The 68,977-nt window shown below is 40.5% G+C and overlaps 6 protein-coding genes across 11 annotated transcripts; 3 read left to right on the top strand and 3 right to left on the bottom strand.

Annotated features, from left to right (window-relative positions):
- Nucleotides 1-9,053: 9,053 nt before the first annotated feature.
- Nucleotides 9,054-14,270, top strand: LOC115681369 (pyruvate dehydrogenase E1 component subunit beta-1, mitochondrial). 2 transcript variants are annotated; one of them, XM_056306943.1, is made up of 15 exons: nt 9,054-9,242; nt 9,800-9,871; nt 9,970-10,044; nt 10,303-10,383; nt 10,484-10,510; nt 10,617-10,679; nt 10,799-10,885; nt 12,227-12,352; nt 12,516-12,649; nt 12,732-12,804; nt 12,890-12,955; nt 13,194-13,232; nt 13,311-13,435; nt 13,519-13,633; nt 13,858-14,270. In XM_056306943.1, the coding sequence occupies exons 2-15, from the start codon at nt 9,821-9,823 to the stop codon at nt 13,924-13,926; spliced, it is 1,131 nt and encodes a 376-aa protein (XP_056162918.1). In that variant the 5' UTR covers nt 9,054-9,242; nt 9,800-9,820; the 3' UTR covers nt 13,927-14,270. The 2 variants fall into 2 exon arrangements, with proteins under 2 accessions (XP_056162918.1, XP_056162917.1); XM_056306942.1 differs by having other exon boundaries at nt 9,055-9,242; nt 9,800-9,877.
- An 814-nt stretch (nt 14,271-15,084) lies between these two features.
- LOC115681367 (plastidic glucose transporter 4) lies at nt 15,085-21,426 on the top strand. Its single transcript, XM_030605281.2, has 14 exons — nt 15,085-15,352; nt 15,602-15,892; nt 16,521-16,635; nt 16,813-16,880; nt 17,204-17,336; nt 17,422-17,521; nt 17,598-17,710; nt 18,014-18,107; nt 18,256-18,409; nt 19,302-19,448; nt 19,537-19,610; nt 20,462-20,550; nt 20,643-20,757; nt 20,949-21,426. The coding sequence occupies exons 2-14, from the start codon at nt 15,634-15,636 to the stop codon at nt 21,129-21,131; spliced, it is 1,644 nt and encodes a 547-aa protein (XP_030461141.2). The 5' UTR covers nt 15,085-15,352; nt 15,602-15,633; the 3' UTR covers nt 21,132-21,426.
- Nucleotides 21,427-21,858: 432 nt separating this feature from the next.
- On the top strand, nt 21,859-27,828 carry LOC115681359 (chloroplastic group IIA intron splicing facilitator CRS1, chloroplastic). Of its 4 annotated transcripts, none has more exons than XR_008815497.1 (9): nt 21,866-22,950; nt 23,726-24,245; nt 24,643-24,773; nt 24,851-25,201; nt 25,274-25,430; nt 25,777-26,069; nt 26,187-26,246; nt 26,414-26,699; nt 27,432-27,828. XR_008815497.1 is itself a non-coding variant. In XM_056306936.1 (8 exons), the coding sequence occupies exons 1-8, from the start codon at nt 22,177-22,179 to the stop codon at nt 26,441-26,443; spliced, it is 2,316 nt and encodes a 771-aa protein (XP_056162911.1). In that variant the 5' UTR covers nt 21,866-22,176; the 3' UTR covers nt 26,444-27,828. The 4 variants fall into 4 exon arrangements, 2 of the variants coding, with proteins under 2 accessions (XP_056162913.1, XP_056162911.1); XR_008815496.1 differs by having other exon boundaries at nt 27,407-27,828; XM_056306936.1 differs by having other exon boundaries at nt 26,414-27,828.
- A 595-nt stretch (nt 27,829-28,423) lies between these two features.
- LOC115681358 (LEAF RUST 10 DISEASE-RESISTANCE LOCUS RECEPTOR-LIKE PROTEIN KINASE-like 2.4) lies at nt 28,424-37,129 on the bottom strand. Its single transcript, XM_030605275.2, has 3 exons — nt 36,160-37,129; nt 30,304-30,333; nt 28,424-30,220 (listed from the first exon to the last, which is right to left on the bottom strand). The coding sequence occupies exons 1-3, from the start codon at nt 36,938-36,940 to the stop codon at nt 29,037-29,039; spliced, it is 1,995 nt and encodes a 664-aa protein (XP_030461135.2). The 5' UTR covers nt 36,941-37,129; the 3' UTR covers nt 28,424-29,036.
- A 2,129-nt stretch (nt 37,130-39,258) lies between these two features.
- On the bottom strand, nt 39,259-48,694 carry LOC115681393 (LEAF RUST 10 DISEASE-RESISTANCE LOCUS RECEPTOR-LIKE PROTEIN KINASE-like 2.4). Of its 2 annotated transcripts, XM_030605328.2 has the most exons (3): nt 47,724-48,694; nt 41,057-41,086; nt 39,259-40,973 (listed from the first exon to the last, which is right to left on the bottom strand). In XM_030605328.2, the coding sequence occupies exons 1-3, from the start codon at nt 48,496-48,498 to the stop codon at nt 39,799-39,801; spliced, it is 1,980 nt and encodes a 659-aa protein (XP_030461188.1). In that variant the 5' UTR covers nt 48,499-48,694; the 3' UTR covers nt 39,259-39,798. The 2 variants fall into 2 exon arrangements, with proteins under 2 accessions (XP_030461188.1, XP_056162914.1); XM_056306939.1 differs by lacking the exon at nt 41,057-41,086.
- A 1,699-nt stretch (nt 48,695-50,393) lies between these two features.
- Nucleotides 50,394-60,173, bottom strand: LOC115681331 (LEAF RUST 10 DISEASE-RESISTANCE LOCUS RECEPTOR-LIKE PROTEIN KINASE-like 2.5). The gene is made up of 4 exons (XM_030605244.2): nt 59,145-60,173; nt 53,285-53,314; nt 51,995-53,201; nt 50,394-50,712 (listed from the first exon to the last, which is right to left on the bottom strand). The coding sequence occupies exons 1-3, from the start codon at nt 59,980-59,982 to the stop codon at nt 52,024-52,026; spliced, it is 2,046 nt and encodes a 681-aa protein (XP_030461104.2). The 5' UTR covers nt 59,983-60,173; the 3' UTR covers nt 50,394-50,712; nt 51,995-52,023.
- Between the last annotated feature and the right edge of the window lie 8,804 nt (nt 60,174-68,977).

Here is a 68,977-nt window from a genome sequence, read left to right as displayed (position 1 = left end):
CTATGATTCTGGTTCCACTCGGGTAGTTCATCAATCATCGGCAACAACTGTTTCCTTGCAGTAGTTTGTCCTACCAAGCTGAGGAAAAGACATTGATGGGTCATTTAATCGATGATCGTGCTTTTGCTTGTCGTTGTTTGAGGAGTTGGTGATTTGGTCATTGAAAGGATGGGCCGAGTCAGTAATTTGGGTCCACAATCGTTGCTACACAAGAAACCTTTTTTGTTACTAGTAGTTGCAACTATAGAAAAAGAAAAAAATCGAATATATACATGTATTTGTAGGTACATAACATATAGATAAAACAAAGATGAAAGGCTTAAAATGTGTTCAATGTGAATTTCGCCCACTAGAAAAATTTTGAATTGGGCCTCGCCCACCCAAACGATGGCCTGGCTCGTGGGGTCGGTGAGCATCTCTAATGGGAGCAAGTAGCTTAAGCGGACTAGCAGATTACCGCACCACCAAAGGGCATGTCTAGAAAGTTAGAAGCCACCGAGATGGTTGGCCGAATTAGACATGTGATTTGAAACTCTCTCATAGGTTCGGTCTGTGCCGGGTGTGTGATAACACTGACTTTATCCCAACTTGCAACCGATGGTGCGATAGATGACAAAGTTTTCTTATAAGGGAAAACACCACAAAAAATCCTAAACTATACCACTTGTGACAAATTTACCCTGAACTTTTTTTTGTGACACGAAAAACCCCAAACTATGCCACTTGTGACACATTTACCCCACAATACTTTTTCCAAGGGCATTTTTGTCTTTTTTTCTTTTTCTATTTTTTTTTCCTTTTGTTTTTCTTTCTTCTCTTTTCCCTCCGTCGGCCATGGCGGAGGGAAGCCGGCGCGGGCGGCCCTCGCCCAAACCCAACGCCGGCGAGGGCCGCCCTCGCCGGCTGCCCTCCGCCATGGCCAACGGAGGGAAGAGAGAAGAAAGAAAAAAAAAGAGGAAAAAAAAACAAAAAGGAAAAAGACGAAAATGCCCTTGGGAAAAGTATTGTGGGGTAAATATGTCACAAGTGGCATAGTTTGAGTTTTTCGTGTTGCAAAAAAAAGTTCAGAGTAAATTTATCATAAGCGGCATAGTTTAGGATTTTTTTATGGTATTTTCCCTTCTTTCTTATAATGAGCAGTAGATAAGGCTCAAATTGAATATCCCGACTGCAGACGTTGAGCTCCTATGATGAAGTCCGGGGGGTTGCGACTCTGCTCACCCACTGACCAAAAAATGTCCCTTTGAGAAGCCTAAAGCCCTTGTGCAAAAATAGTTTGCAGTTGAACTTTTTGAAGCCCTTCTTCTTTTTGTAGATTGAGCTACATGTCACGCAATCACAAACTCTATCATTGGCCTACATCGAGATTCTTCAGAATAGAATGAGTCTTCTGTTTTTTTCTAACGAGGAAGTCCACTTTAAATAGACAAATTTCAAGCTCGTGAAATAACCCACTAACCTCTAGATCAAGTGAGACGTGACTTAATGTTAGGATGGGCGGCCCTAATACAAAGTGCATCCACACAGATAAGTGTGTTCGTTATATCTAACTTTATCCTATCTTTGACAGACGCCAAATACTGGATAGACTATATATTTTTCTATTCTGAATTTTCTCCTAACCACCAAATGTAGTCTAAGTCGACTCCTTGGAGTTAAAAGAAGGATGGTCCTATATCAGTAACACGGGACTCTTGAATCTTGACTTGATATAACAAACAAATTTTCAAATACAAGTTCCTGAACCTCGACCAAAACGATTGCTTTGAATGGAGACGAGCGTGCACATTCCTCTATTATTTCATACCACCTACAAACCATTCGTACAATTGAGGATATTGAAGTCTTTATAACAATATATTATCTTTTCGGCTACATATAAAATTTAGAAGAAGCATGAAAATAACTTATAAGACTATTTTTTTGATTTGATACCCACAATAACATTAAACCTAAAAGGCATGAAAGAAAGACCACAATAGACGAAACATGAGAGGTTACGCAATCAATAAAGATGAAGGGGCAGCATTGGCTCAGCAGTATCGACCAGTGGGATCTTCCTGGGTGTGAATATCCCCGGAATCTCTTCCATGTTCAAGTCCTTCTTCGTCAGATGCCCTGGCAATTCCATGAGAACTCATGTATAAGATTGGCCATACTTGTACGAATCACTTTCAGTCCGAGATCATAACCCAAGCACATTCTCCTATTGGACCCGACCCCAATGGCACGAGCTCAAAATCTTGTCCCTCCATGTCAATCGCCTTCCCAATGAGCTGCTCGGGCCAAAACTTTTTAGGGTTGTCTTGCAATTCAGGGTCTCTTGTAATGCTCCATGCGCTCATTAGGAATCTCGTGACCTTGAGTATGTCGTCCCAGGGGATAATTACCAAAAAAATCCTAAATCGATTGCACTATGCCAATTCAGTCCTAAACCTTCAATTTGACCAATTTAATTATAAACCTTTCAAGACACGCACTTATGCAACAAGATCTCTCGACAATAGTGGCAATGAACATGATTTCAGACGCGCCAGAACAAGCCAGCAGCGGGACTAATCACCTAACATCTCATATATCAACTGAAGCAGATCGCACTATAATTCAGATAAATACATAACTAACCCCACACAAATTAGCGCTGTCTCTCCAGCAAAACCATCATTTTTGAAGGACATAACATAAGGTAATGACTTAAGGATGTTTTAGCCACTCTGGAAGCTGCTGAACTTTTTCAAGGACAAGGATCTTATCAAGTGCACTTGGACATAGGCTTAATCTCTGCTCATTCAAAATTGCAAACAATGCCACAATAGATGAAACAAAAACAAAGCACATTATAAGGGCAACTGTTATATGCCAAGAGTTTCGTACGTCCACATATGAATAACTAAATCCTTCAAAATAACATGATTCTGCCCAAAAACAATCATAACACAGAAGTTGGTGCTGCATGCTTCCTTGGCGCAGCTTCACTACCTACATCACCATCAGCTCCATAAATCAGCAAATAAGCCAAAAAGAATTCCATCACCAAGCGCAAAAAAATAACATTATCTCTAGAGACATTGAAGAATTTGTACAAGACAAATTTCTAAATTCATTTTTTCCTTTTCAGATAACCATCTGTAGAGCACAATCTCTCTTTTATTTGTGCAAAACCCAGCCAAAAGTCAATCCTCTTTTGTTCTTCCCCACCCCAGAAAAGAAAGAATACATTAAGTTGAAGCGAGATTTTCTTTCAGAGTGAATCACCATTAGGCGAGATAGATCAAAGTCATATGCACAAGCTCTTGGGAGAGAAAGGGCCGCGGAGGACTCTTTCGCTTCCGCTTCAAAGTCCACATAGAAAGGGCCTCGGAAGCCTTTTCGCCTAGACCTCAAAACTCAGTGCTCCCACAAGTATATCCAGTCTCGCAGGCTTCTTCTGCTTCAAAATTGTTGGTAACGTACCTAAGCCCGAAATCGGGAACCCGAGCCAATCGGCAGTTTTTGGAGCCGGAGCCGGAGCCGAAAAGGTGACAAAGGCGATGAGGACGAAGGAGGAGGTGTGGCTTGAGGTGGGTGAGGGATAGAGAAAAGGCTACGGAGAGGAATGAGAGGATGGGAAGCATGTTGCATATGAGGGACGTCCAAACGTGAAAAGGGAGAGAGAAAGGGCCCGTATAGCGTGCCTTGGTCATGGCGTTGGCCTCATGCCTTTCAATCTGTACCTCGATATTAGCATCGTCCACATGTTGTAATAGTACATCCACCGTGTCCTTGGCCTCATAACCCTCGGCTCCAACTCTCCGAGCCTCATGTTCACCCACAACATGCTTCAAGAACCTATTAAACTTTTTGTTTCGGGCCTTTCATTCTCTTTACGTAACGCTATAAGAGTATTACGAGAGAAGGATTATTATTAGTAACACAAATTAATTGGATGAGTGACACGCATGTTTAAATCGAATTCTGGTACATGTCAATCATCTGCCGGTGAGCGTATAAGTTAATTCTTACACTAATGTCACTACCAGTGGACTTAATAAAAATCCTAGAGAGAACTATATCAATTAGCCTCATATGTTAAATTAATTGCACAAAACTTTAAAATTTCATTTCGCACATCAATCAAATGACGTCGCGCAGTCTAAAATTACGACCTGCAAGCCGAGAAAATCCAGCCAAGGCCCAAAATCGCCTATATTTACAGCCCCATCGAGCACGAACCACTTGGCGACCATCTCTTTGAACTCCTTAGCGGGCGCAATATTAAAGCTTTTGGACTTGTCCTTGTACTTCTTCCCCAAGACCATACGACTGATCACATTGAGGAGTAAGATCCCAAAGATGGTCTTTCGAATTTATTGATTGGCCCCTTGCCTTTGAACAAATTTCTCGTAAGCACCCTCATCTCCACCACTCTTATATACTCAAACAATTGAAGTCTCGCGACACAAAACATATTCGTTGAGAAGATTTTACGAGCCTGTCAAAGATTTTAATCGTATGCCGCATACTTGCCTGCGGCTAATTTGGGCCGGTAAGCAAAAACGGTGTCGTGGGTTTTGAGAGGCCGTGTTCGCGGAACAGCCCACGACCACGTCGTAGTACCCGGCCTGGAGCTTCATGAGGGGCCCATATATTCGAGAGTGATCGTGGGTCGAGCGGGTGTGGGCCAATGAGATCCAGGTTTCCGATGACCGGCCAAGGTTTTGGGGCGGGCAGTAGCTTAAGTTTGCGGCGACGGAGGTGACCGGAGAGGAGGAGGAGGAAAGCAGTGGCAAGGCAAGCAACGCCGTATGCAGCCCAATAAGGAAAATATTGCAATAGGAGTGAGAGGCTTCAATCTGTCTAGGACAACCTTCGTCGTATTGAATGTGAGGTCGACAGCCATCTTATTAATAGGTATTCAGTACATATTAACGAGACTCACACTTCAAGCAATCCTAATATTGATATTAAAAAATAAATCAAATTGTTATCAGATGAAGAGGTACATAAGCCAACGTTGGACCGACGACTCTTCATCAAATGTTGTTCTCTAACTAGTGGTGTCTATGCAAATTTCACCTACACCAATCGTAACTGTATAAAGTGTTGCCCCTTTTATTCTTAGGGTTAATAACACGAAAAACCATAAACTGGTATACATGTGATAATTTTACCCTCCATTAGTTTCCGTTAAATTTTGCTATCAAATTTCTGAGTTTGGTGACACGTGACAGTTGACGGGTGACCAGTTTAGGATTTTACCTTCCGTTTGTCACAAATATACCAATTTGTGATTTTTGGTGGTATTAATTCAATTTAGCGGAGGGTAAATTTATCACAAATGCACTAGTTTGAGATTTTTAGTGGTCAAAAAATTAGTTTGGGGTAAATTTATTACAGGTGTACCAGTTTGGGGTTTTTCATGATCAAAAAATTAATTTGGGGTAAATTTGTTACACGTGTACCGGTTTGAGATTTTTTGTGGTATTAACCCTTATTCTTATAATGAAAATCATAATATGTGGTTTGTGCTTTTAATTTCTAGAGCTCTCATTTCATATTTCTTTAATTTAATTTCATTACAGAAATTCGAAAACTGAATTTCGTTACAGAAATTCAAGTTTTTTCAAACAAACGAGTTGATCATATTTTCTTTTCTTTTTTTTTTTGACAAAAAAAAGTGTCTTTGTTGAGACAAATAAATGACCAAGTCATTTTAATCGACACGACGACAGTTTGAATTAATATAGATCTCGGTGTTAAATGTGATTCGATTATCGATAAATTGTCAAAATGTTTGGAACTGATTTATTCCAATTTGCACCATGTGTTGTAGGTGTCGAGCTTGTTCAAAATGAGCAATAGATAACGCTCAAATCGAACTGACTACGGGTTTGGAGCTATTATGGTAAATTTCGGGGGGTCACGGTGCCGGCGCCCCTTCCCACCCTTTAGTTGATTAAGTAGAAACATTTATAGAAGCCTAAAGCCCTTGTTCCAAAATAAGGCATGGAGAACTTTTTGAAGCCTTTCTTCTTCTTCTTCTTCTTTTTTTCCGATTGAGGTATATGTCGCACAAAGACAATCTTGTCGTGAATTTTCAGAATAGAACAATAGTCTCCTTTTTTTTTTATAAAGAGGAAGCCCACCTTAGATAGATGAATTCCGGATTCATGAAATCGTCACATTGACTTATTAACTGTAGTAGAGATCGAAAGATTTTCTCGCTCGTAATTCAAAAGGATTTGATAGCACAATATATAATTTTCGAGTACAAAATCAAACACATAATAATGACCAATTGGATTAATTAACACAATAACGACCAAAATGAAATCCTCCATGCCTCGGTGTTTCAATTTCACGAGCTCAATCGAGTCAAAAGTCTTCTTTTAGCTCCCCAAGAGAAGACGACAATTCTAATAAGGTGGCGGCTCGTGATGACGTTCGATTGGTTGGACTCTTCCTGAAAATTCTATTCCGTTCTAAGATTCTTTTCACTGTAGTTGTAGTAAAGGCACATTCAATTAGTACCACATCTACCTAACTCGACTCGGCTAAAAGGGAAGAGACCTAAGTTTTGCGATAGGCACATCTTCGTGCGAGGATCCGCATAGAGATAGAGAATCTTCGTTAATGGCGTATGAAATGATACTCCGTGGACGAGCTTCAACGTGAATGGGAGGAGTGCCACCGTCGAGGTAATTACCGTGTGTTCTCGAGAGACTGCAACAAGTCCCCCCCTCTCGAATTTTCTTTATGAATTGGTTTTTCTTGTTTTTCATTACAAAAGTTTTGAACCTATCGAGTTTTGGATCTATCAAACTTCGAATCATCGGCTCCAACGCATGGAAATCACGTAAATCACTTGGGCAAGAGCTAATTTTCCATGTTCGCAATTCCGGGGTGAAAATCAATCCACCCAAGAATCAATCACCCTTACTTGCATGATCTAGGATAGCAATCATTGCCAGGGCGATTGCCTTGGTGATTTGCAATCATCAGGCGGCCATTGCACAAAAAAACATGGAGACACTGTTGATGAATGCCTCTGGAATACTATTTAACCATGTCGGATGAAGAATGATTCAATTTTGAAGATATCGATCTCGCATGATATGAGGAATGCTAGTCTTGTCAAAAATATCAAATCGTGTTATTTGGTTCATTTAAGGGTAAGCCCATACTAGCCGCTTGCGGGATGCCGGTGCTTGACAAGAGTTTCGAGGGCGCTCGTCTATAATTTTCTATTTACATTTAAAGGATGTGAGATAGGCCCTTCTTGAGTGACAAGTCCATTGTAGGATTAGATGTATGGTGTGCTATTGTTAATAATAATAAACTTGGTCAAAAGACAGCCGCTGGAATTTCACGAATAATAGAGAGAGATAGAGAGAATTAAAGTGTGAATTTCAGAATCTTTTTCCTGGCCGTTGATCCTTAGTCTCTCAACCTAATAGCTACGCCAATCCATCAGATTTTTCCCCAAAGTGGGACATTGCCAGATATTTGTTGGGCCCTGTTGATTTTGGCCGATGCATTCATTGGAATAAATGAGCACTCGAAAGCTTGTTCACATCGCTCGCTCGGGTCCATCGCTCGACCACATCGCTCGCTCGGGTCCATCGCTCGAGACATGGAACCCCCGTGCAAGGCGAGGTCGGTAAAGGTTTGTCGGCATGGATTTTTACCAGGGGTAAGCAAAACCAACCGCCGGAATCGGACCGGACTAATCTGTTTTGGGCAGTTCCCGGGAGGCACCGATTCAGCTCCTGGGTAGGAACCGATCACCCCTAATTTTAACCCTTTAATTTTATTTAATTAACATTTTGTTCCTTTCACTTTTTCCGAATCCTAAACACTCGAAGCTTTCACAAAATGCAAAATATTGACACGCCAGTCTTCATATCTTTTACGCATTTTTACTTAATTACATTTTGACCGGAAAATATAAAGATACTTCTCGCTTTTTATTTAAAACCGAAATGAGCGGACCTTAAATTCCGAATAAATGAACTCCCAAGGTAGGCGTAGTTAATGGGACCGTCCGAATTCTCTCTCCTCGCTTGCGCGAGTAACCTTTTAATTTGTTTTTAACGAGTCCGCAAGAGTCGATATCGGCTTTTGGCCTTTCCCAATCGCGACCGGAGGGAGACGGGCGCAGTACATACAGTTGGCGTGGCCCGGGCGAAGATGATTTTCGACGCGGTTTGATAATGCGACGGGGGGTAATTAGCAGGTTCAGAGTGTCTGGATCGATTTCGTGTCGACCCGCCAAATTAAGAGTGAGCACGGTTTTAAGGTAGAATTTGGAATCAGAGAACCGGACTGGTGGAAACCTGTTTGGTTTCAAGGTACGCATTGTAAGTTTCAGGTTCCAAAAAATTGAGGAACTTGATTTGATAGGTAGGTTATGGGCTCTAAATAGGTGGAACCTATTATCAGGAAGTTTTTGTGTTTTTTTTTAGTCTATATCTTCGCCTGATCCTGCGCTATTCTATAGCGTCCGATGATGAATGTTTAATCTGAAATTACTAGTCTGAGCTTCCATTTTATGACAGAGACTTTTACTTTGTTAATATTTTATATTTTTCGTGTGTCTAAATATAACTTGTGATAAGTGGACCATAATAACAAATTGTGGTCATTAAAGTTTTTTTTTTTGGTAAAGGTGGTTATTAAAGTTGATGATTTACAAATGAACTAAAATAGATCTTGGAACCGATTTTAGAACCTGTGACAGGATAAGTTCTAGGATATTCATGGTAAGTTTCGGATTCTAAAAAATGATAAATCTATTCTAACATTCCAAGTTCGAACGAAAATTTTTTACGAAATCTGAAACTGCTCACACATATGCCAAGCACGAGTAACTAACGAGAAGTTCGTATTAGTCTCGACCTGTAAAGTTTGAAATTGACCCGCCAATCCTACGTGTCATGTCGACTTTGGACTTATTTATTTAGTGCTGAATTGAATGTATTCCCCAGTTACTGGTACGGCAATTTTGCGTTGGCAGCACATGGCAATTTTTAGTCTATTGTTATTATTATTTATAAGTGGGGGCGTGCTCGTTCTCTCCTAACCCCCTCCGTTGAACTCGCATCTCCTCTCTCTGATTCCATCCCCCTCGGTCTCTCTCTCTCTCTCTCTCTCTCTCTCGCTCGCGCACGCGCACGCCGGTCAGTCGCGCCACCGGCAGGTCGTCCTCCGCCGCCCGCCCCCCTCCTCCATCGCCGTCGCGGCTCGCCTCTCCGTCCCTCCAGGTCTCTCTCTCTCTCTCTCTCTCTCTTCTGCTCAGAGATTAATTCTCCGCCTCAAATCCGTCTGAGGCACGCGGTTTCCCCGTTCCGGTTCCGATCTGGCTCGCGTCTCGGGATACGTGCCTCTGGTTCTCGCCTGTTTGTTCCGTTCTAGCGCGATGCGAGCCTGGTCCCCTCCGGTCTCGAGAGAGACCGGTGTGATTTGGTGTGGTGTCTTCGTTTCATTCTTGCGTGCTCTTCGGCCTGCGATTTCTGATCGGTGTCTCGTCTTCGTGACCGATTGTCGTAATTTTTTGGGATTCGTCGGTGCATCTTGTTAGAGGTTGGTTCTTGCATACCGCTGTTGCTGGAACCGGGTGTCGGAAGTCGAGAAAATGCATTTCGAGCATTGACAATTGTTCGGAGACACCGACTGAGAGCCTCGATAGATGGTTCTGTTCTTGCAGTGATCCGCGACGTAATTTGTAGGCTGATGCCTTTCTAGGATTTGCTTTCGAGTTTGCCGTTAGATGGATGTGTGCTTCTGTTTCTTTGCTCATGTCCTTTTGTGATTTGTCCAGCGGTACCATTCGGGAGAGAAGATGTTGGGGGTTGTGAGGCAAAAAGTTGGCACGGGCGGCTCTCCTCTTACAGTAGCAGTCCGCTATCTATCTCAATTCTTTGTTAATTTCCATTACGGTAGCAGTCCGCTATTTATCTAAATTCTTGAATTCGATCTTCGTATGCTCAGATTCTGGGAAAGACATTGCCGTTCCTCCGTGCGGCGGCGACACCGTTGAGGAGTTACTCATCTGCAGCTAAAGAGGCAAGTTGCAGATTGTTATTTCTTTGACAATCTCTCCAAGCTGAGTGCATAAACTCAGTTTCTCTCGGTTTGCTCAAAATAAGAGCTCTGCATCTTGTTCGTGTACGTGTGATTGTGTAGTTCTTAAAGGTTAACTACACAATGTGCAATGTGTTGGACCACAGAGATTTACTTATCCCATGATTTTGTGCCATTCCGCATAACTAATAGAGTTGGGACTCTTCTATCAGTCTGACTAAAGTATTCCTGCTGATTCAGATGACAGTGCGAGACGCTCTAAATTCGGCACTTGATGAGGAAATGTCAGCTGATCCACGGGTATTCTTGATGGGTGAAGAGGTAAGTAAAGCGCAATCATCCGATGATGCTTAGCTTTTGTGTTTCTCTGGCCCTTCTTTTTTTGTTTCTTATGTTGCATTTCTTCTCCCTTTCAATTTAGGTTGGGGAGTATCAAGGTGCATACAAGGTCAGTTCTAGTCAAAGAGATGAACGTGTACCTTGTAGTTATGGTTAAGTGACACATCCAACATTATTAATGCGTTGCTGCTTGATTTTGATTTGAATATGTACAGATATCAAAGGGTCTACTTGATAAATATGGCCCCGACAGGGTTATTGATACCCCAATCACAGAGGTTATACCTTTTGCACGATATTTTGTGATTTTTTCTCAATTCCATGTTCTCCAAGGAATATACTCCTTTTTTTTTTATTGCAATGCTTTCTCATTCCCATCTTTTGGTGCTGTTTTCAGGCTGGTTTCACTGGAATTGGAGTTGGCGCTGCTTACCACGGTCTCAAACCTGTTATAGAGTTCATGACCTTTAACTTCTCCATGCAGGTTCAGGGCTTTCCTAAATTATGTATAATAATCACCTAAATTATAACATTATGCTACAACAATGTGGGACGGACCCTGGGATTGACCGGTGGTAAGGGCATTCCCATGCTTTGGGCTTAGGAACCGATGGCTGTGGGTGTGATTTTTGTTCAGGGGAACTTAGGTTTAAGTGGGGAGCCATTGCGGTAGGTTGCTGTGCTAGTTAACCTCTAGGTGGCAGGCTAGTTACGGTCGTGCTTATGGATTATCAAAAAATGATGTGACAGTATGGTAAATGGGTACTGTGAGTTGAGATGGCGTTTTATGGACATCTACGTCTATTTTTTGACCCAGGATATCGTAATTGCTATGATGGGAAAATTTTAATGGAGCATTCTTCTCAAATCTCTAAGGCCGTTTGTTTTGTACCATTCCTCTTTGGCGTAATGTTTCTTATCATGCTAGAATGTTTTTGCGAGGGAATCTTGTAATGCTTCTGATGGGTTGGCATATTCTGCTTGTCGTTTTCATTTGGTCCAAAAGAACTAGTTAGATATCATGATCAAAATGACAGAGACTAAAGAAACCCGGGAATTCATGTATTGAACACTTGTCTGTATTTCTAAAGGGTTTTGTTAGTCAATTATACAATATGGTTGCAAGACAGTTTGAATAGATACTCCAGACTAGTTTGTGAGGTTAAGAAGTGAAGTGGGCCTTTAGTTTTTTGTCTTGACTATGAAGTATGAAGATGAGGATTATATCTCTGCTGTACTTGTAGTTGTCCAATCGAGATACACGTTGTGAATCGAAATCTCAAATACATGAATCATGAATCATGAATTGAGAATCGACTCGAATCATAAGATACTATAAGTTAACTAAGACTAATTTTTCTGGGCATAAACTCATATAAAGCAAGCTTAAAGTACAAAATAGCAAGTTTTCAGAAAAATTCATGATCAAAGACAAAGATAACTTAATTTCGACTACGTATAAAGCATGGCATTAGATATAATAGCATATTATTGTTCTTAAGAAGTATGACATCATGCGAAATAGAACATTTATGGGCCATATCATTAAGTTATGCAAATTTTCAGTTATATTATGGTGAAACTATAAAGAAATATTGAATACACCATTAAAGGAAAAATTAATACTGTCCTATTGTTTGCTTAGACAACAACCTAAAGTTTACTTAACAAGACATATTTGTTGATATGGATTTACCAGTTATTTTGCATCAGATTGGATTTAAATATCTTAAATGCTTTACATTGTCAAAAGTTCGATTTGTTTTTCAGTAATTAGAGGTTTGTTCTAATTCATTTACTAATATAAATCCGGCTTTATCTTCAGGCAATTGACCACATCATTAATTCAGCTGCAAAATCGAATTATATGTCTGCTGGCCAGCTGTCAGTACCTATTGTTTTTAGAGGTCCAAATGGAGCTGCTGCAGGAGTTGGTGCTCAACACTCTCAGGCATGACTTTTTCATCGTCTAACCTTTTAGCACTTGGTGTCTTTACAATCGATGGATTGAGTGTCTTGACCACTTGATCTGCACTGCTTGTGATTACATATGACTGATTCGTTTTGTTTTGGTCATGAATAATGACTGATTCCACTTAGTTGATTATCTCCAGTGTTATGCCGCCTGGTATGCGTCTTGCCCGGGCTTGAAAGTATTGACTCCATACTCTTCTGAAGATGCCCGTGGCCTGTTGAAAGCTGCCATAAGGGACCCTGATCCTGTGGTTTTCCTTGAGAATGAGTTATTGTGAGTAGATTTTCGCCATTGGATTTGTATGCACTTCTCTTTCTGATTTAGGGACAACTCTGAAGTAAATTTTGGGATTCAGATATGGTGAGTCATTCCCTGTTTCAGCTGAAGTGCTAGATTCCAGCTTTTCCCTTCCCATTGGAAAAGCCAAGGTATTTCTTAATCATGTGAAATTTACAGAACTGGTAATTTCGTATGGTCAATTTTCTCATCTTTTCCACCTTTTAATTTCAACAGATTGAGAAGGAAGGGAAGGATGTGACGATAACGGCTTTTTCAAAGATGGTGGGCCTTGCCCTCGAGGTTTGTCTTGCATCTACCTTCTGTTGCCTGAGATGCTATATATTGTCCTTGCCAATCGGAATGTGCTTTTTACAGGAAATGTATCTACCTTTAGTTTGCTCTTTTCTTGCGAATCTCCTTTAGTGACTGATCCCCTTTCAAATGAGTTTAACAGGAAATGCCTGCCTCTAGGTTTTGCTTCAGTCACTAGGCTGAAATTTAATTCGTTTAGACTAATCTAAATTTGCCTAGTGTTCAGGCAGCTGATATACTTGCAAAGGAAGGAATTAATGCTGAGGTAAATGAATCTTTTTAGCCTTACAGAAAATTGATTTATGTCAAATGTTTGTAAAATGAAGTAATCCTTTTAATCCAGGTCATTAATTTGAGGTCTATTCGACCTCTTGACAGAGCCACTATCAACGCTTCAGTCCAGAAAACCAATCGGCTTGTAACAGTCGAGGAAGGGTTTCCTCAGCATGGTATTGGCGCCGAGATCTGGTTTGCCCTCTCCCTTTGCTATTTAATTTTCTACTTGCAGTTTACAGAGGCACGAATAATCTCTATGCTACTTGTTTGCGCAGCACATCAGTTATTGAGGAGAGCTTCGGTTATCTTGATGCACCGGTCGAGAGAATTGCTGGCGCTGATGTTCCCATGCCTTATGCAGCCAACTTGGAGAGGTTGGCTGTCCCTCAGGTCGATCAACTTCCTTAAGATTCTTCTGCATTGTTAATTGATGAAGTTACCCAAGGCAGACTGCTTGAAGAATGCCCTTATTTCTATTTCACCACCTCCTTTTTCAGTGAATCTGTATATGCAAAACTAAGAAATCTTTTAACAGCATTACTCGAAGTATTGGAGGGGTTTCTAGCACTGCCTGGCACCTGACGTTCTTTGGTTTCTCATCATGCATTGAGCAGGTTGAAGATATAGTTCGTGCAGCAAAGCGAGCTTGCTACAGATCCGTGCCAATGGCTGTAGCAGCTTGAATTGACGGGAGAAAAACCAATAAAGATGTTTTTTCAAGCCGAGGGTCGGCCTTCGCTGAATTAGTTAGGTTTCCGGTTTTATGGATGGATGTCCACCTACAGAGGCTGACTACTTCTCCTTTTGTTGGTTGGGCCTTCTTTTGGGGGTGGTTGCTTTTTGCTATAGAAGATTTGTACTGCTATAATTTTTCTTGGAAAATTTCTCTTTCTCATCATATGAAGGAATAACTCCCCGCTGTCTGAAACTGGAAAATGGCAAAGGCGTTGGGAAGAAGATACCGCGGATTCTTTAACATTTGTATTTCTCGCAATAAGTATAACAAGACCTTGCGTTTTTTTGGGAAGCCTATCGTGTCTGTACTTTGAAAATCATGGTGCTTTTGATCTTCTTCCACTCTGTGAGCAGTCGTCGTACTAATTTGCTGCACATCTTCTCACTTTTCATGCGGTGTTTCATAACAAATTATCTGCTGATTAAGTCGAACATCCTACTTTAAAGGCAAATTATGGAGTTGGCCATACTGGACCGGGGCAGCAGCCGGCGATTCGCGTTCTCGTGACGAATTTGGATTACGAGTTTCTCGATCAAAAACGGGAATTTCAAACATTGCTACTTTCCTCAAAGTATGAATCTCTATCGATTTTCATCGATGGATGTTCTTGCCAGGTATTTTGTTAGTTAATGTCGATGCGTGGCTATCTAATACTTATGTGTTGGTCAATAGAGAGAGGGTTTTTGCAAGTGAGCATGGTTTCACAGTCGAAGACGATCCCACCGTCCATCTGACGCCCACCTCTTTTGCGGCGTTGATGTGCGCGCGCGTGCTTACGGTGGGTCTCGGAGGCAGGGGATCGCAACCCGAGTATGCCACGTCGCCTGCGACATGTCCAACGCATTAACCAAATCTAATCCAAAACCCCCACGTACTCATCCTCCCCCTCCCCCCCGTCCTCCATTTTCTTCTTCTTTTTTTATTTATAATTTTCCCCATTTTCTTTTTTCATAACTTATTATTATTTTTTTATGAATTGACCACCATCAAATGCATTTCGTTCGCAAATGTTAAAAAATTCTCGTAACGGTCCTGTTTGGGAGAAATGATATTTTCGTCTCGGAATTTCCGAAGAAAGAAATGGCGAAGAAGGACGGTTGAAGCAGCAGGGTGACGCAACTTGGACTCTCCGCCGCCACCTGGACCGACTTCCTTGTTTTTCCTCGGTCGCGTCAGCGGATTCTTCCATGCTCCCTCTCTGTCTCTCTCTCTCTCTCTCCCTCTCCTTGTTCGCTCATCTCTCTACAAATCCTCCTAACACTTCTCCCGAGTTGCTCCGCGGTGAGGCGATCCCCCACCCAAGGCTGATCTCCCGAGCTCCGCCCGCTTCTTCCTCGTCGATCGGCGTCCGCGACTCGGAATCGATTCGTGAGGTCAGTCCGTTTCCGTCCTCGGTCGATCGATCGGTTCCACCCCTCCGATCAGACCGCCGCATTGCTTGATGTTCACTCGAATCACGTGAAGATTCGCTGAATTCTCGATCTCAGCCGTTTTCTGTGCTTCACTTTTGCTTAGTTCGCGCCTAGTTCTCTGTGTATCTTCGAGGTTATGCGGCCTTTGAGTATACGTTTTGGTTTTAATTTGTTTTTTTTTCCTTTGTTGCCTTCTTTGACTTTTCAAAGGCTGTGGGGGCTTTGTCTACATCACCTGAAAAATGCAAGGGGCGACACTTGCGGTCAAAGCAAGGACGGGCTATGGATTGCATAAGCTTACGGGCTTGACTGCTGGATCCGGTGAGTACGGAGGTCGGAGGAGTTCGAAATTGAGCGTTCGCATGAGCGACAGGATCGGTTGCTGTGGATTGCGTCGCGGTTTGGTCTCGATGGAGACCGAGCTCGCGCGCGCCAAGATCGGCTTCGGGAGCTTGCTGCGATCCTCGGCCAAGGCCAAATCGGTCAGGGCTCAAGCTTCTGGTGAGCTAGTTGTTTGCTGGATTCCCCTTCCTTATTGTTCTCTTCTTTGGCTCTCTCCCTGATCTGCGTGTTTTGTTTGGGGTGTGTGTGTGTTAAAGTCTTTGGCCATTTTGAAACAAATGCTACATATCTTCTGTCTTTATATGATGTGGTGTGGTATATGTAGAAAAAGCTGTCGGCTTCATGCTCCTTTTTTGTTTTTTTTTGTTTTTGTTGTGAGAGAAGTGCAATAGATGTAGCTTATGATGTGTATGAGTTCTGATATGACACCTTAGGATGCTTTTCAATCTTCTACGTATTAGGTTGTTGCTATTCGATGAGGAGAGTTTTTTTGCTTCTAAAGCTAGTTTTAGTGCTTGCTATAAGTTGCTCTCCTCGTAATGTCTAAGACTTTTGAGTGCATACTGATACAAACAGAGAAGAAACAAAATAAACATGGGACGCAAGCTTGCTGTTCTATGGGTATATTTCTAAAGCAGACGGAATGCATTGAGTGATTGGAGAATGCCTGCATGTATCTTGCTTATTGAACATCGATGTATGGTTGTCGTCAAAGATCAAGTAATCATGCTTGGCATAAGGATTAATCTTTGCTTTACCACTGATTGGATCTTTTGCTGAGTTTCAGAAGAAGATATCGAGGATGTTGCTCCTCTTAAGCCAGAGACTAAATCTTCAGGCACAGTCTTACCTTATGTTGGCGTGGCCTGTCTTGGAGCTATCTTGTTTGGCTATCATCTAGGGTACATCTTGATTAATTATGAAGTGATATAAATTCTTCTTTTGGTTAGTTTTAAATGTTACATTGACCAAAGAAATTGATGGGTGATTCTTTTGGCTATTCTTTGCATTTTTGTTAGAAACTTTGAACTTTCCATCAGTGCATCCGTGAATTTTTTAATGATTTTCTCATGATGCAGGGTGGTGAATGGTGCTCTCGAGTACCTGGCAAAGGATCTTGGAATTGCTGAAAACACTGTCGCACAAGGCAAGTTCATTTCATTTTCCACTGGGTTACGGATATTTCATCCTTTTCGTATCCTGTTCCCTATGGTGCCCCTATTTTTTTTAATGCACCTTACGGCTGTCATGGACCACTGTGCTCCACCCATTAAAGAAGAATTACTTAGTTGTGATCAACTAAGAATTCTCATCTCACTTAGTTTAGAGGTGACTACAAACATGAAAGCAATGGTAATGAGTATTGAATCCTCAATGAACTATTGTTGTTGTTTGTTGCTGCATCTGTAACCATTGATGATGTTGCTTTGTTCTACTTTCTGTGGGGTTGAACCTTATGTTATTATGCAGGGTGGATTGTCAGCACACTTCTTGCCGGTGCCACTGTTGGTTCATTTACTGGAGGAGCATTGGCTGATAAATTTGGCAGGACAAGGACTTTTCAGTTAGATGCAATTCCTTTGGTCATTGGAGCCTTTCTTTGGTATGCTCTTCATCAATTATGGGTTCATGCTTTTTGTCATGCATAAGCATTCCTGAATTCAAACTGACCTGTGTCAATAATGAAGTGCTACTGCCCAGAGTGTGCAGACTATGATAATTGGTCGTTTACTTGCTGGAATTGGAATTGGCATCTCTTCTGCTATCGTGCCACTTTACATTTCTGAGGTACTTACATATCTTTTGCTAAGTATGGCCGCTAAAATTTAAATTCAACACTGCTCACTTTATTCGCGATGGTCAGATCTCTCCGACCGAGATTCGTGGTGCCCTTGGATCTGTGAACCAACTTTTCATATGCATCGGGATTCTTGCCGCACTGGTTGCTGGATTACCCTTAGCAGGGAACCCTTTATGGTACTTCTATAGTTAGTAACAGTTTCTCCAAAGTCGTCGTTCATCTGTTTTCTGCTCAATGGTGTTGCTTTACGTATTAACATTAAAAGTAAAGAAGAAGTTGGTGGAATAACTTTTGTTTTTGTTTTATGTGCAATTTCTTCTGAGGTAGTTTCTAGTTGTGAATGAGGATTACTTGCTTTAGCTCTGGAAGAGAGAGGTGTTGTAATTTGAGAGCTCAGATGCCATGTATCTCTGATTTTGAAATTTCATTGTGAAGGAATAGCCTGGAATGTTTCCTTATTTCCTATTGTGCTATGACAGGTGGAGGTCAATGTTTGGGATTGCACTAATCCCTTCTGTTCTCTTGGCATTGGGGATGGGATTTTCTCCAGAAAGTCCTCGATGGCTCTTTCAGGTAATGAGTTGGGCTTACCTGCAAGTTATGAAAGTCCTCTATTTCTGCAATTAATATACCTGTGCTAGCTTCTAATGCAAAAGAGAACCCATAATTTTTCGGTAAGTTCATTGATGAGAGCGCTGAGGTATAGGTATTCCATTTGTAGCAAGGGAAAATTGTTGAAGCTGAAAAGGCCATAAGGACGCTGTGTGGAAAGGAAAAGGTAGCTGAGGTTATGCAAGATTTAACTGCTAGTCAAAGTGGCTCTGCTGAACCAGAAGCTGGATGGTTTGACCTCTTCAGCAGCCGCTACTGGAAAGGTAATTCCATCTGGAGTTATGAAGAGTCGAATGTATTTGTTTAGAGAAGTTCCTTTGACATGTGTGATGTGCAAAGTATTGCTTCATTTATCAGAAGAGAGAAATATATTTGCCTTAGTTCAATTAAACCAGCTGCTGTTGGTGTAACAATGTGGAATGATGTAGTCGGAAATCAGTACGCGTTGCATCACATCTGTGTGACAGGCCCTTGTTGTCATATATGAGTAAACCAAAATAATAGTGGTCATTTAGTCATGTTCATACTGATCGAGGTGCATGATCAGAGTTGAATGATAAATTACGATTTGGTTCGTGCACCACTTCAACTAGTTCATTCATTTGTTATTTCGCTAGGGAGCAATTTTACAGCGCCATTTTGTGAAATTGTTGCTGAATCATGGTGGTCTACTTTTGTATGAGTTATACTGTCAATGTGTAAATTCTGTTGTGTCTGAACAATATAAGATGTTTTCTGCCATATGCATCATTTGCATTTTTGTTTGGGTTACTTCCTCAGAGTAGTAGTATGTTTCTTAGCTGCCTAGGAATGTAATGTCCAACGTGTGGCATTCATGATATGAATCATCAGTTATGCCTGCCAAAATTCCATTTCCCATATTGTTCAATCCTTTAATTTATTCTACATTCTAGTAAATTTCATACATATCTTGCTTGGTTTTATCTTTATCAGTTATTTTCTAGAATAATCTTGATATCCAATCCTTTGGGATAATTGATAAAGCTGATTATGAGCAGCAAATGGTGAAGATAGTTGGTAGCAGATAAGCATTCTTTTGAGATTAGCATTTCTTTTGTTGCATTTCTGCTATTTCACAGAAAATGATCACATTATCAGGCTCACCATGCTTTGGCTCTCATTTTCTTTATGCAGTTGTGAGTGTTGGTGCGGCACTCTTTCTATTTCAACAGTTGGCTGGTATTAATGCTGTTGTATATTATTCTACATCTGTTTTCCGAAGTGCTGGCATTGCATCTGATGTTGCAGCCAGTGCTTTAGTTGGGGCAGCAAATGTTTTAGGTTAGTTTCTTCGTCTCATCTTCATGAGTCCAAGCACTCATGCTATATTCTACATAAGCTTCTAAAGGGTGCATATTTATGTATGCAGGGACAACAGTTGCATCCTCTTTGATGGACAAGCAAGGGAGAAAAAGTCTTCTGATGATAAGCTTCACTGGAATGGTACAGTTCCTTTCCTATAGTTTGAGTATTGCCTGTACTTGAGCATGTTGCCTAATAATATATGCGGGGTAATCGCCTTTTCCAGCTATATGGTACTGTTTCTTTCCCTGATGTTAAATTCTTGAAAAACTACATGCCATAGTAGAATCTCTTGTTTTTTCTTTTTTCATCCTGAAATTAACTTATGATATCAGAGTCTACTGTTTATTGATCAACTTAAAAACAATTGGTGGATAAGATTTTGGAACCAGAGAGTTTGTCATTTGATTCTTATAAAGTGCAGTCAATTTCACATACTCCCGCAGTCCAGTCACTCGTAGAAGTTTTGCTATGACCTTATTGACTCTGTTATAGCATCACCAGCTTATAATGACCCATAATGTGAACATGACCCAGAGAGCCAGAGTTTGTTCAGATTTTGGTTAATTTAAGTTTTTTAATCCAATGTGTTATAAGATCTTTCTTCTCGCAATAATTAGTGGTGCTCTTCTGCTTGCCCCCTGATCCTATGTAATGTCGTTGTCGTGGATGGCTACAGCTTTTTCTGCATTGTCAGGTGTGGTTTATCTTGCTTGGTAATGTGATCACACAGATCTCCGGTGCTAAACCGGGGTTGATCTTGGGTGGCATCTATAGGCTCCCTCCATTGATATTGGACAGATACCTATTGGATTCTTGGGACTTGATAGAGTGGATGTTGCCTGTTGGAGATTTTAATCTATTATTATTGTGACTCAGCGTATCCTCTGTACCCCCCCGCCCCCACATTCCGGATATAATTTCCTTTTTTTGGGTCTTTTAGTCATCTTTCTCCATCGGTTGGATGCTTATATTTTCCCCCTTTTTTGAAGGCTGCTTCCATGTTACTTCTTTCCTTGTCCTTCACCTGGAAAGTCCTGGCACCTTATGCTGGCCCTCTTGCAGTAGTTGGAACTGTGCTGTAAGTTTTCTTATTCAATTAGCAAATTTTTGTGGGCTTCATTTTCTTGTTTGGGTTGTTGCATTAATGTTACTTTGATTCTGTTTCATCAGGTATGTCTTGTCATTCTCTCTTGGTGCTGGACCTGTTCCTGCACTGCTTCTACCAGAGATATTTGCCTCTAGAATCAGAGCAAAAGCCGTCTCTTTATCACTTGGCATGCATTGGGTGAGTTTGACAAACTTGATCATGTCTTCACGGTCAATATCACAGTGTTCTGGATTATCTATCATTTAAATAACTTTTATAACGATGTACAACTGTAAACTACAAAATGGATTCCCATTCTACTGAAAACAAGTTTTATGCTCTCACCTGCACAATTTCTCACGAGACTAACGGAATTTCCTATCTGCCAGATCTCCAACTTTGTGATCGGGTTGTTTTTCTTGAGTGTCGTGAACAAGTATGGGATCAGCTCAGTGTACCTGGGATTCTCGGCTGTCTGTCTCCTTGCTGTCTTGTATATAGCTGGTAACGTTGTGGAAACAAAGGGGAGATCCCTGGAGGAAATTGAACGTGCTCTTAACCCGGCAACTTGATCAATGCGGACAATTTCTTCTGTAACTACACGTCCAAGGAGATCGTACCAGTATGGTTACTCTCTTCTTTTCCTGCAGATAGCATTTCCAGTTTCAGTTAGGACTCGACCCAGGGACATACCAGATTCCCTTTTTCCCTTCAGATGTTCTTTGCTGTATCCTAAGTCAGTCGTCGAGAGGCTTTGTTTTGCTCCTTTTTTTGGGATTGAGTGCTGACTTCTAATTCCAGGACACATTGTGGTGGGTTGAGAAGGAATAATCTGGGTCGCAGATGACAACTTTGTTCATCATTGTATCTCTTGAGCGAAACCTCTCATGTATTTAGTTGAACTGTCGGATTGGCTGGTTTTCAAAGAACGACCTCGACATAAGATTGGATCTTTTCTCAGGTGCTGTGATGGAAATAGGAGAGCCGATTAAATGATTCGCAGTGCGAAACGAGATTTGTGCTTTGCCTAGACCGAAAATTTAGGGAAGAAGAAGAAGGGTTAAATGCTCTGAGCCTGGATAATATAATGTAAACGAGTTGGCACGACGAAGAGCTACTGGAGTGGAGATGAACTTGGAAGATTTGACGCGGTTACTAGCTTGCTTCCCCTGCAAATGAGAGGGGAGGAATGAGAGAGAATGAGATGAGAGGGCTCTGATTCCAACAAAGAAGCACGGTCTATTCACTAACTTTTTCTTCGATTGCGTACAAACCAGTGTCATAAAATGCATTTTGATATCAATTCGGTAGGCAAGAAAACGAAAATCGCAAGCCCATGAAAATGATGAAGTAGGGAGAAGGTGTCCCTGTTTCGTGAGGCTAACTGGCACGTGCATTGCCCGTGCCGCGAAACCGATCCCCGCCTTTCGTTCCTCACTCTCAGTCCGATGCCGAGCTCGTCAAAAGTGAGAGATCCTCCCCGTCCAGCTTCCCACTCCAAGTATCTCGCGCTCGCGCTCGCGCTTGCAGAGACTGAACTGGAAGGCGTGCGTTCTACAACCGCGCTCGCAGCTCGCGAAGGTCGCCGAGGACGAACCCTCAGCTCCGCCATCAGCTATGGCGGCCACCCTTTTCCTCTCTCCTCCCGCATTCGCGACCAAGTCGTGCTTTCTCGCTTCCTCCTCCTCCTCCCCAAGCGCGACGGGTTCCTCCGGAGCAACGGCGGAGAATCTCCCCACGAGAAGAAGCCCGGATTTCTCCGTCGCGATCGACCCCATTTCGCGGCCGAACGGTCCGGTCAAGATGCCCACGGCTCCGTGGATGCGGGGCCCGCTTCTCGTCCCGCCCCACGAGGTCCTGGACCTCTCGAGGCCCCGGAGCGGCAATAAAGGCTCGGAATTTAGGAAACCCGAGAGGTCGGATAGAGCTCTCGCCGACAGAGCGAGCGGCGTCAGAGGAAGCAAGGCGGTGCGGAAGATTGTGCAGAGCATTGAGAAGCTTGGAGGGAGGAGCGAGCCGGACAGAGCTGGGGACGAGTCGGGGGAGATCGAATTCGGGCTTTGTCTGGAGCCGTTGAAGGAGGAAGGAGTCAAGTCGGCTTCTGGAGGGAAAATGCCGTGGGTGAGGGAAGGCGAGAAGGTGGTGTTCAGGAGGGCGAAGGCGGAGAAGAAGGCGGCGGATGTGGCTGAACTGAGCCTCGAGAAGGAGTCGCTGGAGAGGCTGAGGAAGGAGGCTGCGAAGCTGAGGAAGTGGGTGAAGGTGAAGAAGATTGGAGTGTCTCAGGCCGTTGTGGATGAGATAAAGTGGACTTGGAGGAGGAATGAGCTCGCCATGGTGAAATTCGACGTCCCTCTGTGCCGCAACATGGACAGAGCTCAAGAAATCCTCGAGGTTTTTCCTCTTTTATTTTCCTCCTTGATGAGATTTCCTTGTCGTGTTATATTGTTTACGCAGGTGAAATTTCTGTGTTGTCCTTCGGTTATTCGGAATCCGAAGCTTGGAGCGTGAATTGTAAAATTTAAAGCTATTGTTACAATGGGGGATTGGAATATCTGAGCTTGTCCTCAATAATCCTGACTGCTTGCTTTTGCATGAGGTGGGACAACATGATGAGTCAAGAGTACATTCGTTGCTTTTTGAATCTTGATGGCCTCCTTGTGATTAGACATTGGCTCATTGAGATCAACTAACAAGGTGGTTATGGAATAAAAGATTCATGTGTTTTTGAATTTATAATTTGGTGTTGCTTTAGAAATTATATGGTCTGAGGCATTGTCTGGATATTTTGTCCTCTTTGAAAAGAAAGAGAGAAAAAAAGGGTCTAGATTACTCGCTCCCACTCTTCTCGTATGTCAGTCATTTCCTTACTGACGTGTCTCACTTCTTTGGCTGGACTTTTGGTGGAGTAATACATGAGCCATAACTGGGATGACACTGTTCAAATGAAATGAGATGCTCTGTTGAATTTGCTTATGCCTCTGTTTGATTTATGCTGGTATATAGTTTAGACTGTTATGATAGAAACCAAAATTTTTTAAAAAGTCTGAACCTCCTTTCTCATAGTTCCCATTATCTTATCTAGGTTATGTTTTCCAGTTATGTACGATGAAGTTTTTTTCTAGGGAAGCTTCTCATGGTTGATTCCTTGATTATTTCGTGTGAATAGATGAAGACTGGCGGCTTGGTTATTTGGAGGAAAAAAGACGCTCTTGTTTTATACAGGGGAATCCACTATCCCTATAAAGTCTTTCAGGAGAAGGAGCGCATCCCAGCTAATGGTCAAGAAAGACTTTCCTTTGTCCGCATGCAGTCTAACCCTAAACATGTCATATCTATAACACCGGTGAAAGATAATCAAGGTATTCTGGATGAGAAGATGAAAGGAGAGGATGGACAAAGGCAGTCTAGTGCCATCTCAATAGACTATAAAGCATGTTCTAAGTCAATCAATGGTTCACTGTATGAGAGGGAAACTGATAGATTACTGGATGGCTTGGGTCCTCGCTTTGTTGACTGGTGGATGCACAAGCCATTGCCCGTAGATGCTGATTTGCTTCCGGAAGTGGTACCTGGCTTCAGTCCCCCGCTAAGACTATGTCCTCCAAATGAACGGCCAAAGCTCACTGACGATGAATTGACGTTTTTAAGGAAGCTTGCTCACCCATTACCAACTCATTTTGTCCTTGGTATGAAAACTTCCTAGTAACTCTTTGTTTGTTTTTCCGGGAATAACTTTCAATATGGAACATCTTATATTGTTGTAAAGAGGATAGTTGATCCTTAGTTGGTCTTGTTTAATTGGTGAAAGCGAGAAGATCTGATTGAATATTCTTTCGTCTCGACTTGCTCACTACAAAATTTATATGATCATCTGAAATGTTAATAAGCGAGACGTATAGCAAAGGTCCTTCAAGAGCTTCTTCAGTTACTTTAAGCTGCTTGAACAGTTTAGGGTAAATGAATGTTCAGTTGATGCATGATCATAGTCATCCAGTAACATGCAATTTGCTAGATGCATTGTGCACCAGCATGAGGTGTCTGTGTTTGAGGTTCTCTGGTTGTTGTTGCATCATCATTTTGAAGGGAGAAACAGGAAATTGCAAGGGTTAGCTGCTGCGATTATGAAACTATGGGAGAAGAGTCTTATAGCCAAGATTGCGGTGAAGTGGGGTGTACCTAACACTAACAATGAGCAAATGGCATATGAGCTCAAGGTGAGTCATAATTAACTGTGCGTTCTGCTAAAATAAATGATAAGACATTTCCGGTCACATCTTAGAGAACATTGCAGGGTCTCACTGGAGGAATTCTGCTGCTACGAAACAAGTTTTACATTATACTATATAGAGGCAAGGACTTTCTTCCTCGAACACTTGCAAGTTCAATAGTGAAGAGGGAATCGGAGCGGAGAAAATGCCAAGTTATTGAGGAAGATGCAAGAATTAAGGCGTTTGAAAGATTAGCTATAGCAAATGAGCCATTGGCAAAGACTTGCTCCATGGGAACACTATCAGAATTCCTAAAAATCCAAACAGATTTTCAGGAGCAGATAAGAGGAGTGGGGGAGGTCAATGTCAGATTGGTGGCTGAAATAGAAAGATTAGAGAAGGAGCTGCGAAATGAGGAGCGCAGGCTTTTCATTGTAAGGTCCACAGCTATCGCCTTAATTCTCTTTGACATGCTTTTTGTGGTAACATGAATAGTGTGTGTGCAGCTTAAAAGTAAGATGCGCAAATCAGCAAAACAGCTGTCAAAGTTGAATTCTGGATGGAGACCTGCCACGGAGGACACAGACAAAGAGATGATGACAGAAGAGGAAAAAGAATGTTTGAGAAAGATAGGACTGAAAATGGACGGAAGTTTAGTGCTCGGTGAGAAAAAACATTTATTCGTGTGATCATCCGAGTTTCGCTCCTTCTTTTGCTCTGGGAATACCCTATTTGACCTCATTTATCGCGGAAAATGAAAAATGACTCAAGTTTGAATGTTATCACATGATACTGATAGTACTTCTGCAAATCTCTCATGGTTGGATTGATCTCTTGATTTGTCAAACAATCATGCCACCACAGCTAGGTCTTCTAATTCATTCATTTATTCATTAGAACTGAAAATGGAGGCAGAATCTCTGTAAGCAATGTTGATTAAAAGATCATCAGTTTCTTGGACTACTAATCTCTTCAGTCCTCTTAATTGTTTCATTCATATTGTCTTCAGGAAGGCGTGGTGTCTTTGATGGTGTTATCGAAGCAATGCATCAGCACTGGAAGCATAGAGAAGTGGTCAAGGTCATTTCTATGCAGAGGGCGTATCCACAGGTCATCTGTACTGCAAAACTGCTCGAAGCAGAAACTGGTGGGATTGTAGTTTCAGTTGACAAGCTGAAGGATGGCCATGGTATAATCATATACCGTGGCAAAAACTACAAACGTCCTGTAAGGTTGTCAACAGAGCATCTACTAACAAAAAGAAAAGCACTTCTGCGATCTCTTGAAATGCAGCGATTTGGTGTAAGTGAAGATCCACCTTTCTGAACCAACCATTTCATTTCTGGATTTATGTCATCATTTTCTTGGTGGCACGAATTTAGGAGCATCTATTAAGGTTGAAGCTTTTTTTTTTCTCAGTCGCTGAAGTTTTTTACAAATCAGAAGCAAAGGAAGGTCTCTGACTTGCAACTGAAACTGGTAAATGTTGAAGCGTTTGTAATGAAATAGTTTGCTCAATTCTTACGCTAGCATCATATTAAGGTCTAATAAAGCAACATTTTGACTTTCTTCAGCGTAGATGGGATTTATCTGGTTTAACTTCTTATAAGTGTAATTAATGGGATGCTTTCTGGACAAATTTATAGGCTGAACTAAAAGATCAGCTGGGACAATAAAGACAGAATATGATGAAGTTTGTAAATCATCATAGAAGGCATTTCTGTGATTTTCAGTGCACGAAATGCGCAATGATTCCTTTGTGGCATGAAATGAATTATGAAGGTTCTCATCCATCACTTTGGATTCCTTGTACAACCTGATTGCTTGACTTCTTTTGAGTGGAAGTGGAACTGAGGACAGCAGATTGCACAACTCCATGGTGCCTGATTTTTGTTACTTGGGACCTCCTACAGTAGAGGTCATTATATCCAGGTGAGCATGCAATGACAATGGTATGGCTCTAACATTTGCACTAACTTCCCATCTTTTTATTGGACATGCCATCTCAAGTGCACTTTTGGACTAATCAAAATCCGGAGGAAATTTCTCTTTAGCCTCCTAAATCATGGCTGGTTTGGCACCTAACACGCTAAACTAGAGGGACATTACCATATTCTGGTAGATTCACCATAAAGTGCCCGCAGCCCCTCCCCAGACAATTCACATTGCAACTTTTTGCTCTGAACTATTAATTTTATAGCCTTTGCCCCTCGAACCCATTAAGAATTAAGGGAAATTTCAGTGTAATGAATCTAATACTTTACTTTAGTAAAGTGTCATCTTTTCAATTTCTTGGTTGAAAGTAAGAGATGTTGTGCGGCGCTAGATATTCCTCAGTACATTGTTTTGAGTCCATGAATGATTCCTTCATGGAACTTAGAAAAAATCTAGTAATGTTCGGTGAAGAAGCTGTCTGAACAGACTTTCTAATGTTGGTTCTCTAAAATTCTTGTTATCTTGATTCCATTTGCTTTGATAGGTCTAATGACATTTTATCCTTGAAATTTTTTTTTCTATCTTGAAGTGTGGATGGGGAAGCAAGTGTAAGTGACTGAATAAAACTTAGAATCCTATTTACAACTACATCTCATTTCCCAATTTCTTGTGCTATGCTTTGCTCTATGTTAAATTGCATTCAGATCTATGCACGGCTCCGGACTTCAGGAATATGAAGGGCGCGCTTTTTGGATTAATCACCCGGGTTGGACCATTGGGTCTACCAGTATAGTGGAGCCTCTGAGCCTAGTGCTTCATTTGCCAGCAAATCTAGTAGAAGTCATTCACTCCCACTAACATAAGGGCGGTGGGAAGGTTGTGATCAAATGGCATTGAACGCTTCAGGTTTATCTTTGATTTACCCTTTTAACCATTCACAATACAGACACATACTGGTGCTTATTATATCTCCCACAACCACTAGAATCTCTCTTTTCTCTGTTCTTTTTCCTTCTTGGTGATTGTGGCATTGCTAAGTGAACTTGCTATCAATGACTAGACATCCTAATGTCAGTCAAGCTGTATAAACCGAGTTATTCAAATGGAATTACTAGCTTTCTCTAAATCCAACTGTTGAAATGTGTGTTGTTAAGATAATTGATACTATGAGTCTATGAGGCTATAGCCGCTGCATACTATGGTGAGGTGTTTTCTCCGTTTGAGGTAATGGCTTTTTGCATATTCATATGTAGAGAAACTCAGGTTAGTGACAAGTAATATTACTTCCTTTGTGTATCAGAATCAGGTGGATCTGTTTCATATCCCATCTCTCCATCAGAGTTCAAACGAATTATCCCAAGGCACCAGCAACGAGTCCTAAAGAAAAATCTGTGGTCATTAGAAAAATGAAACAGTGAACTGCTAAATTCCTCGTTTTTCTTCCACTAATAGTTTTTGCTGTTGGGAAAGACACTTTTGGCCAGTTTATAAGTATACTTTCAGGACATACGTGTAAACTTGGCAGTTTTGCATGCATATTGTTTCCGAATACAGTGCGTATGACTGGGTTTCCCTCTGTGTTGGGGCCTTTTCCTTCTGATTGCTTTGCTACTTTTGAGCGTTAACGATAACGATGATCCTTCAAAATGATTTGGTGCTTATGGTTAAAGATGACAGGACTGGGATAGGTGGTACTTGCAAGAGTTCAGGGTTTCCTTCCAAACATGATATTTCTAGTTTCACCCGAAGAAAATGTAAAAAGTTTCCTTCCAACATCTCGGTAACCTTCAAAATTGATGGATGCTCGTATAGATTGGTTTGGATGCATCACAAAAACTACGTGGTCTTGCAAAACTTGTAACATTAGCAATCTTATCAAAGTGAATTCTGACAGTAGCATTAGTTGGAATTTGTTACGTGATCTCTTTGATATGGCGAGGGCCGAGTGCCTCCGAATTATGTGGTCCAAGGGCCATTACACTTTCTTGGTCCATTTTTCATTCCTATTGTTAGTTCTCGTCTCGTCTTGAGAGGAATTTATCTAGAGAGGGGTCAATGGGCGGACAAGATCTGGAGTTGTTTCTGTTACGGTCGAGGCCACTTTGAACAGTTTGCTTCTTGTGAAGGTAAAAATGATGACAATTGCTCATGGGAGAGAATTTCATCGATTGTGTATTCAAAGAAGCAAAGTGATTGAAATGACATTTGCATGAGAATAAATGGGGTCGAAGCCATAGCTCCGGAGCTCTGGCCCTTAGGAGCAAAGGGGTTTCAAATCTTCCTGGCGGAAATAACGGTTGACAGTCGTATTCCGGTACGATGTGATGCATGTTGCTACTGGTTTCCTACCGACACATAGCTTTCTCCTCCTTGTGGCTCTTGCCCTTGGTGGCTCTTGCTATTGGTGAACGTCGATGACGAGGAGGTTCTTTCAAAATTTCTTGGCGGTACTGATGGAGAAGACAAGGAAGGCTTCGGTGGTATCGCCAAGAGTTCGAGGTTGCCTTCTAACATCTCTATCGCCTTTGAAATTGAGGGACGATCAGATGGCTTTGCTTGAATGCACCATATGCTCACGATGATCATCTTTCTCGCTATCTCTTCCTCCTCTTCTGTGGTAATCCCATCCAATTGTAGACCCTTGTCCGGGTCAAGATGCCTATATACCATGTCGGCGAAGTACATTTCGCTACCGTCCGGCTCTTGGTCATTGGAGTTATTCCTTGCGCCTATCATTCCCAGAACCAACATCCCATAGCTGTAAACGTCCGACTTGTGGGAGACTCCTCCAAAGTTCCTGGACATTACTTCCGGAGCGATGTATCCACATGTTCCTCTCGTGCCTAACATTGATACAATGCTCTCCTTCCCTTTGCACAGCTTAGCGAGGCCGAAATCTGAGATTTTCGGAGTGAAATCCTGGTCGAGTAAAATGTTCTGCGGTTTAATGTCAAGGTGCAAAATTCTTGTGCTGCACCCACGGTGCAGGTACTCGAGCCCTCGAGCGATGCCCATCGCAATTTGATACGAGATCTTCCATTCTAGGGGACAAGTAGTACTTGAACCTCCTTGACTAGGTAGAAACTTATCCAAAGACCCGTTTGGCATGTACTCGTATACCAAAGCTCTTTTCTTCTCTTGATAACAGAAACCCAGAAGAGCGACAATGTTGACGTGGGCAGTTCTGCTAATACTCATGACTTCATTGATGAATTCTTCTCCATTACCTTTGGACTCCTTAAGGATTTTCACTGCGATGAGCGGACCATCCTTTAGCTTTCCTTTATACACTGCACCAAAACCTCCTTGACCAAGTTTCTCTGAAAATGAGTTTGTCATTTTCTTCAGATCTATATATCGGTATCTTCTTGGAACAAGAGATCCATGGATTCCCATCAATATCTCAACATCTAGATCTTTCTCGCTCTTGAAGAGTGGAACCCTCCATGAGAAGATTCCCGTTTTAATCTTGAGGATGAAAATGATGGCAATTGCAGATATTGAAACACCAACTCCAGCTGTCCATTTCAACATTAAAATATATCAGCGATTTACCGCAGCCAGAGATACAAATTCAGTGATATCAAAGAGATGGGTTTACCTGCGACCGATATAAACCGCTTGGAGGATCCTGGAAAAGGAAAATCTATTATTTCCAGGGAAAACTATAGTTACAGGAATCTGATGCAATTTGTGTCTAAGAAATTTGGTGAAAATAAGAGGCATTGGCAACAGATAGGGACAACTGAATGGCAAATTCAATTTCTTGATAGTATAAAGACCCAATTGCTGTTGGATTGGTGCTCTTGATAGAAAATCTACTGGCTGTCTTACTTGTTAGTATTTTGCTTTGCAGTCTGAAGGTTTTTCCTGGATTAAGATAACTTACAAAAGGTTTGGTCACAGTAGAGTCTTCTCTGCTTTGTAGGCCTAAAACCATATTGATCATCTTATGACTTATGAGTGCAGTTTATTCTAACATTATAAATAAATCAAACAGTGAGAATGGACTTATGTATTTCGAACATCATTGAGCTTTTCAAAGTCCAGGCTTCCACTTCCAGTGGCCTAATGAATTTCTCAGCCGGAGATCAAACTAATGACCCAACGAAGAGTTAGAGCATGACATGCCTGAGCATGTATTGAGTAGGACTCATCTTGACAATAACACACAAAATTGCTAGACTTTGTATCCTGTCCGCACTGCCCACCTGAGTCAAGAGACTGTTGCAATCATCCCTCGCTGTCCACTGCAGACCAAAGCCTCATCAGGGGCTTGATATTACCTTTATGTTGGTCGGTGAGACTCTATCTGCTAAACTGCCGATTAATTCGCGGTCAGTACCACGCTCACATTGCACGCACCAACGTAGCCCATAATAGACGTGAGGTCGACACAAGCATAACTCGTCAAATCGCTAACTTTCCTCGTCAAAAAGTCATCGATCACGTTGGCGTCATTGATGGAGCAGTTAAACTGGCTGTTAACGGCCAGCAAAGCTTCAATTGGGCTTGCCTGGCAGCCGTACTACAGACTCAGGTTACTACTAGTCACGGTGTCCGTGGTGTAGGAGAAAGGGCTGATGATTTCTGGGTGGCACGTAGAAATATGTTGCGCAGATAGTGTTCCAAAAGCCTGTTCTAGCGAACTTCATCATTTGGGAGGTGTTAGCGACCCAAAGAACCCGATAAGCTCTGTTTGATATGGTGATCTGCACTGTCTTGCTAAGTAGCACCGACATGTAACATGCGACGCAACACGACACGACATGCTGACACGTCATTTCTCAAAAAATAGAGAATTCCGACATATTGGAACACGTTGTATATTAAATGTATGTTTTTATATATACGTGATAAATTATCATTTTTATGATTATTTCAATCAAATTAATTTGATTCAAATCCACAAATAAATAAATAATAAAAAAAGAGTGTCGGACGAGTGTTGGTGTCCGACATCAACATGGAGGCCTCCGGAGAGTGTCCGTGCTTCCTAACTGTCTTGTTGTCCTGACAAGTCAGCTCAAACTCAGGCAAGCTGCAGTGCGAGGTGCAGTTCAACCCCTAGAAGTCGTAAGTAATGTTTTGCAGGATGACACCGTATGATGTTGGAGCTAGGATCGGGATCCGGATTATGATAAAAAGCATCTGGAGAGATGCAAAAGGGGATGGTGATGGTGATGCATCTCTTTTGGGAGATGAAAATGGAAGCAGAGAAAATTAGTTTGGACTTGACACGGCCAAAAAGGAAGAGAAGGAAAGGTGATATGATTTCCAAGCTTGACTAGTAATCGATGATAGAAATTGGTGGATTTTGGTAAAGAGGGAAAGGAATCGTTCAAAAAGAATCTCGGTCTGAAAATTCTTAGATGCCGCTGCCGGTCAATTTGAATATGTGTGACTTGGTCTGACCTTGGTGTCTCTTTATCAAATTATAGACAAGTTTGAGTCTACCCTAAACTTTTTCTTGTGACGTCAAAAGCATAAACTTGTATCTATGTGACACATTCACCTTTCGTTAATATTTCATCAAATGATTTTCCAGCCAAAACGACATTTTTATTTCACTTGAGCCACTTGGCGCTATTCAACACCGTTTGCCTTTCGCCGTTCATGTAAGTGGATTTAATTACAACTGTGCTCTTTGACGGAACTTTGATGAAAGATAAATGTGTCACACAGGTACAAGTTTGAAAATTTTGGTGTCACGGAAAAACGTTCATGGTAAATGTGTCACGGTGGACATAGTTTGGAGTTTTTGGTGGTTTTTTTCCTTATTAAAAAGAAAGGGGATAAGTGTACCAAAAGTCCTAAAACTTATAATGAAAATGCGATTGAGTCCTAAGACTTTCAAAAATAACAATCAAGTCCTAAAACTTATTAAATTTGTGCAATCAAGTTTTTCCGTTAACTCCGTCCAACTTAGTCAACAAAAAAAAAACTAACATGGCTTTTTTTTTTTATTTTCTCTTTCCTACATGGCATTAACATTAGTAAAGCATAAGACTAAAAGGAAGGTGTCTTTGTCCAAATTCTAATTTTTTAGCCTAAATCTTAGATAAATTAGATTAAAAACATAAAAAAGGCTAATTTTTTTTTAGAAAAACACACAAAGAAAAGAAGAAAAAAAATGCACAAGTGAGGACCTATTGGCCTTCCCCTGTGAGGCACTACCGCCTCATCACCATCGAGAAAAATGGCTAGCGAGGGTCGTTGGCCCTCCCCTAGACTTAGCGCTCATCACCATCACGAAAAAAAAGGCTAATTTTTTTTTTTTTAGAAAAACACACAAAGAAAGGAAGAAAAAAGCCCACAAGTGAGGGCCTGTTGGCCTTCCCCTGTGAGGTGCTGCCGCCTCATCACCATCGCTAAAAATGGCTAGCAAGGGTCGTTGGCCCTCCCCTAGACTTGAGCCCTCACCCCAATGCCATCCATCCTCACCTAGATTTGTGTGAGGGTCACGACCCTCTCCTAGATATGGGCGGGAGCCATCGATCATCGCCAAGGACCCGGCAACCTCTGTCGGCCCTTTTTGGTAATGGGGCGACGGCCCACAGTTCTTTCTTTTTTTGTGTTTTTCTAAAGGGATATTTTAGCCTTTTAAAAAAAATCTAATTTAAGTGAGATTTGGGTTAAACAAAAAGAATGTAAACCAAAGCGACCTTGTTTTAGTCTTTTGATTAATGTGTTAGTGACGTTAACGTCACATAGGAAAGAGAAAATAATAATAAAGTCGTGTTAGTATTTTTCGTTAGTCAAGTTAGACTAAGTAAACAAAAGAACTTGATTGTATCAATTTGACAAATTGTATGACTTGACTACACTTTTTGAAAGTTTTATGACTCAATCACACTTTCGTGACAAATTTTATAACTTTTAATGCATTTATTTAAAAAGAAAAAGTGGCGTTCTGGATATTTTTGTAAAAATGGCATTCATGGTATATTTGTTGCATCAAGTTAGATCGGGTATTTACTACGATTTTGGTTATTTGAAATGACATAGTAAAGTGTCTCCTCAAATAGTTTATGAGTTGATAATTTGTGAAATAGTTTGAGAAATGCTATCCGAAATGTATTCTTCTTGATGGAGAGAATTACAAAGGTCCTAATATGTGAACCTGATTTATAAAATGAATTATGAAATGGTTTTGTGGCTGGTAGGGGAATTATGTATGGTTTTATTCTCTTGCCACTATGTGCTGAACTCGTTAAATGGTTGTGAGTATGCATCTTATTTTCAAGACGTACTGTTTAGGCTTAGCAACTGGCTTGTTGGGAACATATCCTTTGATGCTTTAAAGAAGACAAAATAATCAAATGCTACTAACGTGTGCATTTAATTATGTAGAATAGTTTGTAGATGCATAGACTAATATGTAGATGGAGCCTAGAACCGGGTGCATGAAGGCACGATAATGCTCTGCATCTACAGAAGAAGAACAAGATATTGGACGAGAAATATGTCTAAGGGTAGAAGAACCTTTGTGGAAGGTAAACAAGCTGTAGAATGAGGGTTTGTTAAAACTTGGATTGACCGGTAGATAGTGAACTTCATTGTAGAACATGAGGACGTTCATATGCCTAGTAGGACTAGTGTGTAGAAGGTGAACAGACGAAGAAGTGAGAAGCATGAAAAGTCTAAATGGAACCGAATGCAGCTTGGGAATAACAGATCAGTTAGTTTTGTGAAAGCATATTGGAAGGTTAGACAGACTACAGAAGCAGAGGACTCTATCTCCGCAAATACCCTATTTTGTCCTTAGACCGTCGTCTGATCATGCAGAACGCAAGTCTAATGATCACAGAAGGTACGCCAATGGCTTCTTTAACTCTAAGATATCTTCCATTGAATACTTTGAAGAATGGAGATCTATTTAAACTGATCAAAGGTGATAGTGAAGAGTGGTGAAAAATAAGAACTCTCATTCTCACTCTATCGCATCAATTTCTAGCTTTCACTTGTGCAAATTGGAGTGTTTTCTGATTGTAATTCTCTATTGAGGGCTGACTTCTTGTAATCAGGGAAAAGAGTGAGCTATAGTATTGTGAGAGGTGCTTGTGTTTAGAGAATCGTCTGTAGAGCTCTGTGTAGAAACGGCACTCTCTAAAAACTGTAAAATCTTGAAAATAACATAGTGGATTTCAGTATTGTTTGTGGCTATTAAAGCTGGGAGAATAGAGTAGGCCAACTGGAACATCGAACCACTATAATCCTATCTTACATTTTTTTTTTCCCTTAAACTCTTTAGTATCCGTTTGATAGAAAATACTGCTTACAAAAAACTTTTTTCCTCTACAATAGCACATTCCATACATCATTCTCGAAAAGGTTTTACTTTTACTAAACCAATCAATTCACCTCCACCCCCTCTTGGTTGTTGTGCTTAGTCATTTCACAGCTGATATAGGTGGAAACCTACGCCAACGGCAAATCTTGATAGGCATTGTCAAGGAGCGTTAAGCGTGGTCATAGTCAGACATTAACACTAAATTGATTGATGGATTGGACCACTGATTTTTGCTTTGATATTGTAATTGAATGAGTACTTCTAATTTGTATAAAGACTTGTTGAAGTGAGATAACTTATCTTTGATTTTGTAGATATATTATATACTAGATTTGAATAAATGTGTTTTTGATAATGTATAAAAATATGCATAATAAATACTTGATATGCTTAGAAGAGACTTGTAATACTCACTGAGTGGTGGTTTGCTTATACCATTCATCTCAATTCTTGTTTAGGTTCTACACCCACCAACAAATAGGAGGAGAGTGGGGATAAGGACACCACAAGTGTCATAACTTTTTTTTCGATCACTTAAGTGTCATAATTTCTAAAAAAACGTTCACTTGAGTGTCATAACTTTCAATCAATCACTTAATGCCAAAAATTTTTAAAAACGTTCATCTAAGTGCTAAAAATCCGACGTGGCATAGCACTTGTGATGAATATATAATAGAAGGTGCAAGGGCTGCCCCTCCTCAAAGTACCTCCAAGATGCATTACCGAAAATGTTGCTCTACATGAATTTTGCACGAGAAGCATACACAAGTAAAGACATTAGGTAGAAGAGCAAATAACCCTCCCCTGAAATCATAACAGCTCCGATTCATTCCTCAAACAAAGTATGATTCAATGGCTTTTATTTGGACCGAGTGCAAAGTGGTTTGTCTATTAGAATAGTCATAGTACCAACAACTCTGCTATAGTCATGTTTCACATACTTGAAAGGGACATTATTGGGAGGACTACTGGTATTTTCATTCTAGTCACTCAGCCAGATATTTGTTGAGCTAACCAGGGGATTTTTCATTGCCTTTCACTCTTGTTAGCCTACGATTTCCGAAGAAATTGACATTGCCCACATAAATTATGATAGAAGACGAGTCTAAATTAGATTGAATATGTAAAGCAAATAATTACAAATTAAATTGCAGAAAAACATACCTTTTGAACCAGGCTGCCCTGGAGGCCCTTCGGCAACAGAAGGCGCACATGTTGCCGACCCCGATGATCCATCCGCACAATAACAATTCGCCGTGTTCTTTGAGATGTCATAACCGCAGACACCTTTCGAATTAGCACACCCTTTACACGCTGCAGAATTCACGCCTAACCTGACCTCGAATCCTTGCTGCAATATATTCTCCATGCTCTCCGAGCCATTACCCAACTTGGGCAGTAGAGTCTGAGAGATGGGGATCACCACGCTCTTGAAGTGACTTCCTGTCTCTACAGGCCCGGGAGCCACACTACCGTTTGTCTTAGCAGTACCACTTATGGTGCACGAGAATTGTCTGGGAACATTCGGTGTTGACACATTCTGACAGCCGTAGATGAATGTGGAGTTGACGTAGCCGTTGACTATGCTGAAGAGCGCAGGGTCGAGAGTGGTGTTACTGAAGTCATGGGAGCAGATTCCGGTGGAGAGATCTTCCCGGGCGATTTGTAGGATCTCGGTGTCGGGCTTGACACCGAGAACCTTGTATTTGACATTGGATATCACGATAGTGGCAGTGTTATTCTCGCAAGCAAGTTCTAGCGCCGGGTAGCCGCAGCTGCTGGATCGGCTCCCACCCCAAAAAGGGTAGCCAACGCCTTGGATGTTCCCGCAGCTGAACAGGCTGCTGCAATTCGAGTACAAGGCATCGCTGCCCTGCGATTGAGTCGTATTGATCATCAAGACCAAAAACATGGCACATAACAGAAGAAGAAGACGTGTATTCATCCTGTTGGAAGACGGATTTCCTTGTTGTTTCGAGCAAACAGAAAGGCAGGCTCAAGAAACATGGGTTGTGAGCGATGATGAATCATTGAAGTGGAAGATGGGTTTGGAAGATCAAAACTCGCTCGGGAAGACTCGAAAAATGGGGAGTCTTTGTTGACTTATTACGTCGCTGGGCCTAATCTGTGACCGAGTGAAATGCTATAACTTGGGAAACTTCTCGTGGTCCTGACCACTAAATTGGAATTAAATGCTTTCTTTGTTTTTCAAAAAATAAATGATTAAAAAAATATTTTTTAAAAGGTAATTGCTTGTACTGATTGAAATAATTAATGAATAAAAATTATTTTATTGATCAATAACAATTTATGTCTAAAAATTTCCGTGGATAATGAAAATATATTTCTTTCTCTCGTTTTTGTAAACGATGCAAATGATCATTTTTAGAAAAAAAGTTTTTCAAATCATTTATATTTCGCAAAACAGACGGAGCTTAACTAATAAGCAAAGCCATTTCGCATGCTTGTGTCTGAACCGACATCAAGTAGTCACACCCAACCCCGCCCACCTAATCTATAAGGCAATGGAGCTTTTGTGCCCCTCTCTATTACTATAGAATATGGAGAACAGAGATGATCGATGAACGGGCTTAAGTCTAATCAGAAGGGGATAAATTTTGCCAAATTCATGATTGGGTCTATAAAGACATCACAAATGACCAAAAAAGTTGAAGGAAATTTCAATCTGAAAACAGACATTTCCCCTATTGCAGTCAAAGATGGAAGAGATTATGAAGGAAAGTTGAGCCGAATCGACGTGCATGTATTTCGCGAGATTAGCGGTGGGAAAGGGATCGGATGTTTCCACGTCTCATCGTGGTGCCCGATTTGTCTCGATTTCCGAAAGGTGAACAACAAGGAAAATTCAACTCTTGCATGTTTTTGGAAAATGAAGCGTGTTGACTCCTTTATTGATTGGCAGTGACGTTTACGTTGTGGTATGACAGTCGAGCTACCACAGTTGAACTATTTATGAAAGACGCGTTATGGCGACTTTTGTTGACTTCTGTTGCGAAACTATGCGAGGATGATCTTGGCTAATAGACAAGTAAGCCATAAATAAAGAACATAATTACAAACCGATGTGTCATGCAGTTACCATTCGTTTCACTGAAATGAAAACCATTTTCAAGGGACTGGTTAATTTAATGAAAGTGATTTCATTCCTACTAGAAATGGAAGTCATTTTTCTCCGATTTAAGCTTATTGTTTTCGGTTCAAGGAAAATGTTTTCTGCAGATTGAATAGTTTTTCATCGTTAAAAAACCGGAAAATTTCAAAATAATTTCACAAAAACTGTTTTCCTTTAAACAAATGGACCTTTCATTTTATAAAAGTTTAATTGGCCCACAATAGGAAAAGATTCATCAATGTTAAAATTATTCTCGACAGAGAAAGAGAATGTTGCTTGTGTGTGCATGCTAGAAATACATGATCGAGATATAATGTGAGAATATGACTAAGTCAAAATCATAAAAGCATTAAAGTTTTTTTTTGCGAAATTGGTTGAGCCAATTAGAGGTGATCAGTCCCGGTAAGGAGCAGTCCCACCCAAGACCCAGGAACCGGACTAGGAGGACCAATTCCCTGTTTCTGGAATCAGAACAGTACCACCTGGTCTTGGAACCAGACCGACCCGGTCGGTCCTTTGGTGGTCCAATGGAATCGATGGACGCCGAGCTTGTCAGCCAAGCCGAGGATCCAGGCGAGGAAATGGGCTTTAGAGGCCCAAAGCTCAACGTGAATGATCTACTAACACCACCGGCGCCGTAGAAGTTGCTGAAGAAGAAAAGGAAGAGGAAATGGAGAGACTCAGTCCTGGAGATAATTTGAACCGCGTCTTGGACTGACCTTAATATGCATACTGGCGCATCAACGAGCACGGATGATGCTAGAGAGACGGAGACACGCGATTTGCGAATGTCATATTCAGACGTCTCGATCTGAATAAGAGTCCATTACAGTCATATATTAATTAAACAACATTCAGCTCTAGCGGCCAAAAAACAAAGAAATAGGAAACAAATTGGATTATTGGGAGGTGGAATTCAACTGGGCTAAATCTCAAAGTATACAACTATGCAGTTGTTAAATTTTAAGGTCAGCTGGCGTTGATGCCACTTGCCATATACGGAAGGTCGTTTGGTTTCCGTTGAAGACGTGATTAAGTTCATTAGTGTGTGTTAAATGATGTCAGTATCAGTCTTTCTACAAAGAAGAGCATAAAGAACTATATCCGAGAAGTAAAAGCAGATCAGTACAGATTTGGAAATCTTGCAAATAGTTTGATTAATATGCCATATACCTAGTCTGAAGCCCGAACAATTTGATAGACAATTTAATTTTCAACAAAATGAAAAGCATTAAGTACAAGAGAACGTGAAAGTGTGGCAACTCGAACCTAGAGGCCAGGCATAAGCGAGAAAGACCACCGGGATTTTCAGTTGATCAGTCCTCGGAGTTTAACAAAAATGCCGCTCATCTCGTTGGTCATGTTATACATTCATAGAATATTAATCTACATGATGGTGGAGGAGTAACATTGCTGGGAACCATTTCTGTGTGAGTTCTATGAGAGATGACACTGATCTTCCAAGTTCCAAGTGTGCTTTCCAACAGCCTTCAGAGAGCATTTGATCTACTAAGTTGAAATTCTCATATCTTCTTGCTAATTGCTATGATTCTCCAAGTGAAATCCTCCTAACTGTTCTCTCCACTTTCACTGTAACTCTAATAATAACATATTCCATCTAAAGAAAGGCATGACAATTACCTCAAGAAGTTCAGTCGTGCATTACCACTTTACCGTGTGTTACTGCTTTCCTCTAAATTCTCTAGTATTCCCTCCTCGAGGCTCCCATTGGAAATTGACGCCATCACTTCCCAATGTTGCGAAGGTGGTAGTGTTGGAGAACACAAGATGGGCTTTGGCGGCATTCGCAGTGATTCAACGCTTCCTTCCAACATTTCTATCACCTTCACAATTGGAGGTCGATCAGATGGACTGGTTTGAATGCAACACATACTCACAATAATCATCTTCCTCGCTAGCACTTCCTCCTCCTCTGTCACATTCATTGGCAATTTCATATCTTTGCCAGGCTCTAAGTTTCTATAAATCCAATCTGGAAAGTACATATCACTGCTGTCGGAAACTTTGATGTCAGAATTTCTAAAGCCTACCATTTCAAGAACCAACATTCCGTAACTGTAAACATCGGACTTGTGAGAGACTCTCCCCAAGTTACGAAAAACAACTTCTGGTGCAATAAACCCAACCGTTCCTCTCATGCCGAGAGTTGATACAGCACTGTCTTTCCCATGACAAAGTTTTGCAAGGCCAAAATCTGAAATCTTGGGGATAAAATCTTGATCGAGCAAGATGTTCTGAGGTTTTATATCGAAATGCAAGATTCTGGTATTACAGCCTCGGTGCAGATACTCTAGCCCACGAGCAATGCCAATCGCAATTTGATATAGAATCTTCCATTCCAAGGAACTACTCATATTTAATGTTCTTCCAGAGGGTATGAACTTATCCAATGAACCATTAGGCATGTACTCGAATATTAGAGCTCGTTTGTTCCCTTCGTAACAAAAGCCTAAAAGAGTGATCACATTAATGTGAGAAGTTCTACTAATGCTCACGACTTCATTGATAAATTCGTCTGAGCTACTTTTCGACTCTGTTAGAATTTTCACTGCCACAAGACTACCATCACCGATCTTCCCTTTATACACTACACCAAATCCTCCTTGACCAAGTTTCTCTGAAAATGAGTTTGTCATTTTCTTCAGATCAATATAATGGTATCTTCTTGGAACAAGAGATCCGTGAATTCTCATCAATTTCTCAACATTGCGATCTTTCTCGTTCTTGAAGAGTAGAACCTTCCATGAGAAGATTTCATTTTTACTCTTGCGGAGGAAAATGATGGCAATTGCAGATACTGATACACCAATAGCAAGAGCTCCACCTGTCCTTTTCAATCGCCAAAGAGATATCAGTGATTGGCCGAAGCAAGGGATACAAATTCAGTGATGTCAAAGAGATGTTTACCTGCGAAAAATTTAGTCCGCCTGTTGAATCCTGGAAAGGTAAATCTATTAATTTAGAGATGTTACAGGAATCTGATGCAAATTATATCTAAGAAGTTTGGTGAAACTCTTTTAGTGCTTCAGTAAAAATATTAATTATGTCTTACGCATGTATCAAACACTCAGTTCAGCAAAATAAGAGGCAGTGGCAACAGAGATGGACAACTACATGGTGAATTAAATTTCTAGATAGTATAAAGATCCAATTGCTGTTGGATTGGTGTTCTTTATAAGAAATCTACTGGCTGTCTGACTGGTTAGTGTTTTGTTTTTCAGTCTGCACGTTTTTCCTGGATTACGGTAACTTATGGATAGAAGGTTTGGTCACAGTAGAGCCTTCTCAGCATCGTAGGCCCAAAACCTTATTGATCATTATATGACCTAGGAGCACAGTTTATTTTAGCATTATGAATACATCAAACCGTGAGAATGGACTTAATGTATTACACTGAATCTCTTTAGGATTTTCATGATTTTCCCATCATGATGATCATATTTCCATGAACAATTTAGTCAGTAACCCGCAGGCTATCTTTGACTGCCGAAGAGTGACTCTTGAAGCCTTGCAAGTCAAGATCACGGGACAGAACAAAGAAGGAAGAGAAGAGTTTAGAACACTGGACGAGGGAGTAACGAAAATGTTGACAACTCCAAGACCTTGAAAGGCTAGTATTGCATTTTTCGGAGTGAATATATGGACCCCTGTCTTAGTACCTTCACACAAGTGTCATGCGGGCTTAGGAATTTCTACCCAAGTCAGCCTTTTTAACCACACTCACAAGGATTCTAGAATGAGAAACTCTTCGAGAGAAGTTTTGAATTTTCTATTACTTGTGAGTGATACAAATGAGGGGGAGGGAACCCTGCATATACAAGTACATCCCTAATCACAACCATAGTTCTTTATTGAATCTAATGGTATAGGTTTTATCTCCACATGTACCAACTACCCGCATAAATTACATGAACACTCCATAATAGTGTACATATCCCATATTGCTCGCCCTTAGGAATATTCTAGATTACATAAGAAACCCAAGGACTTTAAGACTCGCTTGGTCTTCTTGGATGAACCTCGGTCCTTAGTGCATTGAAAACCTCTGCACCGTGACACAAGGTCATAACCTTAAAGCATGTGAAATTTTAACATGCTTTTTTGTCTGGTGGTGATAGCGGTGGCGATAGCTATACCACTTTAAGCTCCTTTGGCAGAGTCAAGTTATCATGGCAACTGTAATGAAATTAGCTTTTGCTCTCACTATATCGCCATACTAAAGCAGACGTGAATAAGTGTAGAAGTGAATCTAATGTCATGGTGATCTAACTTCTTAGGAGCTGCCTAGTAATCTTTGGGTATTTGCTTGTTAGGGCTGATGTGGCCACCACGTAAGCACCACCTGACGAGTGACGACCACCTTGGCCATTGCACATCAATAGTTGCATTAAGTCTTATATATGACAGGGATGGTCTGGTTGGTTTTTTGAAATGGGGGAGTGTCCGGGGTAATTTCGCCAAAACTCAACGGTGTCTGAGGAATTGCCTAGTATCAACGTGATGTGGGATTCCCTTTAACAGTAAGCAACATTATTGTTGGCATCATGCATGGAGCAAGTGATGGGTTGAAGAACTTCAATTGGCCAATAAGAGGAAGGTTCAATCATAGAGCTCTTGATGCAAACTTGACGCTGGTTATAACTAATAAAATTATGTCTCGAGTTTGACCCCGAAAAAAAAAGTTTCCTAATTTAAGTAGGCTTCCTATTTTGAATGGGTTTCCTAATTGAATGGTTTCTTAGTTGGAGAAGGTTTCCTAAAAAGAGGTTTCATAATTTGAATCATACTCTTGTCTATATATAAGAAATGAAGAGTATCAAAGAGGAGTTTCTGCTAGTGAATTACACTTTGAAGATATCCGAGTGTTTGTAGCGATTAAATATTGGGTAAGATTTGTGTATAATTCCTTCGTGAGATTGAGAGATTATTTCATGAGAAATTGTGGGGCTAAACATTGCGTGAGTTATTGGGTATAATTGGGGTTTCGAAAACACTTAGAGTGTTTGAGTGACTCGAGCGTGGTTGTAATATCTGTTGTATCACTTGAATTATAGTGGAATTCATTCCTACTCTTCCCGTGAATGTAAGTCAATACGACTGAACCGCGTAAATCTGGTATCCGATTTATTTTCTTGTTGTGTCTATTTTGCTGTTCAATCACTTGCTTCCGCAACAACTGGTATCAGAGGTAGGCTTGGTTGAGTTGAAGCAAATCGATGACGATAGAAGGAGGAAAAGTGAGAGTCGACATATTTGAAGGGAATGACTTTGATTTTTAGAAGATGCAAATTGAGGATTATCTCTATAAGATAAAACTGTATTTGCCCCTATCTGGGGAGAAGTCAGAGACGATGAAGCAAGTTGACTAGTAATTGCTGGATAGACGAGCTTTGAGTGTTATTCGGTTGACGTTCACTCGTAACGTTGCATTTAACATCGTGAAAGAGAAGACCACTGTGGGTTTAATGAAAGCCTTGTCAAACATGTACGAGAAGCCATATGCGATCAACAATGTCTATTTGATGTGACGTCTATTTAACTTGAAGATGAGCGAAAGTGCGTCAGTTGCTGATTATATTAATGAATTCAATGTAATCATTAGTCAATTGAGTTCAGTTGAGATTGACTTTGAAGATGAGATACGTGCTTTGATTATATTATCCTCGTTGCTTGATAGTTGGAATACTACTGCTACTGCTGTTAATAATTTCTCAGGATCAACAAGCTTGACGTTTGATGGGGTTCAAGATTTAATTTTAAGTGATGACATCTGTAGAAGAGAATCTGGTGAACGTGTATCTACTGCTTTAGTAGGTGAAAGAAGAGGAAGAACCGGTACTCGTGCTAGCAAAAGTGGTATGAACATGAATAGACAAAGTCAGTCTAGGATTGGCGGTGCTATCTGTTGGAGTTGTGGCAAGAGTGAGCATCTTAGAATGGATTGCTTTAAGCTGAAAAACGATAAGGGTAAGGGAATTAGAGTTGAGTCTGCAGATGATATTGCAGCAGATAGTAATTCGGATAATGCTGATTTTGTCTAGTTTGTCATGGCGGATGGATTATGAATTCCAGTTGTTCTTTTCACACTACACTAAACATGAACTGGTTTACTACTTATCAGTGCACGGATAATAGTAAAATACATTTGGGGAACAACTCTGAGTACAATGTTAAAGGTGTTGGTGATGTTAGAATCAAAATGCATGATGGTATTGTGAGGACATTGACTAGAGTGGGGCATGTTCTAGAGTTGAAGAAAAATTTGATTTCCTTGAGTGCCCTGGATTCAGCTGGGTATCGGTATACTTCAGAATGTGGAATTCTGAAAATCATTCAAGGTGCCTTGGTGATAATGAAAGAAATCAAGCACAATGACCTGTATGAACTTCAAGGTGAGATAGTAACGTAATTCGCTGCGGAGACGTTGGAGGCATCTGTTCGAGAGTCTGAATTGTAGTATATGCGTTTGGGGCACATTAGTGAGAGAAGTTTGAAGGTTCTAAGAGAAAGGAATTTACTACGTGATTATATGGCTAATGAACTGAATGTATGCAAGCGTTGTGATTTAGATCAACGGCAGAAAGTACAGTTTAGTATGGCTGTCAAAGAAATCACGGATATTGCAGAATTAATTCACTTAGATGTTCGTAGGCTGTCGCGATTTCCTTCGAGAAAGAGTGCCAGATTTATGCTAACAATTGTTAACAACTACTCGAGGAAGACGTGAGTATTTGTACTTAGGCACAAGTTTGATGCTATTGTCATGATCAAACAGTTAAAAGTTTTGATTGAAAATGAGACTAATAAGACGATCAAGTATGTGCGGACTGACAATAGTATAGAGTTCTGCTTGAAGCTATTAAACGAATTATGCATGAAGGAAGGCATAGTGAGACACCGCACTAATGCCAATGAACCACAACATGTTGCAGAGCTGATAAGCAAAACATTACTAGAGACGGCCCATAAAATGCTCTCTAATGTTGGTATGGTTAGGAGATTTCTAACATATGCGCTTAGTACGGCGAGCTATTTGAAGAATAGATCCTCATTGACTGCGATTGGATGTCGGACTCCCGAAAAGGTGTGGTCAGGTAACATTACTTATTATTCTATTCTTAGAATATTTGGTTTCTCATGATATGTTCGAGTTAGTGATGGTAAGCTCGATAAAAGGGTAAGAAAGTGCACGTTCCTAGGTTATGCATAAAGTAAGCGGGGTTATTGGTTGTGGTGTTTGGAATTAAATTCACTTGTTATCAGCAGAGAAGTTACAGTTGACGAGTCTTCAGTACTTATGGGTAGGAGTGTTAATAGTAGTGTAAATACGGATCTGAATGGTGTTCAGCTTGAGATAGAGTTGCAACTAGAAACTCCCAAGGTAGCGGTTACTAGCGAAGTCATTAACATGGTTGGTGCTTGTAGTGCGGCAGAGCCTATTAAGTCAACAGTTGTTGTAACTGCTGATATTGATAAGGTGCATATTCAATTTCTTGATAGATATGAATGCGATGATGGTTTTGCTTTATCTGCGATTGAAGAGGTTGTGTCGGAAAATAATTGCGGAGTAATTAAAGGTGCATGTATAGTTGGTATTCTAACAAAGCCCACGGTTGTAGCGAAATTCAAGCACAGCTTGGACTTGAAAGATATTTGTGGCGATTGAGCCCATTAGGGGCTGTGGAAAGTAGAAGTGGAGTTCAGAATTTCTGACGAAGCGATTGTGACTTGGCTCAAACGTCGAGCCAAGATAAAGATTGTTAAAATTATGTCTGGAGTTTGAGTCCAAAAAGGAAAGTTTCCTAATTCAAGTAGATTTTCTATTTTGAACGGGTTTTCTAGGTTTCCTAGTTGGAGAAGGTTTCCTAAAAAGAGATTTCCTAAAAAGAGGTTTCATATTTTGAATCATACTTTTGTCAATATATAAGAAGTGTGACTTCTTATAAAGAGTATCAAAGATGAGTTTCTCCTAGCGAATTACATTATAAAGATATCCGAGTGTTTCTAGCAATTAAATCTTGTGGTGAGATTTGCGTATAATTCTTTCGTGAGATTGAGAAATTATTTCGTGAAGAATTGTAAGTCTAAATACTGCATGAATTATTGGATATAATTGGAGCTTTGGAAACACTTAGAGTGTTTGAGTAACTCGAGTTTAATTGTAATTTTCGTTGTATCGTTTGATCTATAGTGGAATTCGTTGCTGCTCTTCCTGTGGACGGAGGTTACTACGACCGAACCACATAAATCTGATGTCCGATTTATTTTTTTATTTTGTCAAATTTATTGTTCTATTGCTCTACAACAATGACCGAGTAAGCTATTGGAGTGTGGAGCTAAATGATGCTTCCTTTGATATCCTGCCACTGCATAGCGTCAGAAAGCTGAGAAGAAATATTAGAGGATAAACTTATATAATGCACTGAACAGGTGATTTATGCGCGCGAAGTGAGGCTTTGGTGCATAAACATTTACAAGTCCTTCAGATTTTGGATAAAGGTAGGAGGTCGATGATCTAAAGTGCCTTTATTTTCTCCCCAACAATGAGAGCTTCACAAACTCCACTTCAATTCTGGTAATGGCTTGCTTAGCTGTGCTATATGCTGAGAACTAACCAGTACATTCAAGGAATGGCTTCTCTGGAATGACTAAACTCATTGAGTTCAAAGTGAAGGAAACTTACGCATGAGAAATTTAGCGGAACGGGAATGGACAGGCTTTGAAGCTGTTGGTGCTTGGCAGTATTTAGTCCACTGAAAGCTCCTTTTGGATTTTCTGGAGCATCGGCCATCCAAAAAGTTTGATTAAGCAAGCTTAGTTAAGGCTTGCTTACTTATTTTCCACCGCCAGATCAAATTGGATCACCGGTAGAATATTCACTTATTATCGTGATGAAAGACAAGATAAGGTCCTTTTCACTGATGCTAATATCGGTCTTGCCATTTTCAACTTGGCCATTTGAAGGTGAATGGCCAAAGATGTTACTGAAAGGACTAAAGTTCCCTCTGTGCTTGTGCCATAGAAAATTGTCAGAATAGGTAAGAAGCTCTAAGAAAATTCATCAATTAGGAAAATAGTAACATTCAATCCCATCTCAGTGAACAGATTAACATGCTCTGAGAAAGTGGGGGGATCATGTTACACGACGAACTCATCGTGCCTCTACAAAAGTGGAAGAATATAAAATAGAAGGTGCAAGGGCTGCCTCGCCTCAAAGTACCTCCAAGATGCATTACCGAAAAGTGGTTTGTCTATCAGAAAAGTCTTAGTACTAACAACTCTGCTACAGTCACGGTTTAACATACTTGAAAGGGACATTATTGGGAGGACTAATGGTGCAATTTTCATTCTAGTCACCATGGAAGGTGACGTTCAGCCAGATATTTGTTGAGATAACCAGGGGATTTTTCACCGATAAAAAAAACCAGGGGATTTTTCATTGTCTTACATTCTTGTTAGCCTAGGATTTCCGAAGAAATTAACAATGCCCACATAAATTATGATAGAAGACAAGTCTAAATTAGATTGAATAAGTAAAGCAAATAATTAGGAATTAAATTGCAGGAAAGCGTACCTTTTGAAACAGGCTGCCCTTGAGGCCCTCCGGCAGCAGACGACGCACATGTTGCCGACCCCGATGATCCATCGGTGCAATAACAGGCCGTTGCATTCTTTGAGATGTCATAACCGCAGACGCCTTTCGTATTAGCACACCCTTTACACGCTGCAGAATCCACTCCTAACCTGACCTCGAATCCTTGCTGCAATAGATTCTCCAAGCTAGTCGAGTTATTAGCCAGCTGGGGCAATAGAGTCTGAGAGATGGGGACCACCACGCTCTTGTAGCAACTTCCTGGCCCTACAGCCACCCCAGGAATCACATAACCGTTTTTAGAAGCAGTACCTCTTATGGTGCACGAGAACGGGCTGGTCGTTTGCCCATTCGGACAGCCGTAGACGATTGTGGAGTTGACGTAGCCGATGACCATGCTGAAGAGTGCAGGGTCGAGAGTGGTGTTAGTGAAGTCAGGGGAGCAGATTCCAGAGGAGAAATCATCCCGGGCGATCTGTAGGACCTTGGGTTCGGGGTAGAAACCGAGAACCTTGTACTTGACTTTGGATATCTTGATAGTGGCAGCGTTATCCTCGCAAGCAAGTTGTAGCGCCGGGTAGCCGCAGCCGTTGGATCGGTTCCCGCCCCAAAAAGGGTAGCCGACGCCTTGGATGTTCCCACAGCTGAACAGGTTGCTGCAATTCGAGTACAAGGCATCATTGCCCTGCGATTGAGTCATATTGATCATCAAGACCAAGAACATGGCACATAACAGAAGAAGAAGACGTGTATTCATTCTGGTGGAAGACGGATTTCCTGAACAGTTGGATGGAGTGGGGATGTGGTTGTTGTTGTTTCAGCAAACGGATAGGCAGGCTCAGGGAAGATGGGTTGTGGGCGATGATGAATCACTGAAGCGGAAGATGGGCTTGGAAGATAAAAAAACTAGTTCGGGAAGACTTGCAAAATGGGGGAGTCTTTGTTGACTTTATTTGGTCGCTGGGCCTAATCAGTGACCGAGTGAAATGGTCTAAACTTGGGAAACTTCCCGAGGACTAACTCCTAAACTGGGATTAAAGGATCCGTTTGTTTCGAAAAAATAAATCATCTAAAATATATTTTTCTAAAAAATCGTTCATATTGCTTGAAAAAATTAATCAATAAAAATTATTTTTTCATCAATAATAATTTATATTTAAATATTTTTATTAACAATGAAAATATTTTTTGTTCTCTCATTTTTGTAAATGACAAAAGCCCCACCCCACCTCACCCAATCTATATGGCAATGTAGCTTTTATGCCCCCTATCTATTAGCATGGAATACGAAGAACAGAGATGATCGATGAACGGGCTTGGGCCTAATAAGAAGGGGATAAATTTCGCCAAATCCACAATCTAGCTTACAAAGACATCACAATTGACCAAAATTTCGAGGAAATTTCAATCTGGAAACAAATTATTCCATAATTGCAGTCAAAGATGGAAGAGACTATGAAAAGATGAGTTGAATCGATATGGATGTGTTTCACGAGAGCAGAGGAAACTCCTTCGTGGTGGGAAAGGGATCGGGTGTTCCGTCTCATCTTAGTTCCCGGTTTGTCTGGATTTTCGATGGATGAATAAGAAGGAAAATGCAACTCTTGGATTTTAAAGAAAATGAAGCATGTCGACTTTTTTTTGGCAGTAACGTTTACGTCGTGGTATGAACAGTGGATCTATGAATGAAAGACACGTGTCATGATGACTTTTCTTGGCATTTGTTGTGCGAGGATGATCTTGGCTAATAGACAAGGAAGCCATAAATAGAGAACATAATTTCAAACCGATGTGTCATGCAGTTAGTTATGATGCGTTTGTTTCACTAAAAATCTCATGATATACAAATTTTTTTAATGAAAATCATTTTCAAGGAACTGGTTTGTTTTCATTTGTCCTTCGTGAATTTTGTTTATGGAATTACACCAAGAATTTATGTGTTAAAGAGATTAAATCTTGTGGTAAGATTTGTTTAATTCCTGTGTGAGATTAAGAGATTGTTTCATGAGGAATTGTGGACCTAAACACTGTGTGAGTTATCGAGTCTAATTGGAGCTTGGGTAACTTGAGTATAATTGTAATCTCCATTGTATCGATTGATTTATAGTAGAATTCTTTGCTGCTCTCCTTGTCCGAACAACATAAATCTGGCATTCAGTTTATTTTCTTGTTCTTTCGATTTTGCTGTTCGATAGCTTGCTTTCGCAACAGTGCAAGTCGTCGATAGATGACGAGAGCGACATCGAATAGGAACGTTCATTCTGATTTGAATTTTATGAGGGCAAACTGGAAAATGAAACTAATAGTTAGGGTAATTTTGAAAGAAAAAGTTTATAAACCTTAAAACTTGCCTTCCGAAAATGCTGAAAGCTTAAGGTAAATCTCAATGCTACCATTTCCCTAAAGTGTTCCAAAAAATTGCTAAACTCCCTAAATTTTTCCCAATGGGCTTTAGAGGCCCAAAGCTCAACGTGAATAATCTACTAACACCGCTGCCGCCACAGAAGATGTTGAAGAAGAAGAGGAAGAGGAAATGGAGAGAGTCAGTCCTGGAGAGGATTTGAACCGCGTCTTGGACTAACCTTAATATGCATACTGGAGCATCAACGAGTACAGATGGTGCTAGAGACACGGAGACTCGCGATTTGCGAATGTCATATTCAGACGTCTCGATCTCAATAAAAGTCTATTACACTGTCATATATTAATTAAATAACATTCACCTCTAGCGGACAAAAAAACAAAGAAATAGCAAACAAATTGTATTATTGGGAGGTGGAATTCAACTGGGCTAAATCTCAAAGTATACAACTATGCAGTTGTTAAATTTTAAGGTCGGCTGGCTTTGATGCCATTTGCCATATACGGAAGGTCGTTTGGTTTCCGTTGAAGACGTGATTTAAGTTCATTCGTGCGTGTTAAATGACGTCAGTATCAGTCTTTCTGCAAAGAAGAGCATAAAGAACTACATCTGAGAAGCAAAAGCAGATTAGTACAGATTTGGAAATCTTGCGAGTAGTTTGATTAATATACCATATACTTAGTCTGAAGCCTGAACAATTTGATGGACGATTTAATTTTCAACAAAATGAAAAGCGTTAAGTACCAGAGAACACGAAAGTGTGGCAACTCGAACATAGAGGCTAGGCATAAGCAAGAAAGACCACCAGGATTTTCAGTTGAGCAGTCCTTGGAGTTTAACAAAAATGCCGCCCATCTCATAGGTCATGTTATACATTCATAGAGGGAAAAGTGTCAAAAAAGTCCTAAACCTTTTTTTAGTGCCAATTAAGTCATAAACCTTTCGCATTGGTGCCAATTAAGTCATAAACCTTTTTTTGATGCCAATTCAATCCTAAACCTTTTGCATTGATGCCAATTCAGTCCTAAACCTTTTGCATTTATGCCAATTCAGTCCTAAACCTTTTGCATTTATGCCAATTCAGTCCTAAACCTTTTGCATTTATGCCAATTCAGTCCTAAACCTTTCGCATTTGTGCCAATTCAGTCCTAAACCTTTTTTTGGTGCCAATTAAGTTTTAAACCTTTTGCACTGATGCCAATTCAGTCCTAAACCTTTTGCATTTCTACCAATTTAGTCCCAAACCTTTTTTTGGCGCCAATTCAGTCCTAAACCCTTTGCATTTGTGCCAATTCAGTCCTTCGACACGTGAATAGCTATTAGCCGGAAAGACTAAATTGGCACCAATGCAAAAGGTTTAAAACTATCCAATGTAAAAGGTTTAGGACCGAATTGGCACCAAAAAAAGGTTTAGGATTGAATTGACACAATTGCAAAAAGGTTTAGGACTGAATTGACACAAATGCAAAAGATTTAAGACTGAATTGACACCAAAAAAAGGTTTATGACTAAATTGATACAAATGCAAAAGGTTTTTAACTGAATTAGCACAAAAAAAAGGTTTAGGACTAAATTGGTACTAATGCAAAAGGTTTAGAACTTTTTTGACACTTTTCTTCTTTCATAGAATATCAATCTATGTAATGGTGGAAGAGTAACATTGCTGGGAACCATTTCTGTGTGAGTTCAATGAGAGATGACACTGATCTTCCAAGTTACACGTGTGATTACATACAGCCTTCAGAGAGCATTTGATCTACCAATTTGAAATTCTCATATCATTCTTGCGAATTGCTATGATTCTCAGTTAAATCCGCCTAACTGTTCTCTCCACTTTCACTGTAACTCTTAAGAAAAACATATTCCATCTAAAGAAAGGCATGACAATTACCTCAAGAAGTACAGTCGTGCATTACCACTTTACAATGTGTTACTGCTTTCCTCTGAATTCTCTAGTATTGTCTCCTCGAGGCTTCTATCGGAATTCAACGCCATCATTTCCCAATGTTGCAATGGTGGTTGTGTTGGAGAATACAAGATGGGCTTTGGCGGCATTTGCAGTGAATCAAAATTTCCTTCCAGCATTTCTATCACTTTCACAATTGGAGGTCGGTCAGATGGACTGGTTTGAATGCACCACAAACTCACAATCATCATCTTCTTCACTAGCACTTCCTCCTCCTCTGTCGCATTCATCGGCAATTTTAGATCTTTGCCAGGCTCTAAGCTCCTATAAATCCATTCTGGAAAGTACATTTCACTCTCGTTGGAAACTTCCATGTCGGAATTTCTGAAGCCTACCATTTCAAGAACCAACATTCCATAACTATAAACATCAGACTTGTGAGAGACTCTCCCCAAGTTTCGGAAAACAACTTCTGGTGCAATAAACCCAACAGTTCCTCTCATGCCGAGAGTTGATACGGCACTCTCTTGCCCATGACAAAGTTTAGCAAGGCCAAAATCCGAAATCTTGGGGATAAAATCTACATCAAGCAAGATGTTTTGAGGTTTTATATCGAAATGCAAGATTCTGGTATTGCAGCCTCGGTGCAGATACTCTAGCCCATGAGCAATGCCAATTGCAATTTGATATAGTATCTTCCATTCCAAGGAACTACTCATATGTAAAGCTCTTCCAAAATATATGAACTTATCCAATGAACCATTAGGCATGTAATCGAATATTAGAGCTCTTTTCTTCCCTTCGTAACAAAAACCTAAAAGAGTTATCACATTAACGTGAGAAGTTCTACTAATGCTGACCACTTCATTGATAAATTCTTCTGGGCTACTTTTTGACTCTAAGAGAATTTTCACTGCCACGAGACAACCATCTCTCATCTGCCCTTTATACACTGCACCAAATCCTCCTTGACCGAGTTTCTCTGAAAATGAGTTTGTCATTTTCTTCAGATCAATATATCGGTATCTTCTTGGAACAAGAGATCCATGGATTCCCATCAATTTCTCAACATCACGATCTTTCTCACTGTGGAAGAGTAGAACCTTCCAAGAGAAGATTCCAGTTTTAATCTTGAGGACGAAAATGATGGCAATTGCAGATACTGAAACACCAATAATAACAAGAACTCCAGCTGTCCTTTTCAGCCATTGAAATATATCAGCGATTTACCCAAGTCAGAGATACAAATTCAGTGATAAATAAGAGATGGTTTACCTGGGGACGATATAAGCCGCGTCTTGGATCCTGGAAAAGGAAAATCTATTAGTTCCCTGGTTGACTACCGTTACAGGAATCCGACGCAAATTTATCTTAAGAAATTTGGTGAAACTCTTTTTTTTTTTTTTTTTTGATTTTAGTGCTTCAGTAAAAACATAATCACGTCGTTTATCTCAACAGATGGACCTTTAAAAAAACTAAAGGTACTTAGGTCCAAGAGACGCAATTCCCATCTCTTACCCCGTGAAGCTGCATCATTGAAGCCCAACAAACTAACTTCTTTCAGCCGATATATAATTGTTGCAGCTGGTTTAATAGGGAAATGAAGAAGAGAGAAGAGATGGAAACAAAATCGGGAAAACATAAAAGGGAAGCGAACCACATGAGAGAGAGAGAGAGAGATGGGGGGTTTCAGTTCCAGCTCAACGGGAAAATCTTAAAACATTGGATTTACACCGTTCTCGGAGCCCTTTGTAAGTGTTAAAATATGTCTCAAGTTTAAGTCAATGAACGAAATCTAACCCGAAATAAGTTGAATATTTATGGACGTTCGTGGTGGCATTGCCATGGAAATCATATTTCTTGTTCGATATAATATAAGACTCCGTTCGTTTCGCGGAAAATGTGACATTTCTTGAAAATATTTTTCAGGAAGCTATTTTCCAGAAAAATGACAATATTTTCCGGTGTTCAGTTGAAAAATGAAAATGAATTGAAAAATATTTTCCATCGTCGGTATGGAAAATCTGATTTAATTTTTCTCCTTACACTCCTTTTAATAGTTTTTTTTTTATTTTCATTTTTTTAAAAAAATCGAATTTTTAATTATTTTTATCCTTAAATTATTTTTTAATTCTGAATTTTTTAATAATTTTTTATATTTCTGTAATTTTATTTTTTTCTCTTCTTTTTTTTTCATTTTTTTCTTCCTTTGTTGGTCGCCGGCCACGGCAACGGCTAGTGACCAGCCTCGGGTGAGGCTCGGCCTCGCTCGCCCGAGGCCAAGCCTTGCCTCGCCAGATCCGATAAGGCGCGGCTCGAGCTCGCAGGCCTCAACCAAGGCCGAGCCTAGCCTCGCCTTGCCTTGCCTTGCCTCGTTAGATCCAGCTAGGCTCGAGGCCTTGCGAGTGGCGAGCTCGCTAGAAAAGGAATCGCAAGGCAGCAGCAAGGCTAAAGGCCTTTGGCGACGCTCGAGCGTCGCTAATCTGCGAGGCTCGAGCCTCACCGCCCTCTGGCAACCCTCGAGCGTCTCCAATCTAGCGAGCTCAAGCCTTGCCGATCTATGGCGAGGCTCGAGCTCGCCTATGGCTAGTCGCCAGCCAAAGAAAAAGGAAAAAAAGAAAAGAAAAGAATAAAAATACAAATAAAAATAATTCAAAATTAGAATTTTAATAAAATAAAAAATAATTAATAATTAATAATTAAAAATAAAAGGTGAAAGAAGGAGGAGGAAATCATTCTCCTCACTTTTGAAGGTATTTTGTCCAATGAGGGAAAATATTTTCCTTGACTACTTTATTTTTCATGAAATGAACGTCGGAAAATGGAAATTACGGAAATCAATTTTCTTGCTGTGCGTTGAAGATGGTGGACAGTGTCAGGGAAAGAAGAAAGAAAAAAAAAATATACGCACGAAATTGGTTTCTACGTTGAAGTCAGCAAGGAAAATATAAAAGAGGAAAGTTTACCATGGACTTTCCTCAACTTTCCTTTTTTTATGTGGGACTCGGTTCGAGGAAGGTTGTTTTCTTTCTATTATATATATGGGCTAATTTGTTTCTTGTGAAAAAAAAGGGTGAGAGGTGCGCAGTTGCTGGTGAAAATAGCAGCGTGGGTCTTCGTGAAATTTAACTGCAGTGAAGTTTTCTTGTGAATTACATCCAACAAAATTACTGTGAAAGCCGATTAAATCTTATGGTAAAATTTGTGAATAATTTCTTCTGAGAGATTGATAAATATATTTATAATTCCTTCATGAGATTGAGATATTATTTCGTGAGAAATCGTAGAGTTAAAAACTGTGTGAGTTATTGAGTGTAATTGGGGTTTGGAAACACGAAAGTGTTTGAGTGACTAGAATGTAGTTGTAATCTCCGTTGTATCGCTTGATCTATAATGAAATTCGTTATTGCTCTCTCCACGTGAACGTAGGTCACTATGACCAAATCATGTAAATCTAGTGTCCGATTTATTTTTTTTGTTCTACTTATTTTATTGTTCGATTGTTTGTTTCCTCAACAGTAAGAACTCGAAGGATTAATTCATCTAATTGAATAAATTTTCTTGGTAAAGCTGTAATTTAGGATTAGTTCGGATTTTAGGTTTACTCGGTTGATTCTAAAGATTGTTGAGCTGTGAAATCATGTTGTAAAGAAGCTTTTGGGTATCGTGGAACCGTGAGATTTTATAAAAGTCTATTTGGGGTCACAATTTGATTGGGGTGATATTTTTAAATTTGTTGCACATTGTGGGAACCATATTGGAAAAAGCTGTATTTGGTGCCGGTTTTCACCCGTCTCCGACCATCTTTTAAGTCAAGCGAGTTGGCATTATAAGTATGTCTAGTAAGCTTTTCAATTGCTCCGGAACCACATGAAACGGGCGTTGGAGGAGCTCAAACGCTCGTTTAAGCTTTCCAACTACCGCTGGCAACAGTAGTTGTTTTACTTTGGGCTAGCTTTTCGTTGTTGCGGCTGAGTTGTTTTGTTATTGAATAAGCTTAGTTTAGTTAGTCTTGGTTAACTTAATTATATACCGGATTTTGATATTTGTTTCTCACTCAATTATTAAGATTTCAAGTTTTTCCGCTCAAATTAGCTTTTGTTGATTTGCATTTTCAAGTTAATGGTGCTTATCTCTTCTATGATTTGGAAACTAATCTCTTGAAAATTATAAGAAATGTATATGTTATAATTTATGAAAGAGTCGTCACACAGTGTGGTAAATGATAAAAGTACAAAAAGTCCTAAAACTTATAATGAAAACGTGATTATTTAAAACTTCCAAAAAGTACAATTAAATCTTAAAACTTATCAAATTGATGTAATCAACTCATTTCGTTAACTCCATCCAACTTGGCCATCAAAAAATACAAACATGGCTTTTTTGTTATTTTGTCCCTCCTACGTGGCATTAATGTTACTAAAGCATGAAGCATAGGACTAAAAGGAAGGCATTTTTGTCCAAATTCTAATTTTTTTTAACCCAAATTATAGTTAAATTAGATTAAAAATATAAAAAAGGCTAAACCTTTTTTTTTAAAGAAAAACATACAAAGAAAAGAAGAAAACAACCCACAGGCGAGGGCATGTAGGCCTTCCCCTGTGGGGCGCTGCCGCCTTGTCACCATTGCTAGAAATGGCCAGCGAGGGTTGTCGGCTCTCCCTTAGATTTGGGCAAGGTTCGGTAACCCTCACCCCAGGGTCAGCCATGCTCACCTAGATCTATGTGAGCGTCGCAATCCTCTCCTAGATATGGACGAGAGCCGTTGGCAATCACCAAGGATTCCAAAAGCCCTGTCGGCTAGGGGTGAGCACGGTCTCAGTCCAATTCGGCAACCAAACCGGACCGAACCAACCAGTTTTAGGCGATTCTCGTGGGAACCGGGAACCAAAATGTTAAACCGGCGAAAACCGATCCGGTTCCCGATTCCTTGGGCGGAATCGGCTACCTAAACCCTCAATAAAATTTCGAGTCCTCTCCTATCTTCTATTTTTCATCAGACACAAACTTGGGTGTGTAAAAGCTAAGCCCTTGTTCACTGCTCGCACAGTCAGGCTTCCGCTCGCCGCTCATCCAGCAGCTCGCGACGCCCTCGGTTCATCTCTCTCGTGCTCGTCGCTCACCACTCACTTCTCAATCTTCCCTCTCTCTTTCTCACTGCTCGCTCCTCTTCGCTCATCGCTCAATCTCGCTCTCACCTCTCTCTCTCTCTCTCGCTTGATGTTCAGTCCCGGCAATCGTCTCCGTCGCTTGTCGCCATCGTCACGCAAGGAAGCCCTTGTTCTTTGCACATGAGAACGAAGTAAATTTCTTGGTTCTTTGGTTTATCTTTTCTTATGCTTTGGTGAGACCAATGGTGTTGTGGATTTGGACGTGAGTCTGAGCTTTGAGGTTTTGCTTGTTGATAGCAGGCAATTTCATTATTAAGTATTATGCATAATCAGTACATTAAAAATTTCATTATTAAGTATAGTTAAAGAGTGTTTCAGGAGCACCTATTTACAAAATCTTACTATTATTATTGTTGTTGTTGTCGTCGTCGTCGTCGTTCGTGGTTCGTATCATGTATAACATGAAATGAATTGGTGCATCTCCACTCTAGCTCATAGCAATTCAAGTACCACGAAAAACCCCAAAATAGTACACATGTAACAATTTACCCCAACCTAAATTTTTTATCACGAAAAATCTCAAACTGGTACGCATGTGATAAATTTACCCTAACCTAATTTTTTGACCACCAATAGCTCCAAACTGGTACATTTGTGATAAATTTACCCTTCGTTAGTTTCTGTTAGATTGGATTAATACGAAAAACTACAAACCAGTACACCTGTGATAAATGGAGGGTAAAATCCAAGACTGGTATACTCGTCAACTATCACGTGTCATCCACCTCAGTAATTTAATGGTAAAATTTAACGGAAACTACTTGGAGGTAAATTTGTCACAGGTGTACCAGTTTGGGGGTTTTTTGTGGTCAAAAAATTAATTTAGTGTAAATTTATCATAAATGTATCAGTTTTGGATTTTTCGAGGTATTAACCCTATCAATTTTCGAAAGACAGTTTTTTAGTTTTTCCAAGTGCATATCCTTCCCACTACTTGGGAAGAGGGAAAACTAGAAAGAAAAGTCTCACTAATTCTTCATGGGTGGCCTTTGTTGATCAATCTTTCCTTACCGTGGAAAACAACTAAAGCATATTATGTAATCACAATATAGTCGCCGACTATAAAGTATAATTAAATGGTGCCTCCGGAACATTTGTTAATAAGACCCTATTATTGTTATTATTTATTATTATTATTATTATTAGTGATTCATATTATGTATAACATGAAATGAATTGGTGCATCTCCACTGAGCTCATAGCAATTTTCAAACGACAGTTTTTTAGTTTTTTCCAGTGCATATATTTCCCACAACTTGCGAAAAAATTATAAAGAAAAGTCTAACTAATTGCTAAAATTATAAAGAAAAGTCTCACTAATTGTTTGTGGGTGGCCTTTGTTGACGAATCTTTCCGTATCATTAAAAACAACTTAGAATAATATTTAATAACAATTTAGGCGGTAGCCGCAGGCCATCTTTGACTGCGGAAGAGCGACCGTTGAAGCCTTGAGGAAGTCAACATCAAGGGACAGAACAAGGAAGGAAGAGAAGAGTTCAAGAACGCTAATTGGGGGAGCGAGTAGTGAAACGCGCCGGAATCATCCATTATCCGGCATAAGTAATACTGCGAGGTTGGGAGTTCCATGATCATCAGATAATTCTTGAGATACCGTGGGATTTGATCTAGTAAATTGAGTATTAGGCAATAATTTCTGGAAGAGTTTGGTCGGCATGAACACAGAGCAAAGAATTTTTAGGAGACATGGATTATCCCAACTTCACAGGCACAACATCATACGAATCACTTAAACGAGTTTGCCCATCCTAACATCTTAAGCCTAATCAGATAGTGAAAGCGATTAGATGTTATCTATGATTTTCATGTTCTTCACTTTAATTCAAATTGGGATCAGCTATACTTATCAAGTCAATAGGAGTTTTCTATCCCAGCCCGAGCCATCAGTCAGGACCAAATTATCATAGGAATGTTCGAAGTACGGTCTAGGATAATAACTGGCATACCTGGGCATATGGAAGAGTAGGGCTTGTCCGGGCAATAGCACTTGAAATCACCAGAACTATTATCCCGTCCACACTGCCCGCCTGAAGCGAGGCAGCCGCTGCATTGACTGGCCACCGTCCACTGCAGCCCAAAGCCCTCATCAATGGCTGACACTACAGTCGTGTTGGTCGGGGTTGTGGTCATCTCTATCCCCTCAATGGCCGACTGGTTCGCAGCCAAAACCACACTGGTTTTGCAGGCTCCAAAGTAACTTGTTATGTTCGAGAGATCGAAGCCGTTAGAAGTCGTGATATCGCTAACGTTCTTTGTTATGAAGTAACCGATGACTTTGGTGTTGTTGATGGTGCAGTTGAACTGGCTGCTGATAATCGCTGACCATACCTGACTCGTGCTTCCCCCACACCCATAGTACAGAGTCAGGTTGCTGGCCACGGTGTCTGAGGTGTAAGCGAATGGGGTGGTGATGTCCTGGGTGGTATTGATAAAAGAGGCTGGGCAGATATTATTCCAGTAATCATTTCGGGCAATAGTCATCTGTGAGGTGCCATCGACCCGAAGGACCCGATGGTCTTGGTTAGATATGGTGATCAGTGGAGTCGTGTTGTCCTGACAAGTCAGCTCGAACTCGGGCAGGCCGCAGTAGGAGGCGCGGTTCAACCCCCAGAAGGGGTAACTGATGTTTTGCAGGTCGCCGCATTGGATGGTGGAGCTGCAGTTCAGGTAGCTCGCGTCGTCCGCGCAGCACGCCGTCGGAGCTCGGATCAGGATCAGGGTGGTTGCGATCACGAAGCACAGTGAAAGATCCCAAAAGGGATGGCGATGGGGATGCATCATCATCTTTTGGAGGAACTTTTTTTTGGTGAGATGCAGAGGAAAGGAGAGACAAATAAGGTTGGGGATGGGCAAGTGAAAAGGGAGGGGGATGAGGAAGATGAAATGACACGGTTTTCATGCGTGAATAGTCATAGATCACGATTATAAAACTAGTGGAGAGTTTTGACAAAGAAGAAGAGGTAGAAATTGACCGAATAGAAGCTTCTGTCGGGAAAAGGATATCGCATTGCCGGTCAAATGTGAAGATGCCTGACCCAGACTCGATCGAATGGGGGTGATTTGTTCGTCCAATTTCCAAGCGTCCTTATTGTATAATCGGTCGACGCAGCGGAAGCGGATTATAACTTTGCAATTAAGTCGGGAGCTATAGATATTCGACGGAGAAATAAAACAAGGAACAATAAAAAGACACGAGCAATTTAAGTGGTTCGGTCCGAATGTCGGAACCTACATCCACGGGGAGAGCCAGTAAATAATTCACTAATAAATCGAAGAATTACAAGGTTATAATCACTCACGCTCAAGTATTTCTCAGCCCTAATATATACCTAATACCCATAGTATTTAATAACTCAACTCAATGGACTTGATACCGCACAAATCTCTCCAAGCTCACGCCTTTGTTCGTTTCTTGAGCTCTCTCTCATCGCACTATTTTGAACTCACAATGAGCTCTCTCTAGTTATACACAGGGAGGAGCCCGCACCCACTTATTACGCATGAAGAAGTCTTCCCTTCTTTTCGGTTGCCAGAGGAAATCAATGAATACAACAAAACAAGCCCACACCTTTTTGATAGATACATAATAGGGTTAATACTACGAAAAACCCTAAATTAATACACATGTAACAAATTTACTTCAAATTAATTTTTTGACCATCAAAAATCTCAAACTGGTATACTTATGACAATTTTATCCCGAACTAATTTTTTGACCATCAAAAATCTCAAATCGGTACATCTATGACAATTTTACCCCGAATTAATATTTTGACCACCAAAAATTTCAAACCGGTACATTTGTGACAATTTTACCCTTTTTTAGTTTCTGTTAAATTTTACTGTCAAATTGCTGAGTTTGATGATACATGGTAGTTGATGGGTGTACCAATTTGGGGTTTTACCCTTCTGTTCGTCACAATTTACGAATTTTTGGTTTTTCGTTATATTAATCCAATTTAATGGAGGGTAAATTTATCACAAGTATACTAGTTTGGGATTTTTGGTGGTAAAAACATTAGTTCAGGGTAAATTTATCACAGACATACCAATTTTGGATTGTTGGTGGTCAAAAAATTAGTTTGGGATAAAATTGTCACAAGTGTACCAGTTTAAGATTTTTTGTGGTCAAAAAATTAATCTTGAGTAAATTTATCATAGGTATACCAGTTTGGAATTTTTTATAGTCAAAAAATTAGTTCAGAGTAAAACTATCATAAATGTATCAGTCTTAGGTTTTTCATAGTATTAACCTTATATAATATTATCAAAGGTAGGGCCCCCTTCATTTATGTGTACAGAGAAGAATTCATCTTCTCGGTTCATGCAACTCCTTATAATGTCAATTGGAGTCTTCTTCATTAAATGTGCAGCCTGTGGAAATCTCGCGCAAGAAGGAAATTGAAGACTCTGCTGCGTGTTAGTAAAAAAAAGTACCGTCTCATTTGTCTTCAACATGAGAGAACATATCTCACTTGTCTTTAACATATCTCTTTTAAACGAGACCCATGCGCAACTTATAATAAGTACATCTCATGCGGCACCGAACATTAAATGAAAACGTGTGCAGCCGAATCCGCAAAATCAGCAAGATGACGTGCATAAATAATTTTAGTCATCGGGTATTATTCAATAGCTCAAGCTCGAGATATAATTGAACAGTCCAAAGCACGAAATCTAAGATTGTCTTCATCTCTGACTCTGGCCTGAGCATTTCCGTTACCTTTATTTAATTTGACTGACCCAAAAAATTTTTTATATTTTTGTTAAAGACGCGTGGCATCATCGATGTGACTTTTCTCTTCCCTTTTGCTTTTTTTTTTTTCATTTCCATGCATGCTCCCCTTATTACTATACATCTTCTTCGAGCTTAACCACAACTGGGATCATCATCATTGGTCACCCGCCAACCAAGCTTCCGGAGCAATGTCACGCCATCGCCAATCCCTTCCCGACCATTGGCAGCCACCGGCGTCACCTCTGGCGAGCCCAAACAAGATCCCTGGTTTCGACTCACTGTTTTTGGAGCTCCAAGCAGCCATTTTCTCAGCTACTATAGTCGTGGGGCTGTCCTTGCAACTTCTTATGCTCGTCTCGTGCCTTACCGACGTCTAAGGAAGGGCCAGCGATTCCTACACCCACACCTGCCGATCGAGACCCAAGAGCCTCTGTTTTTGCGCTCTTTTGATTAGCGTCCTTCTCTGGTGTTGAATTTTGGACAATCACAAAAGAAATAACACACAAGAATTAACGAGGTTCAGCAATAAGCTTACGTCCTCGGACAAATCTCTCACGGTGTTTCTCTCCTTTTTGTCGTGAGTTTTGCTTTGCCATTATTCTTTCTTTTATACAGAATTAAGTTGCTACAACAAAGGTAACAAGCAACCTGAAATAGGAAAACACTCCTAAATAGGTAGTAAGATAAAAAATACAATATTGACAATATCTCTTTTCCTAGAATAGGAGATCCAATCCCGCAACACTCCCCCTCAAGTTGGAGCGAAGACATTGTCAAAGGTCAACTTGTTCACCATATCTTGGAATGCTCCTTTGGGAAGAGCTTTGGTGAAAATATCCGCAAGCTGATCTTCACTGCGAATGTAAGGAGTCTCAATTGTCTTATCTTGAACCTTCTCCCTCACGAAGTGACAATCCACCTCTATGTGTTTAGTCCTCTCATGAAAAACAGGATTAGAGGCAATGTGTGTTGCTGCTTGGTTGTCACAAAACAACTTTGTAGCTTTAGTCGTAGTCTCACATCCCAATTCCTGAAGCAATAATCGTAGCCATACAATTTCGGATGTTGTGGTAGCCATGGCCCTGTACTCGGCCTCTGCACTAGAACGAGCAACAACATTTTGCTTTTTGCTTTTCCAAGTAACAATATTTCCACCCACAAATGTGCAAAAACCTGTCATAGATTTCCTATCCACAGGATTTCCAGCCCAGTCTGCATCAGTATACCCAACAATTTCTGTGTGACCATTATTCTTCATCAATATTCCTCTTCCTGGTGAAGCTTTTAAGTACCGAAGCAGGTGGTTTATCAATTCCATATGCCCCTGTGTTGGATTCTGCATAAACTGACTCACATAACTGACAGAATAAGCAATATCAGGCCTAGTAATGGTTAAGTAAATTAGCCGTCCTACTAGTCGCTGAAATTGCCCAATATCCTGTAATGGTGTATTATTAGAAACAAACTTACTGCTATAATCCATAGGTATATTGGCCGGTTTGACTCCAAGCTTGCCAGTTTCCTTTAGCAAGTCAAGAACATATTTTCTTTGCGATAAGAATATTCCTCTGTGAGAACTTGCCACTTCAATACCCAAGAAATACTTCAATTTGCCAAGATCTTTAATATCAAATTCCTTGCTCAAATGAAGTTTGAGTGTTTCAATTCCATATGAGTTACTACCAGTAATAACAATGTCATCGACATAAACTAGAATGACAACAATACCTTGATTGTCGGCTTTAGTAAACATCGACGAGTCTGCAGCACTTCTTTTGAAGCCGAACTTGATGAGTGCCGAACTGAGCTTACCGTACCAGGCTCTAGGCGACTGTTTAAGTCCATATAATGCTTTCTTTAATCTACACACAACTCCATCCTTATTTTGCAAGGGATGTCCTGGAGGAAGACCCATATACACTTCTTCTTCTAAATCTCCATGAAGGAAGGCATTTTTTACATCCATATGAAACAAAGACCATCCACAATTAACAGCTATAGATACTCTTACCGTGTTCATTTTTACCACTGGTGTGAAGGTCTCTTTGTAGTCTATCCCATATGTCTGAGTGTATCCTTTGGCAACAAGGCGAGCTTTATATCTCTCAATAGAACCATCACTATTATACTTGATTCTGTAAATCCATCGACATCCAATAGTGTTTTTTTCCTTTGGCAATTGTACCAACTCCCAAGTGTGATTACGATCCAAGGCTTGAAGTTCATCTTTCATGGCGTCAATCCATACACCTTTATCCTTTGCTTCCAAGTAGCTAGTAGGTTCCTGTTGCTCCTCAATAGCAGATAAAAAACTGAAGTGGTTATGAGAAATTTTGTCATACCCAATAAATTTCTGGATAGGATGATGAACAGTGTAATAAGTGGAGAAATCCCGAAGACATGTTGAAGGTCGAGTAACACGTGATGACCTTCGAAGTGAAATAGCTGTTGGCACCTCTTCTGCTGCATTTTCATTCATTATACCCTCAGGAACAACTTCTGGATTAGCAGCTGGGAAGGCATCACTGTTAGCGGTGATATCAGAATCACGTGAGTGGTCATGAACCACTTCTGGGCATGAGCCTGCAGGACTCCTGACATATGGCATCTCCTCGGGCGATATTGGGACAGGAACAAAATCAAGATAGAATTCTCTATAGTCATCAGTGTACTCCCCCTGAGTTTGGTTCCTGTCAGAGAAGAACATGTGAGCTTCATCAAAAAACACATCACGAGAGATATATACTCGGTGGGTACTCAGGTCGTAACACCGGTAGCCTTTCTTGACGGAGGAATACCCAACAAACACACATTTCCTAGCACGAGGATCAAGTTTACCACCGGTTTGAGAATGAACATAGCAGATGCACCCAAATACCCTCAAATGAGAAAGGTCGAATTTCCGACCATGTAACACTACCATAGGGGTCGTGTAGCCCAAAACCCAACTAGGGAGTCGGTTAATTAAGTAACAAGCCGTGAGAACAGCATCGGCCCAATAGGTTTTTGGCAAGTGACCGGAGAACAATAAAGCCCGAGTTACTTCAAGAATATGGCGATTTTTTCTTTCAGCAATGCCATTCTGTTGAGGAGTACCAACACAGGAGGTCTGATGAAGGATGCCCAAGTTGTGTAAAAAATTTTGAAACTGTTGATTAGTATATTCAGTGCCATTGTCTGTACGGAGAACTTTCACAGCAGTATTAAACTGATTTTTTACCATGCTGCAAAATTCTTGAAAGACACGAAGAACTTCAGTCTTTGACTTAAGAATATAAAGCCAAGTAGCTCGAGATTTATCATCAATAAATGTGACAAAATAGTGAAAACCTTCCGTAGAAATAATAGGAGAACTCTAAACATCAGAATGTACTAAACCAAACAATTCAGTACATTTATTTGTGCTAAGAGAAAAATGCAGTCTATGCTGCTTAGCAAAGTGACAAGGATCACAAGTGCTAGAATCATGACTGAGGGACAAGTCAAGAATACGGAGTACGCGATCAGAGGGATGACCCATGCGCCAATGCCATAAGCGAGACGTGTCGGCAACAGCCTTACTTGCCATCGAAACTGCAGGGTGAGACTCCAACATGTACAACCCATTCTTCAGTGTGCCTTCACCAATCATCCTCTTGGTAGTGCGATCCTGGAAGAGCACCTTTTGCGGAGTAAAAATAACATTGCAATTCCACTGTTTAGCACACTTACTGACTGACATCAAATTAGATGATAATGTAGGGACCAATAAAGCCTCAGACTGTTTTGAAAAAAATTGGAGCTGTCCACTCCCCGTAGTAGGAACTTGCCCACCATTAGCAATAGTAATAGCAGGATGTAAACTACTTGAAGTAATATTAGATAATACATAGGGAGAATGACACATGTGGTCTGTGGCCCCAGAATCAACTATAAACTGAGTGTGAGAAAGAGCAGAATTAGCATACACATTACCCGAAGCCTTAGCAAGATTTGCAGTGCTCGAGGTGGTAAAAGAAGCTTCTCCCTGACCATGGGTTTGAAGTAATTGCTGGACTTGAAGTGCAAGAGATTCCAACTGAGCATTCGGACCTCTGTCTTTGGCGGGACGAAGGTGTGGATAAAGAACCCAACAACGGTCTTTAGAGTGCCCATCACGATCACAGTGATCACAATGAAAGCGAACTGATTTCTTGGATTTTCCCTTGGCAAAACGCACACTGGACACCAAAGCACTAGACTCACCTTGCTGATTTTTTGGTGCGGCACTAGTGGTGATTGTAGCATTGTGGGCCAAGTTTTCCCCCATGGCCGTGAGTGGAGGTGGAGCCAAATTCATGACCCGCTTGTGGGTCTCCTCATTTTGTACAGTAGAGCACACCGAATTAAAGGAGGGAAGCACGGGACTTGATAAAATTTGTTTCTTGGTATCTTCAAACTCAGGCTTAAGACTTGCCAATAACTGAAAAATTTTGTCTTGCTCTTCTCTTTTGATATAATCAGCAATTTTTTGGGTGGCAGGTCGATATTGGCGGAGTTCATCCCATTGTTTTTTCATGTGACCCAGATGTTCAGTAAAGGATTGATTTGCACCTTGCTTGGAATAAGCCAAACCTTGCTGCAATTCAAAAATTCGAGAAGAATTATTAGCTTGGCCATACATCTCATCGAGAGATTCCCACAGAGCTTAAGCAGTATCAGAATAGGCAAAGATCTCATATATTTGAGATTCCATAGAATTGAAAAGCCATGTCATGACATTGTGATCATTGGCTTGCCATTCCTCAAAAGAGGGATCAGACTCTTGAGGAATTTTTGTTCGACCAGTGATGTGACCCAATCGAGATCATCCACCAAGGGCAATCATGATGGCTCGGGACCACGGCAGAAAGTTCCTCCCATTCAGCAACAAGGACGTGAGTCGTTGACTGTGTGCCTCCTGCACAACGGTCTTTGATGACTCCGCAATAGCTTGCTCTTTATCACCCATGGCTCAAAGCAAATAAAAAACAACAACCAACGGGAAATTGCAACAATTTGTGTTGAAGCAGTCTGCAGCAATAACACGAGCAAGCCACCATAAAATCAGTAGGATGTAACCAGCTCTTAATACCATGTTGAATTTTGGACAATCACAAAAGAAATATCACACAAGAATTAACGAGGTTCAGCAATAAGCTTACGTCCTCGGACAAATCTCTCACGGTGTTTCTCTCCTTTTTGTCGTGAGTTTTGCTTTACCATTATTCTTTCTTTTATACAGAATTAGGTTGCTACAACAAAGGTAACAAGCAACCTGAAATAGGAAAACACTCCTAAATAGGTAGTAAGATAAAAAATACAATATTGACAATATCTCTTTTCCTAGAATAGGAGATCCAATCCCGCAACATCTGGCAACCCAGACCGTGGCAATCTCGGTGACAACCCCAACCACATTTGTACACTCCGAAATCGCCAGGACCAGCCCTTTCCGTAGCTCTGCTTTGTTTCGGTGCTCATCGTCATTGAGAGCAAGAACTTGCCTTTCCCGCTTCACAAACGTGGTTGGGCTAAGTGCTTCACTAGTTCGCGTGTTAGACACCTCGGGTAAGCTACTGCTTCAGTTTATTTTAATCTTTTGGTGCGAAAAACCCAGACTTGGATTTTTTCAGCTTCTTTTACTCATTTCAGTTTTGTACAAGATTCGCACACATCGACCGACTAAAAGAAATGGAAATGAACTTGCTCGATTGATCTTAATATGGATTGTGAACGTGAACATTGAGAATTGGAACTTCGTTGAGAAGATGTATTGAGCTGTCTGACTAATTTAGAAAGTACGCAGGTACGCGGTGTCTCCATGGCTTGCGACTCCTCTTCTTTAGACCGTGTTTCTTAATTTTTGTGGACGGCCTCCATCTCCCGGCTACAGAAGGCGATGCATCTGTAAAACTATTGTACGTGTTAATGAAGATGTAAACTGTTGAGGAAAATTCCTAATTAGTTTTGAAGAATGACAAAACAATCTTTTACTGACCACAATTACACTTAAGTTATTTGATGCAGGTAAATGCTGAGTCACCAAACTTAGTCAATGAAAGGACTTTGTTATCAAACTCAAAATTACTCGTCAGATTCAATAAGTGTTATTTCTGGCAAGTTTATGCGAGACAATCAAATTGATATTTTGAGATATTCTAATTGGCAATCACAAGATCGTTCCTTAAACATGAAGAACTACACTTATGGAAACCTTGATTTGATTGTATGGGCGATCAAATCATCCAGAGATAATGGTTATTCTTCTAACGGCTATGCATTTTCTTTTTAGGAAGTTTCTCTAACGGGTTGATTTGGAGATCAATCCTCTGAAGACTGTCTAACGGATAGATTAGAAGTAGAGGAGTATAAAATGAATGCAAACGTCGTACAAGAAGAATAGCCAGAATCGAGAATTCCAAAGTCTGAATAGGGCTTCGATCTTACACACTTGTGATTACTGTATTCCACGTTGTGATTTTAGAAAGAAAATTACTTGAGTGAAGAGTGTATGTGATAGTGCAATCTATCATATGAGAGGCACTGCTCTTATAATTTCTTGGTTTTTCAATAGTGAAACACAGCCAACAGGCTGCCAGCGTGGAGAGCGGACGTAGGTTTGATAAAGCCGAACCACTATAAAGATTTGTGTGCAGTATTCTCTATCCCTAAACTTTCATTTATTATTGTTGATATTATACTGCATACATATCTATCAAATAAGTTCGTTAAAACATCATCTTAGTCATCAGACGCAATCATCTGACGACAACTTATATACAAGTTTGTCATACGTATCCATCTTATATTGATCATACGAGTTGTTGACCTCGATTACATTCATTCCGCACGTTTAAATCATTTAATTTGATAAAATCACATATTCACTCCCTCTAGGTGATAGCACTAGCCGTAACAATTGATATCAGAGCCTAGTGCTCATTTTTTTTTGAAGTGTTATTTTACTTCTGAGCTAACGATTATTGATGGCTAGTAATGCTGATTTAGGTCACAACAACAGACCGTCTTATTTCAATGGAA

Source organism: Syzygium oleosum, unplaced genomic scaffold (assembly GCF_021117445.2).
Source record: "Syzygium oleosum isolate NSW1041296 unplaced genomic scaffold, Sole_v2.1 Sole_v2.48, whole genome shotgun sequence".
NCBI classification, from domain to species: Eukaryota; Viridiplantae; Streptophyta; class Magnoliopsida; order Myrtales; family Myrtaceae; genus Syzygium; species Syzygium oleosum.
The sequence above is the reverse complement of the archived record's forward strand: the minus strand, read 5'-3'. Positions and strand labels throughout refer to the sequence as shown.

What these genes read in the sequence shown, in the direction of transcription:
- LOC115681369 (XM_056306942.1), top strand. Translation starts at nt 9,821, where the DNA reads ATGTTGGGGGTTGTGAGGCAAAAAGTTGGCACGGGCGGCTCTCCTCTT. An exon ending in TATTCTTGATGGGTGAAGAG is followed by an intron (nt 10,384 to 10,483) that starts GTAAGTAAAGCG and finishes CTTTCAATTTAG; the next exon opens with GTTGGGGAGTATCAAGGTGC. An exon ending in AGGAAGGAATTAATGCTGAG is followed by an intron (nt 13,233 to 13,310) that starts GTAAATGAATCT and finishes CTTTTAATCCAG; the next exon opens with GTCATTAATTTGAGGTCTAT.
- LOC115681367 (XM_030605281.2), top strand. Translation starts at nt 15,634, where the DNA reads ATGCAAGGGGCGACACTTGCGGTCAAAGCAAGGACGGGCTATGGATTG. An exon ending in CAGCAGCCGCTACTGGAAAG is followed by an intron (nt 18,410 to 19,301) that starts GTAATTCCATCT and finishes TTCTTTATGCAG; the next exon opens with TTGTGAGTGTTGGTGCGGCA. An exon ending in TGATAAGCTTCACTGGAATG is followed by an intron (nt 19,611 to 20,461) that starts GTACAGTTCCTT and finishes CCTTTTTTGAAG; the next exon opens with GCTGCTTCCATGTTACTTCT.
- LOC115681359 (XM_056306936.1), top strand. Translation starts at nt 22,177, where the DNA reads ATGGCGGCCACCCTTTTCCTCTCTCCTCCCGCATTCGCGACCAAGTCG. An exon ending in ACCAACTCATTTTGTCCTTG is followed by an intron (nt 24,246 to 24,642) that starts GTATGAAAACTT and finishes ATCATTTTGAAG; the next exon opens with GGAGAAACAGGAAATTGCAA. An exon ending in AAATGGCATATGAGCTCAAG is followed by an intron (nt 24,774 to 24,850) that starts GTGAGTCATAAT and finishes AGAACATTGCAG; the next exon opens with GGTCTCACTGGAGGAATTCT.
- LOC115681358 (XM_030605275.2), bottom strand. Translation starts at nt 36,940, where the DNA reads ATGAATACACGTCTTCTTCTTCTGTTATGTGCCATGTTTTTGGTCTTG. An exon ending in AGGGCAGCCTGGTTCAAAAG is followed by an intron (nt 30,334 to 36,159) that starts GTATGTTTTTCT and finishes TTCCTTTTCCAG; the next exon opens with GATCCTCCAAGCGGTTTATA. An exon ending in GCGGTTTATATCGGTCGCAG is followed by an intron (nt 30,221 to 30,303) that starts GTAAACCCATCT and finishes TGAAATGGACAG; the next exon opens with CTGGAGTTGGTGTTTCAATA.
- LOC115681393 (XM_030605328.2), bottom strand. Translation starts at nt 48,498, where the DNA reads ATGAATACACGTCTTCTTCTTCTGTTATGTGCCATGTTCTTGGTCTTG. An exon ending in AGGGCAGCCTGTTTCAAAAG is followed by an intron (nt 41,087 to 47,723) that starts GTACGCTTTCCT and finishes TTACCTTTCCAG; the next exon opens with GATTCAACAGGCGGACTAAA. An exon ending in GCGGACTAAATTTTTCGCAG is followed by an intron (nt 40,974 to 41,056) that starts GTAAACATCTCT and finishes TGAAAAGGACAG; the next exon opens with GTGGAGCTCTTGCTATTGGT.
- LOC115681331 (XM_030605244.2), bottom strand. Translation starts at nt 59,982, where the DNA reads ATGATGATGCATCCCCATCGCCATCCCTTTTGGGATCTTTCACTGTGC. An exon ending in CTACTCTTCCATATGCCCAG is followed by an intron (nt 53,315 to 59,144) that starts GTATGCCAGTTA and finishes TTCCTTTTCCAG; the next exon opens with GATCCAAGACGCGGCTTATA. An exon ending in GCGGCTTATATCGTCCCCAG is followed by an intron (nt 53,202 to 53,284) that starts GTAAACCATCTC and finishes TGAAAAGGACAG; the next exon opens with CTGGAGTTCTTGTTATTATT.